Raw genomic sequence first — 72,089 nt, 5'->3', positions numbered from 1 at the left:
CTTGCTTGCTAGCTAGCCAGCCAGCTATCTACGGCTAACACAGTCACGACTTCTGCAACCAGAATAACAGCAACAATAAGTAGCTGTTTTCTATTGACAATCATTTGGATACATCCATAACAATGAGCTGATAATGCCTGATCTTACCTGGCACAGCTAGAAAAGTTTGCCTTCTCGTGGGGACACTCATCAACACTGACTGTTAATTATAGATTGCATTGCATATCAAACACTAGGCTAGAAGCTAGCTAAAAAGTTTGCTGCTAGCAAACCTGCCAATATGACAGCCAAATAAGTTGCTGAAAACAGCTGGTCAAACTAGGAACATATGGGAGAATTTGACAGCTTTAGCAGCGGAAGAGACAGGAGAAATTCATGTACATCACTCATTACGTTAGGTCATCAGATGCTCCAAAAATATATGTCTCTGCAAAAACAAATCAATGCTAGCTAGTTACATTTTTTTCCTCAGTGGATCTGTGTTTACAATGTATCCAATTTCAGTTTGTGGTTGTTGGTTTAGCTTTCTGTATCTTTGTAGCAAGTACGGTCTGCATGTGTAGGCACTTACTGGGTCAAGATTGCAAGGTGTCCCAATATCATTTCCAAGTGTCCTGTTATCTGGTTTTAATGTTCATTCTAGCCAGTCAGAATCAAGTATTCAGCAATGCTGTGGTATTAACTTATTAACTGTGTTAAAGTTGCGACAGTTCGTTTCTGGTATCAGAACAAAATAGTCAGCACATAGTAACTTCTGATTTATCTGTACTTTAATTAATGCAAACACGTGTATGGTAAATATGTCGTTCGTATACGGTCTCTCTGTGACACCTCGCAGGGCAAACAGAGAAGAGAACGACACATCCTATTGTTCTCGCTTTTATACTCTGACAGAGATAGTTCCCGCTCAATGCTGGCCTGTCAGAGGGAGGAGGAGCGTGGTTTAAACTTGCTCCTCCTATCGTTGGCGTGCAGGCTGGTCCCAGCATCGTGACGCACTTCCTGTTGCCGGTTGTAGTTCTTCTTGTCTTCAACAGTTGATTTACCCGTAGTTTATATACTTAATATTGTAGCATAGCTTCCCCAGTAAATTATATAAGTTATGCATACAAATAGTCAGTTCAACCCTAACAACTGCTAGCTCAGAACAGGAGCTTTCCAAAAGTTGTTTATATACCTTTCGGGAGGCCAGATCATTTATTTATAAATCCCATCATTTGATGGTTCGGTAGATGGGTTTCCCAAGAGACTCCATAGGTCTGTATAAGTTGTAAATATATAAAAAAGGAGTTGCCTGGTAATGTGTATGCATCTGTCAAATCTTGGAATGTTCTCAAACCATTACTGTCCATGATATAGACCTAGTCGGTATTAGATAGAATGTCACAACCCTGCCCAGCTGTGGGGAAAACAACTAGTGGTTACCTAGGTTACCCAATTGGCTCACTGCAAAAACTTGACCTTTATCAACAATTTTATTGTTGTCTGCTTGTTTTAGTCAACAACAAAACTACATTTAAGAAAAGTACAACATGTATAAAGATGACTTTTCAACATTGCCTGCTCCCAAGGTGTTCACACTACTCATTACTAGGGGTGGCAGGTAGCCTAGTGGTTGGAGCATTGGACTAGTAACTGGAAGGTAGCAATATTGAATCCCTGAGCTGACAAGGTAAAAGTCTGTCATTCTTCCTCTGAACAAGGCAGTTAACCCACCATTCCTAGGCCGTCATTGAAAATAAGAATTTGTTCTTGACTGACTTGCCTAGTTAATTTAAAAAATGTAGTATTGTATTTCTTCCCTCATGCCCCTTTTCATGACAATGGTAGCAGCCACTAGAGTGAGTGAGTGCTAGCTAGCTACCGACCGGCACATTAAGCTATCCATGACCAACAACACAAACAAACAGACTAAACAGTTACAAGTAGTGAGTGGAGTTACAAACGGATTGGACTAAACAAGTTAAATGTCTTACCTGATTAAATGTTTTTCACACACATAGCTAAGTGTAGCCCACTACGACACCACGTCCATGATTTATGAACAGGCTACATGTACATTGTACAACACAGCAGCTTTTCGCCATGTTTTAATAAAACATTTACGACGAAGTTGTCTCTTTTACAATGGGGGTCAATAGGTAAGAATATTATTTTTCCCCAATTTGTGGGCGTGGATGAGGGGAATTCCTTATCATTACGTGAATACCAACTGGAACTATTGACATGACTATTTCAATTTTGCACCAAATAGAAGTTGTGTGAGCAATAATAGGACCAAAGAGTAGTTTAAATTGTTTAAGGGATACAGTGCCTTTGGAAGTGTTCAGACCCATTGACTTTTGCCAAATTATGTTACGTTACAACCTTATTCTAAAATTGATTAAATCGTTTTTTTCCCTCATCAATCTACACACAATATACCCCATAATTACAAAGCAAAAACAGGTTTTTAGATTTTTAAAAACCGGAAATATTACATTTACATAAGTATTCAGCCCCTTTACTCAGTACTTTGTTGAAGCACCTTTGAAAGTGATTACAGCATTGAGTCTTCTTGGGTATGACGCTACAAGCTTGGCACACCTGTATTTGGGAAGTATCTCCCATTCTTCTCTGCAGATCCTCTCAAGCTCTGTCAGGTTGGATGGGGAGTGTTGCTGCACAGATATTTTCAGGTCTCTCCAGAGATGTTAGATCGGGTTCAAGTCCAGGCTCTGGCTGGGCCACTCAAGGACATTCAGAGACTTGTCCCAAAGCCACACCTGCATTGTCTTGGGTGTATGCTTAGGGTCGTTGTCCTGTTGGAAGGTGAAACTTTACCTCAGTCTGAGGTCCTGAGCGCTCTGCATCAGGTTTTCATTAAGGATCTCTCTGTACTTTGCTCCGTTCATCTTTGCCTTGATCGTGACAAGTCTCCCAGTCTCTGCTGCTGAAAAACATCCCCACAGCATGATGCTGCCACCACAATGCTTCACTGTAGAGATGGTGCCAGGTTTCCTCCAGACGTGACGCTTGGCATTCAGGCCAAAGAGTTCAATCTTGGTTTAATCAGACCAGAGAATCTTGTTTCTCATGGTCTGAGAGTCTTTAGGTGCATTTTGGCAAACTCCAAGCAGCCTGTCATGTGCCTTTTACTGAGGAGTGGCTTCCGTCTGGCCACTCTACCATAACGGCCTGATTGGTGGAGTGCTGCAGAATGGTTGTACTTCTGAAAGGTTGTACTTCTGAAAGGTTGTCCTTCTGGAAGGTCCACCATCAGGTGCTTGGACACTTCCCTGACCAAAGCCCTTCTCCCCTGATTGATCAGTTTGGCCGGATTGCCAGCTCTAGGAAGAGTCTTGGTGGTTCCAAACTTCTTCCATTTAAGAATGATGGAGGCCACTGTGTTCTTGGACCTTCAATGCTGCATAAATGTTTTGGTACCCTTCCCCAGAAAAAGATCAGAGCCAGTCTCTCAACATTCAAAATGCAGTTCTTACAAATGTTAGGCAACAGGAGACTATTTCTCGCAATACTCAGCCAGGGGGCAGAAGAATCATGTCTAAACCAATTTAGTATGGGGTGAAATGCTAGTGAATGGAAATGCAATTTAAAGTTTGGAATGGATAGTCTTACGCCAAAGATAAAAAATTATCATGTGGATTGTGCTATTGTCCAGCTATTGTTGCCTAGCAGTTAAGGGTGTTGGGGCAGTAACTGAAAGTCCACTAGTTCAAATCCCAGAGCCAGCAAGGTGGAAAAATCTGACATTCTGCCCTTGAGCAAGGCAGTTAACCCCCAACAGCAACTGCTCCCCGGACACCGATGATGACGATTAAGGGAGCCCCCCACACCTCTCTGATTCAAAGGGTTGGGTTAAATGCAGAAGACACATTTCAGTTGAGCAACTACATGTATATACAGTTGAAGTCGGAAATTTACATACACCTTAGCCAAATACATTTAAACTCCGTTTTTCACAATTCCTGACATTTAATCCTAGTAAATATTCTCTGTCTTAGGTCAGTTAGGATCACCAATTTATTTTAAGAATAAGAAATGTCAGAATAATAGTAGAGAGAATTATTTATTTCAGCTTTTATTTCTTTCATCACATTCCCAGTGGGTCAGAAGTTTACATACAGTCAATTAGTATTTGGGAGCATTGCCTTTAAATTGTTTAACTTGGGTCAAACGTTTCGGGTAGCTTTCCACAAGCTTCCCACAATAAGTTGGGTGAATTTTGGCCCATTCCTCCTGACAGAGCTGGTGTAACTAAGTCAGGTTTGTAGGCCTCCTTGCTCGCACACGCTTTTCAGTTCTGCCCATAAATGTTCTATAGGATTGAGGTCAGGGCTTTGTGATGGCCACTCCAATACCTTGACTTTGTTGTCCTTAAGCCATTTTGCCACAAATTTGGAAGTATGCTTGGGCCATTTAGAAGACCCATTTGCGACCAAGCTTTAACTTCCTGACTGATGTCTTGAGATGTTGCTTCAATATAGCCACATAATATAGCCACATTTTTCTTTCCTCATGATGCCATCTATTTTGTGAAATGCACCAGTCCCTCCTGCAGCAAAGCACCCCCACAACATGATGCTGCCACCCCCGTGCTTCACGGTTGGGATCGTGTTCTTCAGCTTGCAAGCCTCCCCCTTTTTCCTCCAAACATAACGATGGTCATTATGGCCAAACAGTTCTATTTTTGTTTCATCAGACCAGAGGACATTTCTCCAAAACGTACGATCTTTGTCCCCATATGCAGTTGCAAAGCGTAGTCTGGCTTCTTTATGGCAGTTTTGGAGTAGTGGCTTATTCCTTGCTGAGCGGCCTTTCAGGTTATGTCGATAAAGGACTCGTTTTACTGTGGATATAGATACTTTTGTACCTGTTTCCTCCAGCATCTTTACAAGGTCCTTTGTCGTTGTTCTGAGATTGATTTTAACTTTTCACACCAAAGTACATTCATCTCTAGGAGACCGAACGCGTCTCCTTCCTGAGCGGTATGATGGCTGCGTGTTCCCATGGTGTTTATACTTGTGTACTATTGTTTGTACAGATGAACGTGGTACCTTCAGGCATTTGGAAATTGCTCCCAAGGATGAACCAGACTTATTGAGGTCTACAATTTTTTTCTGAGGTCTTGGCTGATTTATTTTGATTTTTCCCATGATGTCAAGCAAAGAGGCACTGAGTTTGAAGGTAGGCGTTGAAATACATCCACAGTTACACCTCCGACTGACTCAAATGATGTCAATTAGCATATCAGAAGCTTCTAAAGCCATGATATACTTTCTGGAATTTTCCAAGCTGTTTAAAGGCACAGTCAACTTGGTGTATGTAAACTTCTGACCCACTGGAATTGTGATACAGTGAATTATAAGTGAAATAATCTGTCTGTAAACAATTGTTGGAAAAATTACTTGTGTCATGCACAAAGTAGATGTCCTAACCGACTTGCCAAAACTATAGTTTGTTAACAAGAAATTTGTGGAGTGTTTGAAAAGCGAGTTTTAATGACTCCAACCTAAGTGTATGTAAACTTCCAACTTCAACTGTAGGTATCCCCTTTCCCGTCTGCCTCCCCTGAAGCTCGAACGTTCTTTAGCCGTATGCAAACTTTAAATACATTTTAAAAAAGAAAAAAAGTGTATTTGCACATTTTTAACAGCCCAACATTTTATGCATTGTATTTAGATTTGCAGATTTCTTAAATAATGATGTGCTTAAGCCTTAACTCATCGTGAGCCCTTGTGGTTCAGTGAAGGGTTGTAACAGGGTTACAACAGATGCAGTTGAAAGTGTTTAATTCTCAGAGCATCTGATTGCAGCCTCAGCCAGACAGCTCTGCCACTCCTGTTGTCCTCCGGGCTGACAGGGAGGTTACTTGGGATGCACCGCGGGAATCTGACGGCTGTCTGGTCTGTGGCATCTCCCATCGCCTCTCCCCTTTCCTTTTCCCTCTCCTCTCACCTTTTCTTCTCCCCTTCTCTTCACCCCTCATCTTCTCATCCCCTTACATCTCCTCTTCCGCTCTCCCAGTGATGGTCTGCTTGCGCACGGCGAAAGAACGTGCTTCTCATCAGTCTGTTTGGGAAAATAGAGGTGCGTGCGTTCAAGCATCAGGGGAGACGGATGGAACAAAGATACTAACAGCTAAAGATAAAGAGATGGACAGACATGCAGAGAATAGCAAATCTGAGTTGTGGTGTCAGACATACACAGAATGGCAGATCTGTGGACTTTTGTATAACAGAGAAGGTAATGGAGTTGATGATAACAGCACAGTATTATAAAAGGATGATGGAAGTCAACAGACAAACAAAATACATACAATATTGTCTGAGGCTACACAGTGCTATACTGTTAGAGCAATAGTTCAATTTGTGTACAAACATACCTACAGTTATGAACATACAGTACCATACCTACAGATAGCAGTTTCTCTCAATCCTTCTCTCACACCGTCAAAGCATCCACAAGTCCCTGCCATCCCCCACCTTCCACCCCCACCTCCACCTCCACCTCACTGACATCTGACCTGTACCAGGCCTTCAGAAAATATAACGTGTGCAGGACGTGGGTGTGTTCGGGGTGGCGCTTAGCTGAGCTCTTTAGCATTGGCTGTACTCTGTAGGAATGAATGTTCACGTGTCAAGTGCTTGTACAATACAACACTACTTGCCACAAAGCTCATCGTGTCTGCCTAACATTTATAAGAGCTGCATTGTGAATGTTGAGAGACTGTTTCATGATCTTTTTATTACGCTGTGAAAAGACATGCAGCTGATGAACTACTTGATGTGTTTCTCATTCTGACTGTCTGGTATTAATCTTATCAACCGCTGTAATTCAGCGTTATGCTCTACTCTGTTCTGGTGTTTTCCTGGTGTGAGTTGAAGGGATTATTGCTTGAATCACATATTCATATCTGGGTGATTTTAGCAGGTGTCTCTATTATTCTCCTTGTATCAGGTACCAAGGTAAGACTGAAGTGCAGACTGTGTGAAGTAACAATGTGTATTGTAACAACAGGGGCAGGCAAACGACAGGTCAAGGCAGGCAGGGGTCAGTAATCCAAAGTAGTGGACAAGGTACAGGACGGCAGGCAGGCCATGGTCAGGCAGAGGTTGGTTATCCAGAGGTGGAGCAAAGGTACAGGATGGCAGGCAGGCTCAGGGTCATGCAGAGTGGTCAGGTGGGCAGGTACATGGTCAGGACAGGCAAGGGTCAAAAACCAGGAGGACGAGAAAAGAGAAACTGGAAAAGCATGAGCTGAGACACAAAACACTGGTAGGCTTGAACAAACAACACGAACCGGCAACAGACAGACAGAAAACACCGGTATAAATACACAGAGGATAATGGGGAAGATGGGCGACACCTGGAGCGGGGTGGATACAATCACAAAGACAGGTGAAACAGATCAGGGTGTGACACCTTGTGAATATTACTTTTCAATAGATCTCCTTTTGTGTTTGTATTTTGTATTATTCATCTCTTGGACTTCATGCTCTCTGTACTACTTGGAGGTCCCATCTTTTCTTTATTGCACGGGGAGCAGGTATTCATTGTACATGAGAGTAGTGGGCTTGGACTGTGGGCTGTGTATGCAATTGAATTCCTGTCCTCCGGCTGTTTATTGCTCGTGCATGAAGAATAGGGTGGTTAGGACAAGGCAACTGGAGGCCAATTCTGGGCATTTCAAAAGGAAAATGTCTACTGCTGTTAAAGCTAAAACCCCAGATAGTGTGAGACATGTGGGGGTAACTATTCTATAATTAACTCATTGGGTGTGCCCGAAATAGCATCATGTTCCCTATATAGTTCAGTACTTTTGACCAGGGTCCATAGGGCTCTGGTCAAAAGTAGAGCACTATGTAGAAAATAAGATGCCATCTTAGATGCACAAATGCATCCAAATACTATAACTTCTCTTTGGGCAATAACTAAGGACACACCTCAAATGTGAAAGCTCAGACTTAATTTTGGTAAAAGGTGTGCAGTCGAGGTTGCTTGCTACCGTGTGATTTGCATATTCACCTGGACTGGTGCAGGATCCAAATTCTTTCATCATACAGGATGTCACCTGGGGCTGCATAATATGTGAACATCTAATTGTGTTGTTTTTTTTACCCGATATTGTGATTTGCGATTTGACTTGCAATATACATATAGGTCAAAACACTTGGGTGAACTGTTGGAATCATGGAAATATAATGGTTATTCAAGCAAATAATATAATGGTTATTCAAGCAAATAATATAATGGTTATTCAAGCAAAATTGGTTGGAATACAGAGGGCACTTCAAATACAGTGTTGTTTGGCATGACAATGAATAAAAAAGCCAGGGATTGCAGAGAACTTGGAATGGCAAGTCTGTGCTCCTTGAGTGACAGGGGACGGGGGTTTGGTTTGTGTGGGAAGCAACGTGCAGCAGAAGAGAGGGAGATAGACGAGTCAAGTAGCAAACGGAATAAAATGGACATTACACGCAGCAGAGTGGAGTTTCAAAATATAGCAGATTTGCAGACTCTTGCGAGTTGTATATTGCACATGTTAACAACGCACTTTTGATCAAAATTACATTAATCATGCAGCCCAAATATCCTCACTGTCCTCCTTTATCAGTGTCTGTGTCCCAAATGGCACTATGGGCCTTGGTCAAAGTACACTCTTAGCACCTTTTTTTCTATCTAGAACCTAAAAGGGTTATTCGGCTGTCCCCACTGGAAAAAGCAGGCCCTTGTTGGTTCCAAGTAGAACCCTTTTGGTTCCAAGTAGAACCATTTTTGGTTCCATGTAGAACCTTTCCACAGAGGAACCAAAAATGGTTCAACCTGGAACCAAAATAGGTCTTACCTTGAACAAAAAAGGGTTCTCCTACCATTCATTTCAGAGGAATCTGTCCTTTATTTTATTCCTTTCTTAGTATGTCTGTAGTTCTTATGAACGTCAGACTCTAGTTCTAGTCCGTATAATTAGGCAGCTTAATCTCAGCACAGCTCCTCGGAGGTGGAGAGAGAGATCATCATCACTACATTGGATTTGTAGTGTTACTTCCTTCACCCATATAGTACAGTACCTAATGTACACTGGGTGCACAAACTTGAAGAACATCACATAGACTGACCAGATGAATCCAAGTGAAAGCTACATGTGTGATCCCTTATTGATGTCCCCTGCTAAATCCACTTCAATCAGATTATCAAGCCTTGAGATAATTGGAACATGGATTGTGTATGTGAGCCATTCAGTGGGTGAATGGTCAAAATAAAATATTTAAGTACCTTTGAACGGGATATGGTAGTAGGTGCATCGGTTTGAGTGTGTCAAGAACTGCAACGCTGCTGGGTATTTCATGCTCAACAGTTTCCCGTGTACAGTACCAGTCAAAAGTTTGGACACTTATTCAAGGGTTTTTCTTTATTTTTACTGTTTTATACATTGTAGAATAATAGTGAAGACATCAACACTATGAAATAACACATATGGAATCATGTAGTAAGCAAAAAAGTGTTAAACAAATAATACATTTTATATTTGAGATTCTTCAAAGTAGCCACCCTTTGCCTTGATAACAGCTTTGCACACTCATGGCATTCTCTCAACCAGCTTCATGAGGTAGTCACCTGGAATGCATTTCAATTAACAGGTGTGCCTTGTTAAAAGTTGTTTTGTGGAATTTAATGCATTTGAGCCAATCGGTTGTGTTGTGACAAGGTAGGGGTGGTATACAGAAGATAGCGCTATTTGGTAAAAGACGAAGTCCATATTATAAGAACAGCTCAATTAAGCAAAGAGAAACGACAGTCCATCATTACTTTAAGACATGAAGGTCAGTCAATGCGAAAAATGTCAAGAACTTTGAACATTTCTTGAAGTGCTGTCACAAAAACATCAAGTGCTATGATGAAACTGGCTCTCATGAGGACTGCCACAGGAAAGGAAGACCCAGAGTTACTTCTGCTGCAGAGGACAAGTTCATTAGAGTTAACTGCACATCTGATTGCAGCCCAAATAAATGCTTCACAGAGATAACAGACACATCTCAACATCAACTATTCAGAGGAGATCGCGTGAATCAGGCCTTCATGGTCGAATTGCTGCAAAACCACTACTAAAGAACACCAATAAGAAGAGACTTGCTTGAACCAAGAAACACGAACAATGGACTGGTGGAAATCTGTCCTTTGGTCTGATGAGTCCAAATTTGAGATTTTTGGTTCCAACTGCCATGTCTTTGTGAGACGCAGAGTAGGTGAACGGATGAACTCAGCATGTGTGGTTCCCACTGTGAAGCATGGAAGAGGAGGTGTGATGGTGTGTGGGTGCTTTGCTGGTGACACTGTCTGTGATTTATTTAGAATTCAAGGCACACTTAACCAGTACGGCTACCACAGCATTCTGCAGAGATACGCCATCCCATCTGGTTTGCGCTTAGTGGGACTATCACTTGTTTTTCAACAGGACAATGACCCAACACACCTCCAGGCTGTGTAAGGGCTATTTGACCAAGAAGGAGAGTTATGGAGTGCTGCATCAGATGGCCTGGCCTCCACAATCATCTGACTTTAACCCAATTGAGATGGTTTGGGATGAGTTGGACTGCAGAGGGAAGGAAAAGCAGCCAATAAGTGCTCAGCATATGTGGGAACTCCTTCTAGATGGTTGGAAAAGCATTCTAGGTTAAGCTGGTTGAGGGAATGCCAAGAGTGTCATACTTTGAAGAATCTCAAATATAAAATCTATTTTTATTTAACACTTTTTTTGCTTACTACATGATTCCATATGTGTTATTTCATAGTTTTGATGTCTTCACTATGTTTCTACAATGTAGAAAATAATACAAATAAAGAAAAACCCTTGAATAAGTAGGTGTGTCCAGACTTTTGACTGGTATAGTATATCAAGAATGGTCCACCACTGAAAGGACATCCGGCCAACTTGACACAAATGTGGTAATCATTGGAGTCAACATGGCCGACACCTTGTAGAGTCCATGCCACGACGAATTGAGGCTGTTCTGAGGGCAAACGGGGGTGCAACTCAATATTAGGAAAGTGTTTTGTACTCTCAGTGTATAGCTACTCTATACCCATACAGTATCTAGTCTACTGGATACCCACTCTCAACCTCTCTCCTCTTGGACTTGTCTACAGATATCTTCAATTCCCCTGAGGTGAAAACGACTGGAAGATTTCCACTACTGCAAAGCCTGCCTTTATACTGTCACTTACTTCCTATGCATTCATTCCCTCCTTCTCTCAATCTATCTGCACATGTGTATATTTTCTGTGTTTACTACTCCTGTTCTGTTTCAGCTGTTTGGGTTATGTAGAGGATGCACCATTTTACAGAGGTGTATTATCAAATAAAACAGAGGTTCCTCTTTCTCTGCTTCCTCCCCTCCTTTGTTAAAGTTCTTTCATCATGCCAATAGTTGCTTCTCCATGCTATTACTGTCTTCCTACAACTTCTCTGTAACTGAAGTAACTTTAAAACATACATCCACAGAGAGAGAGAGAGAGCACTTTGAACTCTAAGGCTGCCAACGCACGCATGAAAGTTTAAACAGCCCAGTTATTTTTCTTTCACTTTTTCTAAGTGTACAGTCATTTCTACGCAGCCCATTTTCTGAGAGAACATCATATTAACCCTCCTGCTGTGTTCTGGTCAAATTGGACCGATTTACAAGTTTTGGGTATTCCGCCAAAGCTCCATTGTCCTGAGTCTGCACAACTCTGCCAGGACCTAGGATCAAGGGAGATACTAAAGTGTTTTAGTACTATATCTCTTGACACAATGATGAAAATAATCATGGCCTCCAAACCCTCAAGCTGCATACTGGACCCTATTCCAACTAAACTACTGAAAGAGCTGCTTCCTGTGCTTGGCCCTCCTATGTTGAACATAATAAACGGCTCTCTATCCACCGGATGTGTACCAAGCTCACTAAAAGTGGCAGTAATAAAGCCTCTCTTGAAAAAGCCGAATCTTGACCCAGAAATTATAAAAAACTATCGGCCTATATCGAATCTTCCATTCCTCTCAAAAAATTTTGAAAAAGCTGTTGCACAGCAACTCACTGCCTTCCTGAAGACAAACAATGTATACGAAACGCTTCAGTCTGGTTTTAGACCCCATCATAGCACTGAGACTGCACTTGTGAAGGTGGTAAATGACCTTTTAATGACGTCAGACCGAGGCTCTGCATCTGTCCTCGTGCTCCTAGATCTTAGTGCCACTTTTGATACCATCGATCACCACATTCTTTTGGAGAGATTGGAAACCCAAAGTGGTCTACATGGACAAGTTCTGGCCTGGTTTAGATCTTATCTGTCGGAAAGATATCAGTTTGTCTCTGTGAATGGTTTGTCCTCTGACAAATCAATTGTAAATTTCGGTGTTCCTCAAGGTTCCGTTTTAGGACCACTATTGTTTTCACTATATATTTTACCTCTTGGGGATGTCATTCGAAAACATAATGTTAAATTTCACTGCTATGCGGACGACACACAGCTGTACATTTCAATGAAACATGGTGAAGCCCCAAAATTGCCCTCGCTAGAAGCCTGTGTTTCAGACATAAAGAAGTGGATGGCTGCAAACGTTCTACTTTTAAACTCGGACAAAACAGAGATGCTTGTTCTAGGTCCCAAGAAACAAAAAGATCTTCTGTTGAATCTGACAATTAATCTGGATGGTTGTACAGTCGTCTCAAATAAAACTGTGAAGGACCTCGGCATTACTCTGGACCCTGATCTCCCTTTTGAAGAACATATCAAGACTGTTTCAAGGACAGCTTTTTTCCATCTACGTAACATTGCAAAAATCAGAAACTTTCTGTCCAAAAATGACGCAGAAAAGTTAATCCATGCTTTTGTTACTTCTAGGCTGGACTACTGCAGTGCTCTATTTTCCGGCTACCCGGATAAAGCACTAAATAAACTTCAGTTAGTGCTAAATACGGCTGCTAGAATCCTGACTAGAACCCAAAAATTTGATCATATTACTCCAGTGCTAGCCTCCCTACACTGGCTTCCTGTTAAGGCAAGGGCTGATTTCAAGGTTTTACTGCTAACCTACAAAGCATTACATGGGCTTGCTCCTACCTATCTTTCCGATTTGGTCCTGCCGTACATACCTACACATACGCTACGGTCACAAGACGCAGGCCTCCTAATTGTCCCTAGAATTTCTAAGCAAACGGCTGGAGGTAGGGCTTTCTCCTATAGAGCTCCATTTTCTACCCATGTGAGAGACGCAGACTCAGTCTCAACCTTTAAGTCTTTACTGAAGACTTATCTCTTCAGTAGGTCCTATGATTAAGTATAGTCTGGCCCAGGAGTGTGAAGGTGAACGGAAAGGCTGGAGCAACGAACCGCCCTTGCTGTCTCTGCCTTGCCGGTTCCCCTCTCTCCACTGGGATTCTCTGCCTCTAACCCTATTACAGGGGCTGAGTCACTGGCGTACTGGTGTTCTTCCATGCCGTCCATGGGAGGGGTGCGTCACTTGAGTGGGCTGAGTCACTGACGTGGTCTTCCTGTCTGGGTTGGCGCCCCCCTTGGGTTGTGCCGTGGCGGAGATCTTTGTGGGCTATACTCGGCCTTGTCTTAGGACGGTAAGTTGGTGGTTGGAGACATCCCTCTAGTGGTGTGGGGGCTGTGCTTTGGCAAAGTGGGTGGGGTTATATCCTGCCTGTTTGGCCCTGTCCGGGGGTTTCATCGGATGGGGCCACAGTTTCTCCTGATCCCTCCTATCTCAGCCTCCAGTATTTATGCTGCAGTAGTTTATGTGTCGGGGGGCTAGGGTCAGTCTGTTACATCTGGAGTATTTCTCTTGTCTTATCCGGTGTCCTGTGTGAATTTAAATATGCTCTCTCTAATTCTCTCTTTCTCTCTTTCTTTCTTTCTCTCGGAGGACCTGAGCCCTAGGACCATGCCTCAGGACTACCTGGCATGATGACTCCTTGCTGTCCCCAGTCCACCTGGCCGTGCTGCTGCTCCAGTCAACTGTTCTGCCTGCGGCTATGGAACCCTGACCTGTTCACCGGACGTGCTTGTTGAACCCTCGACAACTACTATGATTATTATTATTTGACCATGCTGGTCATTTATGAACATTTTAACATCTTGACCATGTTCTGTTATAATATCCACCCGGCACAGCCAGAAGAGGACTGGCCACCCCTCATAGCCTGGTTCCTCTCTAGGTTTCTTCCTAGGTTTTTGGCCTTTCTAGGGAGTTTTTCCTAGGGAGTTTTTCCTAGCCACCGTGCTTCTTTCACATGCATTGCTTGCTGTTTGGGGTTTTAGGCTGGGTTTCTGTACAGCACTTTGAGATATCAGCTGATGTACGAAGGGCTATATAAATACATTTGATTTGATTTGATTCTCTCTGAAAAATGTAGTTAATTTAATCTGATTCTCATAAGGTTCCATGACTTTGTCCACACAGGGCATCTGATCACACAAAATACATTTTGATAATTTACATAAAAATGTGGGTGTTTTATTTAACTTTTGTACACCTGTGGTGTTCCCGGTCAAAAATGACGGGTCATTAGAAATGAATGGGTGAGACTACAGTTAGTGTATATTGAGTTCAGGCACAAGCCCATTCAACAGATGGACACACTTCCTCTCCCAGACCCCCACATGAATGTGTGTTTGAGCACACAAACACACCTTACTCCCCTTCTTGGCTTCCATGGAAACCCCCACAGGAACCTTTCCCCAATAGAATCTTTCCCCCATGGGATCCACACCTGTTGGCATTCTCACAAACAACTGCAACATTGTTTCAATAATATATAGACATTTTCTCGCAGCTCTGGTATATAAAGCTTTTTTGAGGCCTTGCTCACAATTCATTCTGTGGCAGCACAATCACCAAACGATATACTGTATGTGAGGCTCTTGATCATATCTTTGATCATGACACTGGTGAGGAGAGATTCCTGGTTAAACTTTGACACCAAGTAGTCTGTGATTAATAGCACAATATTGTTTCATCTGAGTATTTGTTATAGTCAATATAATCCATACATCATGATTTCTTTACTCAAAAAACGAGTTGTATGAGCTCAGGTCAATGAGGCCTACAGGCCATAAATAGCAAATAGAAGTTTGAAACTTAATGTTCACAAGAACTAAAGTTTACAAAAAGATCTTAACACAACATTAGGTGGTAATATATGTATTATTATGGACTCATTATCAGCTAAAATCGTGCAGTCATTTTGGACCGGGAACACAGAATTAATTAACATGAAATGATCACAACAGGAGGGTTAAAGTATGCACACAACCAAACAAATCAGAGGTGAGCGAGACTAACATTGAATGTAAATAAACTCAGCAAAAAAAGAAACGTTCTCTCACTGTCAACTGCATTTATTTTCAGCAAACATAACATGTGTAAATATTTGTATGAACATAACATGATTCAACAACTGAGACATACACTGAACAAGTTCCACAGACGTGACTAACAGAAATTGAATAACGTGTCCCTCAACAAAGGCGGGGTCAAAATCAAAAGTAACAGTCAGTATTTGGTGTGGCCACCAGCTGCATTAAGTACTGCAGTGTATCTCCTCCTCCTGGAATGCACCAGGTTTGCCAGTTCTTGCTGTGAGATGTTAACCCACTCTTCCACTAACGCACCTGCAAGTTCCCGGACATTTCTGGGGGGAATGGCCCTATCCCTCACCCTCCGATCCAACAGGTCCCAGACGTGCTCAATGGGATTGAGATCTGGGTTCTTCACTGGCCATGGCAGAACACTGACATTCCTGTCTTGCAGGAAATCACGCACAGAACAAGCAGTATGGCTGGTGGCATTGTCATGCTGGAGGGTCATTTCAGGATGAGCCTGCAGGAAGGGTACCACATGAGGGAGGAGGATGTCTTCCCTGTAACGCACGGCGTTGAGATTGCTTGCAATGACAACAAGCTCAGTCCGATGATGCTGTGACACACCGCCCCAGACCATGACGGACCCTCCACCTCCAAATCAATCCCACTCCAGAGTACAGGCCTCGGTGAAACACTCATTCCTTCAACGATAAATGCAAATCCGGCCATCACCCCCGGTGAGACAAAACCGCGACTCGTCAATGAAGAGCACTTTTTGCCAGTCCTGTCTGGTCCAGCGATGGTGGGTTTGTGCCCATAGGCAACGTTGTTGCCGGTGATGTCTGGTGAGGACCTGCCTTACAAAAGGCCTACAAGCCCTCAGTCCAGCCTCTCTCAGCCTATTGCGGGCAGTCTGAGCACTGATGGAGGGTTTGTGCTTTCCTGGTGTAACTCAGGCAGTTGTTGTTGCCATCCTGTACCTGTCCCGCAGGTGTGATGTTCAGTCTGCCACTGCGAGGACGATCAGCTGTCCGTCCTGTCTCCCTGTAGCGCTGTCTTAGGTGTCTCACAGTACGGACATTGCAATTTATTGCCCTGGCCACATCTGCAGTCCTCATGCCTCCTTGCAGCATGCCTAAGGCACGTTCACACAGATGAGCAGGGACCCTGGGCATCTTTCTTTTGGTGTTTTTCAGAATCAGTAGAAAGGCACCTTTAGTGTCCTAAGTTTTCATAACTGTGACCTTATTTGCCTACCATCTGTAAGCTGTTAGTGTCTTAATGACCGTTCCACAGGTGCATGTTCATTGTTTATGGTTCATTGAACAAGCGTGGGAAACAGTGCTTAAACCTTTTACAATGAAGATCTGTGAAGTTCTTTGGATTATTACGAATTATCTTCGAAAGACAGGGTCCAGAAAAAAACGTTTATTTTTTTGCTGAGTTTAATATCATCCACATACAGTAGCTTGATGAGAGGTGTTTGGCGCAAACCTAATGCTTCCCTTGATGGCCAAAAAGCTACATTTTAGTCTCATCTGACCAGAGTACCTTTTTCCATATGTTTGGGGAGTCTCCCACATGCCTTTTGGCAAACACCAAACATGTTTGCTTATTTTTTTCTGTCCACTCTTCCGTAAAGCCCAGCTCTGTGGAGTGTACGGCTTAAAGTGGTCCTATTGTAGCTCCTTCAGGATAATCTTTGGTCTCTTTGTTGCCTCTCTGATTAATGCCCTCCTTGTCTGGTCCGTGACTTTTGGTGGGCGGCCCTTTCTTGGCAGGTTTGTTGTGGTGCCATATTCTTTCCATTTTGTAATCATGAATTTAATGGTGCTCCATGGGATGTTCAAAGTTTCTGATATTTTTTTATAACCCAACCCTGATCTGTACTTCTCCACAACTTTGTCCCTGACCTGTTTGGAGAGCTCCTTGGTCTTCATGGTGCCTGCTTGCTTGGTGGTGCCCCTTGCTTAGTGGTGTTGCAGACTCTGGGGCCTTTCAGAACAGGTGTATATATACTGAGATCATGTGGCAGATCATTTGACACTTAGATTGCACACAGGTTGACTTTATTTAACTAATTATGTGACTTCTGAAGGTAATTGGTTGCACCAGATCTTATTTAGGGGCTTCATAGCAAAGGGGTGAATACATATGCACGCACCACTTTTCAGTTAAAAAAAAAAATGTAAACAAGTTATTTTTTTCATTTCACTTCACCAATTTGAACTAATTTCTGTATGTTTATTACATGAAATCCAAATAAAAATCCATTTAAATTACAAGTTGTAATGCAACAAAATAGGAAATACACCAAGGGGGTGAATACTTTTGCAAGGCACTGTATCCATTAATTTATTGATCAAAGGTATATCATAGGCTAGTGATTGACTTTCCTAGGTAAATAAAGGTTAAATTAAAAATTAAAAGAGTACCAATGAAATTAAACTAATGAAGTTGAAGCCATTCAGTGCAGATTTGTCCCAAATGGCACCATATTCCCTACGTAGTGCACTACTTTTGACCAGAGCACTATGGGCCCTGGTCAAAATTTGTGCACTACTGTATATATGGAATAGGTTGCCATTTGGGACGCAGACAATATGACCTTGTCTAGCCTCCCTTCTCCCGCTGTGCCTCAGTGTGTCACAACTAGTGTTTTATTACTGGACAGGGTGGTTCTTTATCAGCCGCCATGACATCACTTTTATGTATTTGAACCAATCTCATTAGGCTGCTATTGCTGCAAGGTTTGAATTCTGACAAAGAGAAATGCTAGTGTTTGTGTGAGTGTGTGAGCACAGTGCAGATGACAAAGAACATTTAGTTCATAACGACAAAGAACATTTAGTCCATTATACTTTCAAGGTATGCTTACAAATGGAATACAAACATAAAAACCTTTTATTAAGTTAAACAATGGATCCTGGAAAAGCAGGTTCATGAAATGCGTTAAAGCTGCAAAGTTTCTTTTCTCCAACTACTTTAATAATATGTACCTCCACATTGTCTGCATAAGTAATAACCTACCCGAGTCAGATTTGAATAGCTTTAGGGCTTTTCTTAATAATTCACCAACCATCTACCTATTTCCCTGTTGGAGACTTTCAATGAGCAGCAGTACCAGTACAGCACTGATCAACGACAGACTAAGCATCTGAATGGGGACAGACATATGGAGAGACAAACAGGCAGGCAGACCGGAAATTCCTCCCTCCCTCTCTCTCTACAACATCCTCAATAACCTTTAGCAGCAGCCCTTGGGGAATCTCCCCAAGGAGAGAGAGTACACAGAATGGAACAGAATGGTGGTCGACTGGGGCTGGGAGGGGAAAGATTACACCGTACGGCGGGTGTAACTCTTTGAAACTTAATTTACACTAATCCTTCCATGTTTTCCCACCGATGCCCCGGGCCGTGCAAGACCTTTTAATTCTGCCCTGGGCACCTGGGTCCGTGCCAGTGGTGGCTCTCCTCTCCTCCTTCTCTGCTGCTTTCTACTGCAGGGAAAGGAGCCAGCTTGCCACCAGCCTGCCATCCAGCAAGCCATCCAGCCACCCAACAAACAGCCAGCCAGCTGTTAACTCTCCTCATTATCCCTACAACCTTTTCTCCCGATTCCTCCAGATGGAACCAAATAAAATGTATCTCTCTCAGCCTCTCTCTCTTAGCCCCCCCCCCCCCTCTCTTGCTCAGCATGTCTCTTTCTATTTCTATCTCTGCCTCCCCCTCTCTGCCTCCCCCCCAGCAACTTTCTTTACATAGAGGGCCCATGCCTCCAGCTCTCCTTCTGCCCCTTCTCCCCCCTAATTAGTCATTCAATAAATAAATAGATAGCTCCATTACCATGGTTATTATAGCCAGTAGAGGCCTGAGGAGTTGGCCAATTTCATGCCCTTGATGTTTATCTGCTTTCCTTTGTATGTGGAGTTACAGAGGATATACTGCACTTGAGAGATCGTTAACAAAGATATGATGTTGTTGTTGTTAGAGACATCCAGCCTCTATGGTGACTCATGTCTGTGTTGGCTCACCTGTTATCGTGCCAATGTTTACTTGAGAACAAGATAGCTGGTATACATTATGGGGTGGTTTCCCTGGGCCTAGTCCTGGACTAAAAAGCATTTTCAATGGAGATTCAGTCCAGGACTAAATTTAATCTGTATCCGAGAAACCGCCCTTATTTATGTTTTAGAAATGCTTTTTAGAACGTTTTTTGAGAAACAGGCATAACTATTTCCCCTGTTGCTGTTTTTTCTATTCATAAATACCTTTAAGAAGATGGTGGTCAAAGTTCAGGTAATATACATTACAATATATGATCCTTATTCACTGTACTACTCTTAGAGGAACTACAAAATATATATATTTTCTTGTTCAATTCTCTTAAACTAGAAAGGGTAAGTAAGTGTAGGGTCGTTGTATGGCAGCTCTTATAAGGAGGTTTGACACTATTATCCCTGTGAAGAATAGATTAAAGAATAAAAAGCATTCAGAACTCTTTGGGTTGATTGCATTTGACAAACAAGTCCATCTTTGCCTTCTATGTTCCCCTGTGAGGGTGCTCTCAGTAGGACAGAACAAAGAGTAGGGGTTCACAGCCTCGACACACACACACACACACACACACACACACACACACACACACATCTTCAAATCCTACAATGGCGAGGGTGGTATTAGGGAGAGAGAGAATGTCCAACTTTGATCCTTGTGCGGATTATTCTTATGCTTGTTACTGAAGGAAGGTTGGGAGTTTAATGATTGTTATATGAATTTGCATGTAATACGGTGGGAGAAAAATCATAATAAATCGGATCCTGAAAGTAACATTATTTGTATGTTTCTGGATGTATACCATAACATTGACCATACATTGCAGTCACTAGCGTAGTTATCTAAAAAAAAAGTAGTATGGATGAATTATCATACTGGTCAATAGCATGATACTACTAGACCATACCACCTTCTCATGTGTAAAACAAATCTACAGAACCAGTCAAATTTGTTTGTATCAGAGGCTAAGGCATATTATGGCATATACAGTAGTGCATCACAGTGTTCATCTAATAGCATGACACTGGTCAGGGCCAAAACCATCCATTTCTCAGCAACTACACATTCATGAACCGACCAACCAGCTGATAACTGCTTTTAATTCAATGTCAGTCCTATAATTGCATTTTCATGACATGCCATGTGTATTTTTTTCTCTCACTTAAGTGTTCAGCCACACATTACATTTCAACCCTAGCACTAAGAACCAGTCACAGACTACGTCCCAAATGCCCCCCTAGTCACAACCAGGGCCCTGATCAAAAGTAGTGTTATGAAGTAAATAGGGTGCCATACGGCCCATTTGGGACACAACCACAGTCTTTAATGTAAAGGAAGCTCCCATTAAAGGCTGGTCCATCTCATTAGTATGTGAGTAGCTAAAGACCTAAGAGATGTGAGGGGCATGAATCACATCACAGCCGTGGATGTGTCCCAAATTCACCTATGACCAAAGCCTATTGGGTTCTGGTCAAAAGTAGTTTACTATGTAAGTAATAGGGTGCCATTTGGGAAGCAGCCATAGCCATATGAGCAGAACAAAAACAAATTCAACATTCCTCTCCATTCCTTTACTTTATATCAATACCTGAATCCTGGAAGTTTATTTTTTTCTCAACCCAATCCAAGGTAAAGTAAGGCTTAATACCCTCACTAAAGAAATAAAATGGCCCTTGGCTTAGGAATGGTAAATGCTCATATCTCCCGATGTTCCTCCCTTGACATCTTTTATTCTTTCTATTTGTATATGTCCTTCATTTATTTTTTATTTTTTTCTCAAATAATGTTTCAGTGTGGATACATTTGCATTGAGATGGTTTTGGCAGACGTTGTTGGACAGCTGGACAGTGTCATTACAGAGACACCCTCCCTGTTCCTGTCCGGGAGCCATAATACCTCCTGTTTGCTCAGAATCATTTTCAAACAGAATTAGAAAGACTCCCTTAAGCTAGAAACACACCAGTGCTAACTTTAAATGAACCAAGGCTTTGTTCATTTATGTCCGTGAGCCACTGGACAGTGGTTGTCTAGTTGTTGTTGTTCATTTTTTTTATAGACGAAGTGGTGACTTATTATTCCTCTACCTTGCTCAATCAGTTACATTCGTACAACTGATTCATGTTTCTTTAAGAACATGTTATTGCCTCTCTAAGGTCTAGCTCTGTGTTTGTTTACCTTGCTTTAGGTAAGTCATCGGACCATCTAGTGCCCCTGTCTGTATGGTGGTGTGTGTGTGTGTGTGTGTGTGTGTGTGTGTGTGTGCCTTCAATCATCTGTATTCATCAATACATCCCTGCCTCATTTGGGTGCTCTGGGAAACAAGGCAGACAGAGAGGGGGTTCAGTGACAGCATAAAGCCCTGTCAGTGCCTGCATGTCAAATGGCACCCTATTCTCTTCTGGTCAAAAGTAGTGCACTTTAAAGGGAACAGTTTGTGATTTAGGGGACACACTCATTGGGGAGCCAGACTCAGCCAATCATAATAAATGTTTTCCTCACAAAAGGGCATTATTACAGACAGAAATTCAGACAGAAATACTCAATCTCATCAACTATCCAGGTGTCTGGTCTCAGACGATCCCGCAGGTGAAGAAGCCAGATGTGGAGTCCTGGGCTGGTGTGGTTACACGTGGTCTGTGGTTGTGAAGCCGGTTTGACGTAATGCCAAATTCTTTAAAACGACGTTGGCGGTGGCTTATGGTAGAGAAATTAACATTCAATTCTCTAGCAACAGCTCTAGTGGACATTCCTGCAATCAGCATGCCAATTGCACGCTTCCTCAAAACGGTCCCTCAAAACATCTGTGGAATTTTGTTGTGTGACAAAACTGCACAGCACAAGGTGCACCTGTGTAATGATCAAGCTGTTTAATCAGCTTCTTGATATGCCTCATCTGTCAGGTATATGGATTATCTTGGCAAAGGAGAAATGCTCACTAACAGGAAAGTAAACAAATTTGTGCACAAAATTTGAGAAATAAGCTTCTTGTGTGTATGGAAAATTTCTGGGCTCTTATGTCAGCGAATGAATCATGGGACCAACACTTTAAATGTTGCGTTTATATTTTTGTTCAGTATATTTCATACATACAGTACATGACCAAAAGTATGTGGACACCTGCTCATTTAACATCTCATTCCAAAATCATGGGCATTACTATGGACTTGGTCCCCCTTTTCTGGTCTAACAGCCTCCACTCTTCTGGGAAGACTTTCCACAAGATGTTGGAACATTGCTGCAGGAACTTGCTTCCATTCAGCCAAAATAGCATTACTGAGGTCGGACACTGAGGTGGGGCAATTAGGCCTGGCAAGCAGTCGGTGTTTCAATTCATCCCAAAGTTTTTTGATGGAGTTGAGGTCAGAGCCTTGTGCAGGCCAGTCAAGTTCTTCCACGCTGACCATTTCTGCATGTACCTCGCTTGGTGCCTGGGGGCATCGTCATGCTGAAACAGTAAAGGGCCTTTCCCAAACTGTTGCCACAAAGTTGGAAGCACGGAATCGTCTAGAATGTCATTGTGTGCTGTAGCATTAAGATTTCCCTTCACTGGAACTAAGGGGCCTAGCCCGGACCATGAAAAACAGCCCCAGACCATTATTCTTCCTCCACCAAACTTTACAGTTGGCACTATGCATTGGGGCAGGTAGCATTCTCCTGGCATCTGCCAAACCCGTCTGTTGAACTGCCAGATGGTGACGCGTGATTCATCACTCCAATGAACGCGTTTCCACTGCTCCAGAGTCCAATGGCAGTGAGCTTTACACCACTCCAGCCGACACTTGGCATTGCGCATGGTGATATTAGGCTTCAGTGCGGCTGCTCGGCGATGGAAACCCATTTCATGAAGAGCAGTTATTGTGCTGACGGTGCTTCCAGAGGCAGTTTGGAGTTTGGTAGTGAGTGTTGCAAACGATGACAGACTAATTTTAAGCGCTACCCGCTTCAGTACTCGGCGGTCCCATTCTGTGAGCTTGTGTGGCCTACCACTTTGCAGCTGAGCAGTTGTTGCTCCTAGACGTTTCCATTTCACAATAGCAGCACTTACAGTTGACTGGGGCAGCTCTAGCAGGGCAGAAATAAGACAAGCTGACTTGTTGGAAAGATGGCACACTATGACGGTGCCACATTAAAAGTCACTGAGTTCTCCAGAAGAGACCATTCCACTTCCAATGTTTGTCTATGGAGATTGCATGGCTGTATGCTAAATGTATACACCTGTCAGCAACGGGTGTCGTTAAAATAGCTGAATCCACAAATTTGAAGGGGTGTCCACATACTTTTGCATATGTAGAGTATGTATAGAATAAGCTCTTGAATGTATAATGTCTAAATTTCATGATGTGGAGTTGAACTAAAGGACAATCTACACCCCTACTGTGCAGCGCCATCTTTACTTTACAGTCATATAAGTGTATCTCCTATTTAAGCTTTGTCCCAAATGGCACCCTATTCCCATAGAGCACTGGTCAAAAGTATTACACTATATAGGGAAAGGGTTGAGATTTGGGACGTTACCGAAGCCAATCTCCTATTTACTGTCTGTCTAAAATGGCTCCTTCAAGTTCCCTTCGCTTCCTTTTATATTCAAACAGTGTCAGTGTGACCCATCAGTGGACGCATACAGAGAATGACAGCCCATCACGTCCTGTCAGTCAGCCCCAGGCAGCAGGGAGATATGTGTCAGTCAACTCTGGGAGACCAGGCCTGGGGGACACCAGAACACGCAAATGCATGCATGCATGCATGCATGCATGCACGCACATGCACACACGACATATATACACACACACACACAGGAGCGACTCCGCTCTGACAGCAGGGGGCACTGAGCAGGTTAGGCTGCTCTCCTACCGTTGGTCCTTGAGTAAACACTAAACATTCACACATACACACGCAGACCTTCGGTAAATACTGAACAGCCCCTCTGTTGTCAGCTGAGCCAACAGTTCTCCATTTTCTGTCAGATGAAACCAACTTCCAACGACTGATACACTGTATGGCTTTGACTCTACGATAAGGCCACCCAAACGGAATCCTGGGAAGTAGGATTCTTCTTGATTCTAAAGACAATGTTAACACACTGTATGACTGACTATATGTTGAATATTCAGCTTGTACTTAACTATGGAGACTCCGGGGCTCAGAAAGATCTGTCTTTCTTCCATTTTGGTGAATACAGAGCACATTAATAGAATGTCATTAACCTGACAGTGATCAAGCTCTTCATTAGCATCGCGGAATTCTTCCATATTTTCAGACTTTCCAGAGCATACCAGACTGTGTGAGGATCCATCTGCTGAGTAATCGACTAGAGACTTTGTGCCATAAACCACAATAATTTCTAACTCCTTGTAGACCCCTATAAGAAATACAACGACGGTTTCAGAATTGTCTCATAGAAGAGGCAGCTGTTTTGTGCCACTATAGTGGGAGTGTGGAAGCCTTCTGTGGGACTCTAGGACAGCTCTAGTCCCAAATGGGCCCTGGTCAAAAGTAGTGCACTACATAGGAAATAGGGTGCCATTTGGGACTTAGCCTAGCTCTACTGAATGGGCCTAGCTGTTGTTTAGGGATCAGACAAATGTCAGTGTATCAGTCATTGTAGTTTATAATTTAATTCAGGCAGATGATTAGTGTTGTCAAGTCTAAGCATGCAGCCGTTTGTCCCTCCCCCCCATAGGGCTCTGGTCAAATGTAGCGCACTATATTAGGAATAGGGTGCCATTTTGGACACAGAGGGGTTAGTTTGGTCTTATCTACTATAGATTTACTATGAATCACGAGACAGCAACTAGGCCATTTGAAATTGTTTGTGATATTTTTCAGCAGAGGTTTGATCAATCAACTGGTTAAATGACTAATCACTACCAATAACAAATGATTTATCTGTTTTCATTGTTCCTGTAGTTTAGAGTCCAAAATATTTTAAGCATTACTCCAAATGCTCTCAATCCACAGAATGAGAAAGTAAGTTATTCTTACTTCTAAATATGCTCTCCTGGTTGCCAATGTCAAATGTAATGATATTCAGTACCACTTTCACTAAAAGCTCAAATTACATTTCGGACAGGCGTAAAATCACATGGAGACCGCCATATTGGTCAACCTAATGAGCCTCATCAGTACAACTGGACACCCACATCAAATGGTTAGAAGCATTTAGTGATGTTCTCTATAACTGTGCAGATGTTTCTGACTTCTTTTGGTAGAGAACCAGGTGAAAGGTAGCCCACACATAGGACGTGTCCCAAAGGCACCCTGTTCCATTTGTAGTGCAGTGCTTTTGACCAGGGCCCATATGGTTGATAATAGAGAATAGTGTGCCATTTGGGACATAATCATACACTGCTTAATCTGGTCCATGATGAGACTGTTTATCGGTAAGTACACAAAGGTATATACAACCATTTTAGCAAATCCTTCCATGTCCTGAAGAAAATGTGTGTGCTTGCTTCAGCCTGTATTGGTATCATAGTGAAAAAAGTTATTCCTGAATTCTTATAAATATAAATTATAGTTATTTTATTTCACATTTTCCCCATTTCATCCGGCTCCTATGATGTGCTAATGAGAGAGATAACAAGATAAAAAGAGAGAGAGAGAGATCTGTTTTATTACATGTGTTGTGTCTTGGCATTAATGTGATGACGATTGTTTTATGAAATCAATTAACTATGCTTAATAATTACAATGATTAAATCCCTCATGTAACAATTATTTAAGTAGTAATCTTGGGGCACCACGGAAAAGTTTATTTAACGAGTTACCATTTTCCGAATGAACTCTTAAAGACATAAATATCTCTTACATTTCAGTCATCAATCAGTCATTAATTAATTGTTTACCTTCTATCAGTTTCATTCTGAATGTCGCAAAATCCTTGGATATCTGCACGAACCCTAGCATAAATGATGAATCGGTGATATACAAATTGACTTAATTATTTATTTACTAACTAACTATATAATCACACAGAATTACATAAACACAAACAGAATAGTTATTGGTTACTAACACAATGCAATGAAAAGTCCCTAGTGGACTAAACCAATATGACGGCTTCGTAGACAATGGAAAGGGGTGGGAACAGATAAAGAATGGGAAAGACAGAATGGACCCACTACACACAGTTGATAACTATGCACATTGAAATGCTAATACTTTGCACATGAACGTCCGAAAAATTCTAAAAGAATTGCAATGTACATATTTACGTGTGTATATCTTTGCTGTCTCTCTGTTGAAAACACTTGATTCGTCTGGGGAGTAATTTGACAGAAAGTCTCTGGTTTGTCCAACAGAGATCAAAGTTTTTCATAGTTGTAGCTTGTTCTCTTTGTTCTGGAAGTGTCTGTTATGATGGATATGTTAGACGTACCAACGGTCGTTCGATAGTGAAATGTTCTCTCATCTTCCTTCGAGTTTCATAGACTATTTTACATATACAGCTGCAGATTGTGAATTTGTAGTCTTTAGTTTTGTAGATTTCTTAAACATTCATGACGTCCGGTTTACACTGTCCGCCTGCTTGGTCTGTATTTAAATTGCCAACCATTTCAACATGTAGCTACAGCTCCATGCTCTCTGGTCTTTAGAGTAGTAGCCATTTCAACGTGGGGACTCCCTTCCCTGTGTTTTCTTGACTAAATTTAAAGTTTGTCACGAGTGCTATTTTAGCACTCAGGGAAAAGGCGGCCTTTTGTCATAATGTCTGTGCTCACGTGGGCGTGGCCACTGACTTGGTTAAGACTTGTGGTAGCTAATTTCTGCATTACCAAATGAGGAGAGTTAAACACACCAGTCCGAGTTAAACTACATCTTTAATACTTAAGATACTTTTGCCAAAGCCTCTTTGACCTTCAATAATGCACTCTCTCGAATGAACCAGAAAGGTGATTACACAATGGCTACAGAGATATTTTATAGCAAAGATACACCCCCTTCAACGTACATTGACAAACCACAGATCTTAGTAACAGTTCACAAAGTTAAGTTTTGTATGACAGATATCCATAAAACACAGCAGACAGTAACTGCTATATCAACAGGGTTCATTGTATAGCCCAGTATCTGGTCCCCCTAGAACCGTCCCTCCCTGGTACTTCATAGAACAAAACCATTAGCTCATGTCCTCTGGAATGCTTTTTAGACGTTCTTATAAAAATACATCATAAATCTCCTTTGTCAGTGCTATCTCATAGTGGCCCATCCTCAGTAAAACACCTCTTGTTCCCACTCCTGGACAAGCTCACTGAGAGGGGAGTGACCTGCGCACAGACATTGTGGAGACAAATAATTGGTTCCCCATTAATCACGCCATCCCTCCACATGGTTTAAGAATAGGTAAAGACACATTCACATATGAAGACAATGTTTCATTCTGTCCTCCTCTCTTGCTGATATTCTGCATAGCAACAGAGACATGTAAAAAACAAGTCTGACCTCTCCCCTCTCTGGGCCCCAAGTGTCTGAGCCCCAGCTAAGGGAAACGTGCAACTGAAACATACCAGAGTCCAAAGGACACTTTCTAATGACAAGTATCTCACATAAGCATATTATACTAATAAAACATCTTAATTATCTATGTTAACCAACTAATTCTGATTCATCCACGACAGACTTCATATGAAAAATAATTATCTCATTTAGAAGGCTAACATCGCATTACATCTTCTCACAAATAGTTGCATATATAATAATATCAGTTCCCCAACATTTGGATGTGAATCTGATCACTGAAAACTATACACATTGAGATACAGTTATGTTGTTCTACTGTCCTTAGTTACATTGCAAAGTATAAACAAATTCAGCAGGATTGTTCTTTAAGTGCCCACGGACCCTTCCAACTGGTTGGAAGAGAGAAATATTGTTTCATTATTCAACCTTTTTATGTTAAAGTTTGGCCAAGTATCTCTATGTGTTCCACAGTCACACATTCCACTCTCAATACTGCAAAGCCCAAAAGCAGAGTTTTTACGACCGGTCATGAAACTGGAGGGAGGGAGGGAGGGAGGGAGGGAGGGAGGGAGGGAGGGAGGGAGGGAGGGAGGAGGGAGGGAGGGAGAAGGATGCACCTATAATCCTCACCCAACAGGGCAAGTCATGACACATGTAACCCCCACTGAGTCTCTATAGAAATCCCAAACTATCACATCAAGACTGCATGGATATTATAGTTTCTTTTACTTTATGATTCTAGGAAATGTTTTATTGGATGCCATAACTTTTACAAGCCAACCTAGACTCATCATATTTCACCTTGAAACTTTGCAGTTTGTCTGCTTGCGTCATTGGTTATGAGATTTATATACATTACTATTCGTCCAGTGATAGTAGGACATGAACCACATATCTTCTGCCTATACCTTGGCTGTGTGTTTAAAGTACTTTGTATGGAGCTGAACTATCCAAACCCCCCTCTAAGGTTAAAAAATATCTTTCTTTTCTGGTTCTGTTTGTAAGGATACTGCTGACTTTTCGTAAATGAAGGGAAAAGAGGAGCCTTGTTTGACAATGAAAGGTTGTGACCGAGTGTGTCTCTGTCTGGTAAATACACAAACAAGAATAAAAGACAAACACGCAAACAGTTTCAAATGTAGTGTACGCACATCCAACAACTTGCAGGTGCTGGGTACAAAAAATAGACTAAGTAAAATCCTTAAGAGTCTATTGACGCACCCTTGTAACATAATAAAAAAGTACCCATCAAAATATGTCAGTTTAAGTAAGAGATATGTGTTTTTTTGCATTGGCTGCATTGGCTGCATCTCAATCCATGCCGGCCTTCCGCATCTGCGGTGGAAGGTGGCCCAGCTACAGTGGTGTTTGTCAGACCATGAGACATCCTGAAAAGCAGTAGGTAGCATCCGAACGGTCGGGCCTTTAAACTAATGTGACCATTCTTTGGATAGATTAGACTATCACGCGTGTGACGTGACTCGTCTGAATGTAACCCATACAGACGAATGGAAAAATATTTTGTGAGCTTTCTTATATCTCCTAGATATAGGACAAGACTTCACAACTGTATTTGTTATACCTAAAGGGGTCAAAAACAGTTCCATATGTTAGCGTAGACTTTTATTAAATAAATAATAGATCCCCACACACTGATGAATGTTCCCACAGTTTATTGTACGTAATAAATCAATGGGAGCATTCGTCAGAGTGTGGCTTGGTATCTATCCTTTATTTCAAACACACATTACCACAATGGCAAGACTGCCCATCAACAGACACATAACCAGGTTTTCCCAATACCCTGACAGTCATTATACATGTATAGCAGTCATGTCTCTCTGGTCTTCCATAATTATTCTCTGGGGTCTGAGATGAGAAGTGATCCTTAGTTCGTTATCTTTTCACAGGGCAGAGTAGTGACCACAGAATAACTCTATGGTCACGTCCCAAATGCAACCCTATTCTCTACATACCCAATGCACTACTGTGTCAGAAATCTGGTGCCATTTGCGACTTGACCGAGGGTAAGACGCAGATGGTTGTAGCTCACTTCAGCTCCGGTTGAGTCATGATGTTATTAATAACTCACCACTAGGTCATCGTAAAGCCAAGCCTTCATTGACAAGGTCATCTTCAGAGAACAAGGCCATCTTGTCTGTGAATCATAACTGAGCTATCTCCTACATTATGCTTTGTTAATGATCAACATGCCAAGCAGTCAGGTTACTGACTGAACTAAAACTGTAAGAAGGTTGGAGGAAAATAATGAATGCGTTTTGGTAGGAATTCTGATCTGCTATACTCTGTGATAATAAAGGTTCTATTATATTATTACAGGCTTTTAGAATTTGTATAAACCATGGTTGTGTCAGAGCAAGAGTCTTCACTTTTGTGCAGATATGGGATATACATTTTAATATAAAAATATATTGTTTGTTTATTCATGATGGAACAGTGCCAACCCTATATCCTAGACACCCATCTGAGCGACAAACCTAGTAAGGAGAAATCCTTATCCATTTTATAGGCCTACTGCAAGTAGCCTACGTAGCCATCACAGAAAGGTAAACGTGGTCAGAGACCCACTAAAGCAGCACCATCCCCTCAAAAGTCTGAGCCTGCCTGGCAGGGTAGGTCCAAAAACCAAAGCCCCTAGATGGGTGAGCATAATATACAAGGATTTTCTCAAAGCTGCTAATGAGAACATTGATGACTGGGAATTCTGGTGGAGTACTGCACCCAGGTAGTGGTAGTGCTGGCAACACTGACTGCAGTAACCCATGGGGAGGGAATCACACTCGGACAATCAGAGAGGGTCCATATTATTGTGGCCCTGGTGGCACTGAATAATCAAACGGTCTGAATGCACAGAGGTGCTTGGGAAGATGGGTCACAACGGGGGATCAGAGTGTGTGGGTGTTGGGGGGGGGGGGAAGGGCGGTATACGAGCTCCATTAGCTAGGACTAGATATTAGTTAATCAAAACCTCCTGCTCAATTTGGCAATTTGGCATGCCTTCTTAAACAGCCACATTTTACACGCATTCACACATCAAGTCTTCTCTTGAGTTGGGCTCGGGGATGGAGCAACTGTTGAACATTTGAGCTTATTGTGTGTGTGTGTGTGCGTGTGCGTGTGGGGGGGGGGTGTAGGTCGATATATGGGTGGATGTTCGCGGGTCTGATGGACCCACAACATTTTGGGTTTTAGGAAACAATCCTTTGTAGAAGTGCTTGTGGGGTGTTCATGTTTTTGTGACTCACCCAATGTTCGCGGGTCTGATGGACCCACAACATTTTGGGTTTTTAAAACAATACAGCCATTACAATTTTCATAAAAATACTTAATACTTAATACTTAGATGTTGACTTATATCCATTACAAGCAATACAGACAGCATATATGGTTAATAATTGCTATTTACCTATGCTAGATCACATTTATCAATAAAAGCACTCTTTTTTTATAATGTGATTTTTGGAAACAGAAATCTATTACAATCAAGACATGGGTGGAATAAATCATGTTTATCTTGAACAAATATAAATGAAACAAAGTTTATCACTATTGATGCCTTGGTTTCTCAAATGACTGCCTCGCCTGGTTCACCAACTACTTCTCAGACAGAGTTCAGTGTGTCAAATCGGAGAGCCTGTTGTCCGGACCTCTGGCAGTCTCTATGGGGGTACCACAGGGTTCAATTCTCGGGCTGACTCTTTTCTCTGTATATATCAACGATGTCACTCTATCTGCGGATGATTCCCTGATCCACGTCTATGCAGACGACACCATTCTGTATACATCTGGCCCTTCTTTGGACACTGTGTTAACTAACCTCCAAACGAGCTTCAATGCCATTCAACACTCCTTCCGTGGCCTCCAACTGCTCTTCAACGCTAGTAAAACTAAATGCATGCTTTTCAACCGCTCGCTGCCCGCACCCGCCCGCCCGACTAGCATCACTACTCTGGACGGTTCTGACTTAGAATATGTGGACAACTACACATACCTAGGTGTCTGGCTAGACTGTAAACTCTCCTTCCAGACTCATATTAAACATCTCCAATCCAAAATTAAATCTAGAATCGGCTTCCTATTTTGCAACAAAGCATCCTTCACTCACGCCGCCAAACATACCCTTGTAAAACTGACTATCCTACCGATCCTCGACTTCGGCGATGTCATTTACAAAAAAGCTTCCAATACTCTACTTAGCAAACTGGATGCAGTCTATTACAGTGCCACCCATTTTGTCACCAAAGCCCCTTATACCACCCACCACTGTGACCCATATGCTCTAGTCGACTGGCCCTCGCTACATATTCGTCGCCAGACCCACTGACTCCAGGTGATCTATAAGTCTATGCTAGTTAAAGCTCCACCTTCTCTCAGCTCACTGGTCATGATAACAACACCCACCCGTAGCATGTGCTCCAGCAGGTATATCTCACTGGTCATCCCCAAAGCCAACACCTGCTTTGGCTGCCTTTGCTTCCAGTTCACTGCTGCCAATGACTGGAACGAATTGCAAAAATCGCTGAAGCTGGAGACTTACATTTCTCTCGCTAACTTTAAACATCAGCTATCTGAGCAGCTAACCAATCACTGCAGCTGTACATAGCCCATCTGTAAATAGCCCACCCAATCTACCTACCCCCTCCCCATATTGTTTTTATTTACTTTTCTGCTGTTTTGCACAACAGTATTAATTTGCTAAACTGTAATTACTTTGCCTTAACTCCTCACGCCATTTGCACACACTGTATCTAGACTTTCTTTTTTTCTATTGTGTTATTGACTGTATGCTTGTTTATTCCATGTGTAACTCTGTGTTGTTGTTTGTGTCGCACTGCTTTGCTTTATCTTGGCCAGGTCCCAGTTGTAAATGAGAACTTGTTCTCAACTAGCTTACCTGGTTAAATAAAATGCCGATATAGGACTCGTTTTACTGTGGATATAGATAATTTTGTACCTGTTTTCTCCAGCATCTTCACAAGGTCCTTTGCTGTTGTTCTGTGATTGATTTGCACTTTTCATACTAAAGTATGTTAATCTCTTGGAGACAGAACGCGTCTCCTTCCTGAGTGGTATGATGGCTGCGTAGTCCCATGGTGTTTATACTTGCGTACTATTGTTTGTACAGATGAACGTGGTACCTTCAGGCGTTTGGAAATTGCTCCCAAGGATGAACCAGACTCGTGGAGGTCTACAATTTATTTTCCTGAGGTCTTGGCTGATTTCTTTTGATTTTCCCATGATGTGAAGCAAAGAGGCACTGAGTTTGGAGGTAGGCCTTGAAATACATCCACAGGTACACCTCCAATTGACTCAAATGATATCAATTAGCCTATCAGAGGCTTCTAGAGCCATGACATCATTTTTGGGAATTTTCCAAGCTGTTTAAAGGCACAGTCAACTTAGTGTATGTAAACTTCTGACCCACTGGAATTGTGATACAGTGAATTATAAGTGAAATAATCTGTCTGTAAACACAAGTTACTTGTGTCATGCACAAAGCAGATATCCTAACTGACTTGCCGAAACTATAGTTTGTTAACAAGACATTTGTGGAGTGGTTGAAAAACGAGTTTTAATGACTCCAACCTAAGTGTATGTAAACTTCTGACTTCAACATATATATATATATATATACATATACATATACATATATATATATTGTGGCAAACCTCTTCAAAGTTAGGAGCGTTTGTCACAAATTAAGTGGGAAACTGTCACCAAAGTCAGCCCAGAATGAAAGTTCTTTCGAACATGACAGTACCTGTGTGTTTGTTTCGCTGTCCTGGTCCACCCAGGCCACAGGTAAGGTCAAGGATAGCAGGGTTCGGTACACAAATCTGGTTCTCGGTAGGTCCAGGTCTAAACGCCAACAGGTAAGTCCAAAACAGTCCAGCTCGTACACGGTAAATCCAGCCTATGTAGATTGTCTCTTTCTCTATGGTTCATAGATCCTTCCCGCCCTCTCTCTCTCTTCCTGGTTTTTCTTGACCTTTTATCTGTGGGTCGGCTCCACCTTCTGAGGGTTCCCCTTGCTTCTGGGAATTGTAGTTTTGGCAGTCGGCCATTTTGTGATCTGTAGTTCTGATAGGGGTGGCCATTTTAGTGATCGGGCAGAGCCCGTTTATTAGTTCTGCCCTCACATATCTGCCATTTATCACTTATCATATATATATATATATGGGGATACAACCATTCCAGCTCTGCAGAATCTGCTGCAAAGAGACAGAATCATTAGATCATTTGTTTTGGTACTGTCCATGTGTAGCTTGTTTTTGGTCGCAGGTTTAACAATGGCTGAAGACTTGCAACATTTACCCCGAGCTAACTCTGCAAATATCACTGCTGGGTGATTTGAAAAGTCCTACTCAATAAATCAATAATATAATAATACTCTTAGCAAAAAATGTATCTTTAATTTACAATATTTTGAAACTAGGAAAATAGAAAGGTTCAGAACTTTTGTGAAACAGCACAGATGGAAAATATATGGCAAATAGAAATCAAAACTGGATGGCCTTTATAAATAGATCGGTGGGGTTGAGGTTAGCTGAAGGATGGGACTAAAAGCAAAGAAAAGATAACTATTGTAAAATATACTGTGTCCGTAACATTGTTATAATATGTATAAGCTGGAAGTAAGTGTTGTTGTCCATTAGTTAGGGGACAATTTGAAATGGTGTTTTTTACATTGGATAAAAGTTGAGACTCAGAGCTAGAAAATGGTATATCATACAAATCAAATCAAATTGTATTTCACATGCGGCGAATACAACAGGTGTTGGTAGACCTTATAGTGAAATGCTTACTTACAAGCCCTTAACCAACAATGATTTCAAATAAAAATAAGTGTTAAGTAAAAAAATAGATAAGTAAAAAATAGAAAATTAAAGTAACAAATAATTAGACAGTAGCAGTAAAATAATAACAAGCGAGGCTATATGCAGGAGGTACCGGTACAGAGTCAATATGTGGGTGCACCAGTTAGTCGAGGTAATTGAGGCAATATGTACATGTAGGTCAGTGGCGGTCAGTGGCGTTTTAGATGAGGGAGGACAATTTGTTTTTCATGAGTATGGCCTTCTATTACAGCATATTGGATGACTGTCATTCACATTCCATTCACCCATTTCTATAATGACACAAGGCGAGACCCAGAGGCAGACGCGGGAGGCAGATGGTTTGAGCTCTGATATTTATTATAGTCCAAGGGAAGAGTTCATAACCAGCTCAGAGTCCAAAACGGTACAGGGCGGCAGGCAGGCTCGAGGTCAGGGGCAGGCAGAAAGGTCAGGGAGGCGGGCACAGAGTCAGGACAGGCAAGGGTCAGAGACTGGGAAAAACAGGAGCTCGGAGAAAACTGCTGGTTGACTTGGCAAGCAAGACCAACTGGCACAGACAGACAGAAAACACAGGTATAAATACACAGGGGATAATGGGGAAGATGGGCGATACCTGGAGGGGGGTGGAGACAAGCACAAGGACAGGTGAAACAGATCAGGGTGTGACAATTTCAATGTAACAGTGACAGGTTTAGGCTACTACATGATACTTAAATTTTCCCTATACCCATCATGAGGTTGCTACAACCTAGCCTATGAATAAAGATTTACAATGTTGAGAGACACATTTGAGGTGACAAACAGTGACAGATGGACAGAGAGTGACATTTAATATGGCCTTGCACACTCTTGCCTGCATCTAGCTGATATAGTATGTAATAATTAGTTTAACCTGTTAGGGCTAGGGGGCAGTATTGACACGGCTGGATAAAAAACATAGCCGATTTAATCTGGTTACCACTCCTACCCAGTAACTAGAATATGCATATACTTATTACATATGGATAGAAAACACCCTAAAGTTTCTAAAACTGTTTGAATGGTGTCTGTGCGTATAACAGAACTCAAATGGCAGGTCAAAACCTGAGAGATTCCTTTACAGGAAGTGGCCTGTCTGACCATTTCTTGAACTTCTTTTCCATCTCTATCTTTTACTAAGGATCTCTGCTCTAACGTGACACTTCCCACGTCGTCCATAGGCGCTCAGAGCCCGGGAAAAAACAGAATGTCGTCATTCCAGCCCCAGGCTGAAACACATTATCGCCTTTCTCAAGTGGCCGATCAAGGGACTCTGGGCTTATGGGCGTGACCCGACCGCCCCCGCCTTTGTGATTTTTTCCTCTGTTTGCCGAAAAGGAGATTCCCTGTCGGAATATTATCGCTTTTCTACGAGAAAAATGGCGTAAAAATTGATTTTAAACAGCGGTTGACATGCTTCGAAGTACGGTAATGGAATATTTAGAATTTTATTGTCACGAATTGCGCCATGCGCGCGACACTTCTTTACCATTTCGGATAGTGTCTGGAACGCATACGAACAAAACGCCGCTATTCGGATATAACGATGGATTATTTTGGACCAAACCAACATTTGTTATTGAAGTAGACGTCCTGGGAGTGCATTCTGACGAAGACAACAAAAGGTAATCAAACTTTTATAATAGTAAATATGATTATGGTGAGTGCTAAACTTGCCGGGTGTCTAAATAGCGAGCCCGTGATGCCTGGGCTATGTACTTAGAATATTGCAAAATGTGCTTTCACCAAAAAGCTATTTTAAAATCGGACATATCGAGTGCATAGAGGAGGTCTGTATCTATAATTCTTAAAATAATTGTTATGCTTTTTGTGAACGTTTATCGTGAGTAATTTAGTAAAATGTTAGCGAATTCCCCGGAAGTTTGCGGGGGTATGCTAGTTCTGAACGTCACATGCTAATGTAAAAAGCTGGTTTTTGATATAAATATGAACTTGATTGAACAAAACATGCATGTATTGTATAACATAATGTCCTAGGGTTGTCATCTGATGAAGATCATCAAAGGTGAGTGCTGCATTTAGCTGTCTTCTGGGTTTTGGTGACATTATATGCTGGCTTGAAAAATGGGTGTCTGATTATTTCTGGCTTGGTACTCTGCTGACATAATCTAATGTTTTGCTTTCGTTGTAAAGCCTTTTTGAAATCGGACAGTGTGGTTAGATTAACGAGAGTCTTGTCTTTAAATAGCTGTAAAATAGTCATATGTTTGAGAAATTGAAGTAATAGGATTTTTAAGGTTTTGAAAATCGCGCCACAGGCTGCAAGTGGCTGTTACGTAGGTGGGACGCCAGCGTCCCACCTAGCCCATAGAGGCTAAAAGTTGCAAACAAGTTTCTATTGGACAAATTCAAGTATGTGTATCCCTGTTTTGTTCTGTTTGCTTCCGTTTAAGAAAAGGTTTTCAACTGAATCGGCAGAATGAATACCCCATGATTATGCGTAAACACACAGCCACGTTGTTTTCCTGCTCACATCCATGCGCTCTCCTCCTCTCACCTCTTCCCTTTGCTTGTGGATGCACAACACATCAGCTGTATGTGAACAAGGTCGAAAAAACCTTTCCAAGCCAAACTGCTACACACAGCCTACAATGCATCGTTGTCACCATATTAGCTAAAATAACGTCATAGTCAGCATAGCTAATATAACTAACGCATTAGAACACCTGCTACAATCATGCAGTAAAGTTACAGTGTATAGTCAGTGAGCAGTTACACCGGCGGGCCCCGGTGGCAATAAATTAGCAAAACCAAAAGCTTACCTTGACTAGGAAGGGTTCCAGTGTTGTGTTGGATAGTCATAGCCAGCTAGCAAACATAGCATCCCTCTGTTTGAACATGATGTTTCAGTAGGCTAAACTAACCATCTGCATTTGCTAGCTAAGTAAGGGAAACTGAAAAAAATGTCCATCTCTCTCTATATACACTACCGTTCAAAAGTTTGGGGTCACTTAGAAATGTCGTTGTTTTCCATGAAAACATACATGAAATTAGTTGCAAAATGAATAGGACATATAGTCAAGACGTTGACAAGGTTATAAATAATGATTTTTAATTGAAATAATAATTGTGTCCTTCTGTCATAGAATAAGTCGTACTCATCCTTGAAAATGTCGTACTGGAGAGAAGAGGACCAAAACACAGCAGGTGTGTGTATGCTCATCGTGTGTATTTATTTACAGACTAAATGAACATCAAAACAACAAAACGAACTCACGAGAATGAACGAACAACCAACAGTCTGGCAAAGCATAGGCTCAACACAGAACAATTCCCCACAACCCCAAAGACAAACACACACACCTATATAGGACTTCCAATCAAAGGCAACTATACACACCTGCCTTCAATTGGAAGTCCCAATCATCAACCCAACATTTAACAAACACAAACCCCCTGCCACATCCTGACCTAGACTAAGCAATACGCCCTCTGCTGGTCAGGACGTGACAGTACCCCCCCCCCCCTCAAGGTGCAGACTCCAGGATGCACCTAAAAAAGAAAAACAAGAAAATCCCCAATACCCCAACAAAAACCCAACAAACAATAACCCCTAAACCATAAGGGAGGGAAGGGAGGGTGGCTGCCGTCAACGACGGCACTGTGCTACACCCTCCCTCCCCAACCCACCTATCCTGGAGGTGGCTCAGGTGCAGGCCGTTCCAGGCAGTCGGGCCACTCTGGCAGCACGGGACAGTCTGGGCAGTCTGGCAGCTCGGGACAGTCTGGGCAGTCTGGCAACTGGGGACAGTCGGGGCAGTCTGGCAACTGGGGACAGTCTGGGCAGTCTGGCAACTGGGGACAGTCTGGGCAGTCTGGCAACTGGGGACAGTCTGGGCAGTCTGGCCACTCCGGCAGTTCAGCGCAGTCTGGCCACTCCGGCAGTTCAGCGCAGTCTGGCCACTCCGGCAGTTCAGCGCAGTCTGGCCACTCCGGCAGGTCAGGGCAGTCTGGCCACTCCGGCAGGTCAGGGCAGTCTGGCCACTCCGGCAGGTCAGCGCAGTCTGGCCACTCTGGCAGTTCAGGGCAGTCTGGCCACTCCGGCAGTTCAGGGCAGTCTGGCCACTCTGGCAGTTCAGGGCAGTCTGGCCACTCCGGCAGTTCAGGGCAGTCTGGCCACTCCGGCAGTTCAGCGCAGTCTGGCCACTCCGGCAGTTCAGCGCAGTCTGGCCACTCCGGCAGTTCAGCGCAGTCTGGCCACTCCGGCAGTTCAGCGCAGTCTGACCTCTCTGACGACTGTTGACTGGCGGGCAGCTCTGACGACTGTTGACTGGCGGGCAGCTCTGACGACTGGTTGACTGGCGGGCAGCTCTCGACGACTGGTTGACTGGCGGGCAGCTCTGACGACGACTGTTGACTGGCGGGCAGCTCTGACGACGACTGTTGACTGGCGGGCAGCTCTGATGACGACTGTTGACTGGCGGGCAGCTCTGATGACGACTGTTGACTGGCGGGCAGCTCTGATGACGACTGTTGACTGGCGGGCAGCTCTGATGACGACTGTTGACTGGCGGGTAGCTCTGATGACGACTGTTGACTGGCGGGCAGCTCTGATGACGACTGTCGACTGGCGGGCAGCTCTGACGACTGTTGACTGGCGGGCAGCTCTTGCCCCGTCAAACAGCCCTTGTGCCCCCCCCTAAAAAATTCTTGGGGGTGCCTCTCGGTCTCCCTTACCCGTTGTGTCTCCCAGTCCTCGCCAGCCTTCTTCCGCTGCTTGGTCCTTTGTTGGTGGGGAATTCTGTCATAGAATAAGTCGTACTCATCCTTGAAAATGTCGTACTGGAGAGAAGAGGACCAAAACGCAGCAGGTGTGTGTATGCTCATCGTGTGTATTTATTTACAGACTAAATGAACATCAAAACAACAAAACGAACTCACGAGAATGAACGAACAACCAACAGTCTGACAAAGCATAGGCTCAACAAAGAACAATTCCCCACAACCCCAAAGACAAACACACACACCTATATAGGACTTCCAATCAAAGGCAACTATACACACCTGCCTTCAATTGGAAGTCCCAATCATCAACCCAACATTTAACAAACACAAACCCCCTGCCACATCCTGACCTAGACTAAGCAATACGCCCTCTGCTGGTCAGGACGTGACACCTTCATACTTTGCTTTTGTCAAAAAATCCTCCATTTGCAGCAATTACAGCCTTGCAGACCTTTGGCATTCTATTTATGTATTTATGCAGTATTTATGCTGCAGTAGTTTATGTGTCGGGGGGCTAGGGTCAGTCTGTTATATCTGGAGTATTTCTCCTGTCTTATCCGGTGTCCTGTGTGAATTTAAGTATGCTCTCTCTAATTCTCTATTTCTCTCTTTCTTTCTCTCTCTTGGAGGACCTGAGCCCTAGGACCATGTCTCAGGACTACCTGGCATGATGACTCCTTGCTGTCCCCAGTCCACCTGGCCGTGCTGCTGCTCCAGTTTCAACTGTTCTGCCTGCGGCTATGGAACCCTGACCTGTTCACCGGACATGCTACCTGTCCCAGACCTGCTGTTTTCAACTCTCTAGAGACAGCAGGAGCGATAGAGATACTCTCAATGATCGGCTATGAAAAGCCAACTGAAATTTACTCTTGAGGTGCTGACTTGTTGCACCCTCGACAACTACTGTGATTATTATTATTTGACTATGCTGGTCATTTATGAACATTTTAACATCTTGGCCATGTTCTGTTATAATCTCCACCAGGCACAGCCAGAAGAGGACTGGCCACCCCTCATAGCCTGGTTCCTCTCTAGGTTTCTTCCTAGGTTCTGGCCTTTCTAGGGAGTTTTTCCTAGCCACCGTGCTTCTACACCTGCATTGCTTGCTGTTTGGGGTTTTAGGCTGAGTTTCTGTACAGCACTTTGAGATATCAGCTGATGTAAGAAGGGCTATATAAATACATTTGATTTGATTTTGATTTGATTTTGATTTGATTTAGTTCTTCATTTGTTGAGGTAATCTGAAGAGATTTCACCCCATGCTTCCTGAAGCACCTCCCACAAGTTGGATTGGCTTGATGGGCACTTCTTACATACCATACGGTCAAGCTGCTCCCACTACAGCTCAATAGGGTTGCGATCTGGCCACTCCATTATAGACAGAATACCAGCTGACTGCTTCTTCCCTAAATAGTTATTGCGTAGTTTGAACCTGTCCTTTGTGTCATTGTCCTGTTGTAGGAGGAAATTGGCTCCAATTAAGCGCTGTCCACAGGGTATGGTATGGCGTTGAAAAATGGAGTGATCGCTTTCCTTCTTCAAGATCCCTTTTACCCTGTACAAATCTCCCACTTTACCACCACCAAAGCACACCCAGACCATCACATTGCCTCCACTATGCTTGTCAGATGGCGTCAAGCACTCCTCCAGCATCTTTTAATTGTTTCTGCATCTCACGAATGTTTGTGATCTCAACACCTCAAATTTAGATTCGGCTGTCCATAACACTTTTTTCCAATCTTCCTCTGTCCAGTGGCTGTGTTCTTTTGCCTATCTTAACCTTTTCTTTTTATTGGCCAGTCTGAGATATGGCGTTTTCTTTGCAACTCTCTTTCTTTGCAAGGCCAGCATCCCGGAGTCGCCTCTTCACTGTTGACGTTGAGACTGCTGTTGTGCAGGTACTATTTAATGAAGCTGCCAGTTGAGGACTTGTGAGGCGTCTGTTTCTCACACTAGACACTCTAATGTACTTGTCCTCTTGCTCAGTTATGCACTGGGGCCTCCCACTCCTCTTTCTATTCTGTTTAGAGCCAGTTTACGCTGTTCTGTGAAGGGAGTAGTACACAGCGTTGTATGAGATCTATATTTTCTTGGCAATTTCTCGCATGGAATAGCCTTCATTTCTCAGAACAAGAACAGACTGACAAGTTTCAGAAGAAAATTATTTGTTTCTGGCCATTTTGAGTCTATAATTGAACCCACAAATGCTGATGCTCCAGATACTCAACTAATCTAAAGAAGGCCAGTTTTATTGCTTCTTTAAACAGAACAACAGTTTTCAGCTGTGCTAACATAATTGCAAAAGGGTTTTCTAATGATCAATTAGCCATTTAAATTGATAAACTTGGATTAGCTAACACAACATGCCATTGGAACACAGGAGTCATGTTTGCTGATAATGGGCCTCTGTGCAACTATGTAGATATTCCATTAAAAATCTGCCGTTTACAGCTATAATAGTCATTTACAATATGAACAATGTCTACACTGTATTTCTGATCAATTTGACGTTATTTTAATGGTTTTCTTTCAAAAACAAGGACATTTCTAAGTGACCCCAAACTTTTCAACGGTCGTGTACATTTCTCTCTTGCTTCTCCTTCATTTTGGAAGAATTTAATTTGTTCAAAACTATTGTCTTTCTCTCTCTTTGAGTCAACTACTCGACACATTTTATGCACTGCAGTGATTGCTAGCTTATCTTTGAAGATCTTCTTCTGTTGGCATTCCAAAAGGTCCCAGTTACATCACAAATGATCCTTTTGTTCGATAAAGTCCTTATTTATATCCATAAAAACTCAGTTTAGCTGGCGCGCTTCAGTTCCCTCCATCAAAATGCATACAAAATTAATCCCAAATGTTACTAATAAACTTTTACAAAGAAGTCAAACAACATTTATAATCAAACCTCGGGTACCCTACTACGTAAATAAACGATCAAATTTAAGACAGAGAATAGTATGTTCATTACCGGAGATAAATAACAAAGAACGCGGTTCCATCCACGCGCATGGAAACACTACAGCCAAAATGGGAGGCACTTGGAACTGCAATCTGGGAGGATTTCGCCTTATAATAAAAGTGACAGCCATTGAAATCAGTGGTAGGCTGACATTTTCTTTGGGGGGGGGGTTGTCCTCGGGGTTTCACCTGCCATATCAGTTCTGTTATACTCACAGACATTATTTTAACAGTTTTAGAAACTTGTTTTCTATCCAAATCTACCAATTATATGCATATCCTAGCTTCTGGGCCTGAGTAACAGGCAGTTTACTTTGGGCACACTTTTCATCCGGACGTCAATATACTGCCCCCTAGCCCAAAGAGGTTTTAAGGCAGTGTACAGTGTGGTTGCGATTGCGTCATCTGTGGACCTATTGGAGCGGTAAGCAAATTGGAGTGGGTCTAGGGTGTCAGGTAGGGTGGAGGTGATATGGTCCTTGACTAGTCTCTCAAAGCACTTCATGATGACGGTTAGCTAGCTAACATTAGGCTATAACTAGCAAAGTAAATGGCTCTGTGATACGAATAATATTACTACACAGATCATACACGTAACGTTAGCTAGCTGACCTAACAACAGCAGTCAAGCACCCAACTAATTGGCTAATGTTGGCTAGCTTGCTAGCTACTTCCAGACACAAATGAGAGAACAGCTCACTGACCATTTTACTCGCCTATTGAAATGGATACTTGCATAGTGGAGTATTTTGTTAAGAGATGTAGCTAGCTAGCAAAAAAATGTACCATAATACCAACTCATGATGTTACTACCCTGCATGAATCAGCATTTAGCTAACCAACCAGGTTCAATGTTAGCTAGCTAACATTAGGCTATAACTAGCAAAGCAAATGGCTCTGAGATATGAATAATATTACTACACAGATCATACACGTAATGTTAGCTAGCGAGCCAGCCAGCTAATGTTAGCTAGCTAGCTAACAGTACACTTTAACTTGAAAAGAAAACAACTTTCTGGTCAAAATTAGAAACGTGTAATATCTGAAAATGTAGCTTGCTAGATTATCTTACCCGTATACATTGAATGGACGCATCTCCCTGTCACAAATACCATGGTTTACCTTGCTTAGTTTGAAGATGTAATCCAGAGACAGGTGTTTTATCCATCTCCTTAGCTATCATACTCTAATTCAACTTGATTTCAAAACTTGGTCCTCCAGAAAGTGGAGAGCAACACTTATGCAGTTCTACTATGCGATATATATATTTTGAAACCCATTAGACAGGATTACCTACACATACTGACCAGCTCAAATAGACAGAAGCGTGCTACATGGCAGACCAATCCGAACTCGTCTCTCGGCATGTCCAGCCCACTCATTATCTCAGCCAATCATTGCTAGCGGGAAGGTTGCTGACTTTTTCTCTGGCTAAACCAACAAGGCTCGTAGTTTAACAATTGTATTCACATTTACAGATGGCTTACAACGTTTTTTATTAAGGCACATGAAAGTTCACATGATCCAGAAGGCATTTCTGCCCAAAAAAACACATATTGATAAAAAAAAAGTTTACGTTCAAATGGCGCTCCTGTGAAGTAGTGACGAGCGACATATGCCTAGGTTCCTGAAATGAGTCACATTTGTTTTGTTTAAATGTGTGTGTGCAAGTGAGTGTGTGAGAGTTTGGCTATATGGAGGAGATTACTGAGTAGTTTGGTTCATCAGGCTGACCCCAGGCTTTGCTTGAAGTTGTTGAGGGATGAAGATGATTGGCGTACATTAATGTCGTAAATAGACAAGATATTGAGTTTCTTAAACAAAGGTGCAGATGGAAGGAGGTAATTAGAGGAGGTGACTTGTATAGCAAATGTATTTTGTATGATGAGTCATTTGTGTAGGTTGGAGGAATATGTACTGGCCCAGACAATATTACAGTAAATGAGATATGGGTAAATTAAACTATGGTATAGAGTTAGGAAGCAAGCCTGATTAACCAAACCACTAATATTTCTGCTGATACCAAAATATTTCAGCACTTTGCTGCAGACAAATTGAATATGATCTTTCCCGGATAACATTTCATCAGTTAGAACTCAGTTAGAATCTAGTGGATGTGACTTGTTCAATTTCATTCCCACCAATTGAGATTCTGACTCTTTTTTTACAATATTTCTTATTCTTACTAGTGAATACAATAAAGTAGGATTTTGTTTTTACATTTAATGGTAATTTGTTTATCTGGAATATTCAGAAAATGTGGCCATGCCTGAGTTGGCTTCATTAATTAGTGAATCAAAAGCCTTGTGTGATTAAATCAAATTGGTATCGTCAGCAAAGAGAATGGGAAGTATGGTAGAAGCAAGGTCATTGATATAGATTAGGAATAACAAAGGTTCAATTATCGAACCCTATGGCATGCCACAGGATATCTTGGCCCTGGTAAATGCACAACCATTTGCATAAACAAATAGTTCTCTATCATAAACATAACTATATAACCAATTATATGTATAATCATGAAAGCCATAATTCAATTTAGAAAGTAATATTTCATGATCAAGAGTGTATTCATTGTTCTTAAAGGCTGTGCAGATTTTATCTGCAAGTTGCAAAAGAGACATACAGTATACAGTGAGGGAAAAAAGTATTTGATCTCCTGCTGATTTTGTACGTTTGCCCACTGACAAAGAAATGATCAGTCTATCATTTTAATGGTAGGTTTATTTGAACAGTGAGAGACAGAATAACAACAACAAAATCCAGAAAAACGCATGTCAAAAATGTTATAAAATGATTTGCATTTTAATGCGGGAAATAAGTATTTGACCCCCTGTCAATCAGAAAGATTTCTGGCTTCCAGGTGTCTTTTATACAGGTAACGAGCTGAGATTAGGAGCACACTCTTAAAGGGAGTGCTCCTAATCTCAGTTTGTTACCTGTATAAAAGACACCTGTCCACAGAAGCAATCAATCAGATTCCAAACTCTCCACCATGGCCAAGACCAAAGAGCTCTCCAAGGATGTCAGGGACAAGATTGTAGACCTACACAAGGCTGGAATGGGCTACAAGACCATCGCCAAGCAGCTTGGTGAGAAGGTGACAACAGTTGGTGCGATTATTCACAAATGGAAGAAACACAAAAGAACTGTCAATCTCCCTCGGCCTGGGGCTCCATGCAAGATCTCACCTCGTGGAGTTGCAATGATCATGAGAACGGTGAGGAATCAGCCCAGAACTACACGGGAGGATCTTGTCAATGATCTCAAGGCAGCTGGGACCATAGTCACCAAGAAAACAATTGATAACACACTACGCCGTGAAGGACTGAAATCCTGCAGCGCCCGCAAGGTCCCCCTACTCAAGAAAGCACATATACATGCCCGTCTGAAGTTTGCCAATGAACATCTGAATGATTCAGAAGACAACTGGGTGAAAGTGTTGTGGTCAGATGAGACCAAAATGGAGCTCTTTGGCATCAACTCAACTCGCCGTGTTTGGAGGAGGAGGAATGCTGCTTATGACCCCAAGAACACCATCCCCACCATCAAACATGGAGGTGGAAACATTATGCTTTGGGGGTGTTTTTCTGCTAAGGGGACAGGACAACTTCACCGCATCAAAGGGACGATGGACAGGGCCATGTGCCGTCAAATCTTGGGTGAGAACCTCCTTCCCTCAGCCAGGGCATTGGAAATGGGTCGTGGATGGGTATTCCAGCATCACAATGACCCAAAACACACGTCCAAGGCAACAAAGGAGTGGCTCAAGAAGAAGCACATTAAGGTCCTGGAGTGGCCTAGCCAGTCTCCAGACCTTAATCCCATAGAAAATCTGTGGAGGAGCTGAAGGTTCGAGTTGCCAAACGTCAGCCTCGAAACCTTAATGACTTGGAGAAGATCTGCAAAGAGGAGTGGGACAAAATCCCTCCTGAGATGTGTGCAAACCTGGTGGCCAACTACAAGAAACGTCTGACCTCTGTGATTGCCAACAAGGGTTTTGCCACCAAGTACTAAGTCATGTTTTGCAGAGGGGTCAAATACTTATTTCCCTCATTAAAATGCTAATCATTTTATAACATTTTTTACATGCGTTTTTCTGGATTTTTTTTGTTGTTATTCTGTCTCTCACTGTTCAAATAAACCTACCATTAAAATTATAGACTGATCATTTCTTTGTCAGTGGGCAAATGTACATAATCAGCAGGGGATCAAATACTTTTTTCCCTCACTGTATGTGGAGTAGTTTTTACAAAAACCATATTGGTGCTCATATAGAATACAGTGATTTAAATGTTTTAAACCTCTTATTGTAACAGGCGTCGTTGTGAAGAGACCAAGGTGCAGCGTGGAATTTGTTCATCTTTGTAATTTAATGGAAAAAATGAACACTTTACAAATAAACAAAATTACTGCCAACAGTTCTGTCAGGATAACTAGAACTAAACAGAAATTAACTACCCACAACAACCCTGTGGGAAAAGGCTGCCTAAGTATGGCTCCTAATCAGAGACGACGATAGACAGCTGTCCCTGATTGAGAACCATACTCGGCCAAAACAAAGAAATGCCAAAACATAGAAAAAAGGACATAGAATGCCCACCCTAGTCACACCCTGGCCTAACCAAAATAGAGAATAAAAACCTCTCTATGGCCAGGGCGTGACACTTATACATCAATTATTGTAGGATTTTAGAAACACATGGTAGTACAGATGTTGGGCGATAATTTATGAAAGATCTTCGATCCTCAGATTTTTAGAGGGGATAACTTTAGTATTTTTCAAATCTTTAGGAACAATACCAGTTTTCTTAGAAATATACATTAGAGACTCAGTAATCGAGGAAGACACCGATTTCACCAAAGAGGCACCAATCTCATCATGACCTACAGCTGATCTCTTTAAGTTACCAATCACCTCGATCACCTCTATTACATCAGGAGGATCAAACTGAAGCAGAGAAGTAAAATGTCCTTTTGTGTAATCCAAGAGATTTCCATCAGTTTTCAAAATCTTCTTTGACACAGAGGAACCCACGTTCACAAAGAAGTTCACATGAAATAACATCAGGATCGCTATAGGTCTTATTCCCAACAATAAAACGGGATAGTTGTAGATGCCTTTAAATTATTTAAGGATTCTTGAAATGTGTTAGTAAAATGTATTTTGGGGGATACATTTGTTCTTATGTTTTTTGTGATTTTCAGGGGAGAAACTTTTTATACATTTTTTTTAAACTGAGGATCTTTTGAGACCGGTTGTAATCCAAGGTTTCCAGAACCCTTCTGCTGACATCTCACGTGATTTAACTAAGGGAACGCAGTGGTGAAATACAGATTTGAAAGATGTGAGAAAAGTCTGGTTAGCAGACTCCACATCGACCTGATTATAATGTTCCCAAAAATATCATCAATCAGCATCTTAAAGCCCTCACAATTACTTTCGTTAAATATTCTATGTGTAATGCTACTAATCATTCCCATCTGTTAAATATTCTACATGTAATGCTACTAATCATTCCCTCTGTTCATTTCCAGCTTCCAAAGAGAAGTGGAAAATTGGAAAGGGGTCAGAAATGTCAGCATAAAGTGTACCTGTATTAGCCACATTATTCAAATAATTTGTAAAAACTATTATCAGTAAGGGTGTCAGATGAACTGGTCACTCTTGTGGTCTTATAGATGAGGGAAATCAGATGGAGTATAGAGGATTCAAAAAGTCAGATATCAGTGAGTGGTTTTCACTTTTAAATAAGTTTAAGTAGTAATCACCCAATAGAAAAAATTGTTCTCTTCATTATTCATCCAATCCAAGGTTGATGCAATGATATCAATTAAACTATCAATGTCAGACTCGGGTGGTCGATAGATCCATCCAATTACCACTTTTTTTATCACCCAAAAATGAACAGGAGGGAAACAAAAATCTATAAACCTCCTCTTCCAGCTCTTGATGTTCTACAGTGGTGAACAGGTTCAGAACTTTTGTGAAACATCACAGCCCAGTGGGAAAATATATATCAGCTCGAAATCAGAGATAGATGAGAGGGGTTGAGAGTAGCTGACGGCTGGGATTCAAAAATGAAAAAAATGAAAAACAAAGCTAACTAATGTAAAATATACTGTCCGTCAAATGTATGTAGCATGTATTAGCTGGAAGTGGAAGCCTATGTATTGTTGTCCATATGTTTACTCCAATTAGTGAGTGGTAGGGTTAGGGGAAAATAATAAAGAAGGAAAAAAGATTTAAAAATGTATATATATTTAAAATAATATACAGTGCATTCGGAAAGTATTCAGACCTCTTGACTTTTTCCACATTTTGTTACGTTACAGCCTTATTCTAAAATGTTCGCCCACTTTTCCAATGAAGTAATCATTGAAATAATTGGCAACATCAACTGGTTTTGTGATGAATAAGCCATCTGATTCGATGAAAGGAGGAGTTAAATTTGTCTTTCTGCCCATCATGTCAAGGTTCAAGGTTTAATATCATTGATCTTGGCTTCATAATACAGTTTCTTCTTCTTTTTGTTAAGTTTAGTCACATAATTTCTCAATTTGCAGTAAGTCAGCCAGTCAAATGTGCAGCCAGACTTATTAGCCATTCCTTTTGCCCCGTCTCTTTCAACCATACAGTTTTTCAATTCCTCATCAATCCATGGAGGCTTAACAGTTCTAACAGTCAGATACTTAACAGGTGCATGTTTATTAACAATTGGAAGAAGCAATTTAATTTTAAGGTCTCTCCATAGATGTTGGATCGGGTTCAAGTCCAGGTTATGGCTTGGCCACTCAACGACATTCCTTAACTCGTCCCGTAGCCAATCCTGCATTGTCTTGGCTGTTTGCTTAGAGTCGTTGTCCTGATCTCTCTGTATTTTGCTCTGTTCATCTTTGCCTTGATCCTGACTAGTCTCCCAGTCCCTGCCATTGAAAAACATCCACACAGCATGATGCGGCCACAACCATGCTTCAAAGTAGGGATGGTGCCAGGTTTCCTTCAGACATGATGCTTGGCATTCAGGCCAAAGAGTTCAATCTTGGTTTCATCAGACCAGAGAATCTTGTTTCTCATGGTGTCATGACTGCCCTGTGAGGATTCAAATGGGTGAGATCAGCTTGGCAATGTATGACAGTAACCAGACCCTCTCTCTCCAACAGAGGGGAGGAGGAGGGAACTGGTGGGGGATTGACAGCTCACACTCTGTCATAAATTAAAGGAGAGGAGATTCAGAGAGGTCCCTCTCCAAATTAACACAGGAATGCTCTTTTGTTTCCAGAGACTTTTCCCGACGAAATTCTAACACATTCTAAAGTGAATACTGGAAAAATATTCCTAACAGAGAATGTGGGGAATGGTCAGAAACGAGCTAAATAATAATAATGTCATATGGGCTATTATTTTGTGATCTCATTAAAAGTGTTTTAAAGGAAATACTCTAACTTGAAAAGTATATACACTGCATCTACGAAGTCTCCATCCTTAACATTGTATATGAAATATGAAAAATTATGAGAGTATTTTTGTTAAGATAGGAATGTGGTTTTAGGAGTCATAAGAGAACATTTGTGTCCTATAAACGTTGCACAATAAGTAGCCATGCCCCGAGTGAGGTCAGAGAGCGTGTCAGCCTGATGGAACCGTCCCTTTTGACCTGAGTGCATAAAAGGATTGGTAAATAAATTAACATTCAGACCAGAACATTACCAGGTTGCAGCTGCACGTGTAAAGTGGTTTGAATCCTGAACTATCAACACGAGTTGGAGGCAAGAAGCTCACCTCCCAGACAATCACTGGTAGGCTGATTAGCTGTCCTAAGTCAAATATCTAGAAAAGCCCATTTAAGTTGGACCATTCTACAACTCTTCAAACCATCCTATCCTACCAGTCATCTCAAATCCCCGTATTCCGCCACTCTCATCACCCAATGGGAACCATCGACACGGCTGGCTAGCCTATCTTCAAAGGAGCATTGTCCAGAGTGAACAACAGTTGAAGAGACAGGTCCAAACCCCTTTCGGACAGAGACTAACAAGCGTGCTGCTGAAAGATCCATCACCCTTCCTAAGAGGGCTGGTTCCAACAGAGATCCACGGCAAATGAAGGCAAACGAATACATTCATGATTTGCTACTCCAAACGGGGGGCGGTTCGTGTGCAAAGTATATAATTACTGTGAGAATAGTTTATAAAGTGTATAAACGATAAGAGTCTCTTTTTCTCTCTCTCTCCTTTCCTCTCCATCTCCTTTTGTAAAAGCCACCATATTGTGTCAGTCTGCTAGGGACCTTTACTCATGTATTAAGTGTATGTTTAACCTGTGTTATCATTTAGTGAGCTAGTAAATAAATAATTAAACCAATTTGTGTAGTACTGAATTATAAGTAAGGCTGGGGTCTTTGCATATGCAAGAAGTTACAACTGTTCAGAATGAAGATATGATACGAGGTCATGATATATACATTGACTGTTTTATGGATGTGATGCAATGCCTTGCAAAAGTATTCATCCCCCTTGGCGTTTTTCCTATTTTGTTGCATTACAACCTGTAATTTGAACGGATTTTTATTTGGATTTCATATAATGGACATACACAAAAAAAGTCAAAATTGGTCAAGTGAAATTTAAAAAATAACTTGTTAAAAGATTTCTGAAATTAAAAAAATTGAAAAGTGGTGCATGCATATGTCTTCACCCCCTTTGCTATGAAGCCCCTAAATAAGTTCTGGTGCAACCAATTACCTTCAGAAGTCACATAATTAGTTAAATACTGTCTATCTGTGTGCAATCTAAGTGTCACATGATCTGTCACATGATCTCAGTATATATACACCTGCTCTGAAAGGCTCCAGAGTCTGCAACACCACTAAGCAAGGGGCACCACCAAGCAAGCGGCACCATGAAGACCAAGGAGCTCTCCAAACAGGTCATGGACAAAGTTGTGGAGAAGTACAGATCAGGGTTTGGTTATAAAAAAATATATGAATCTTTGAAAATCCCAGGGAGCACCATTAAATCCATTATTAAAAAATGGAAAGAATATGGCACCACAACAAAGCTACCAAGAGAGCACCGCCCACCAAAACTCACGGACCAGGCAAGGAGGGCATTAATCAGGGAGGCAACAAAGAGACTAAAGATAACTCTGAAGGAGCTGCAAAGCTCCACAGCAGAGATTGGAGTATCTGTGTCACGCCTTGACCTGACCTCTGTTTGGTTAGGTCAGGGTGTGACACGGGGTGGGCATTCTATGTGTTGTGATTCTATGTTGGTTTTTCCTTTGATTGGCCTAGTATGGTTTCCAATCAGAGGCAGCTGTCTATCGTTGTCTCTGATTGGGAATCATACTTAGGCAGGCCTTTTTCCCACAGTCAGTTGTGGGATCTTGTCTTTGTTTGGTTGCATGTATTTTGCACTACAAAGCTTTTCGTTCGTTGTGTTGTTTATTGTTTTTTGCTGGTTCACCTTTAAAATAAAAGATGATGAACTCAACTCACGCTGCGCCTTGGTCTACCTTGAACGACGGACGTTACAATCTGTCCATAGGACCACTTTAAGCCGTACACTCCACAGAGCTGGGCTTTACGTAATAGTGCAAGAAAAAAAGCCATTGCTTAAAGAAAAAAATAAGCAAACACGTTTGGTGTTCGCCAAAAGGCATGTGGGAGACTCCCCAAACATATGGAAGAAGGTACTCTGGTCAGATGAGACTCAAATTTATCTTTTTGGCCATAAATAAAAATTCTATGTCTGGCGCAAATCCAACACCTCTCATCACCCTGAGAAATCCATGCTGTGGGGATGACATGCTGTGGGGATGTTTTTCATTGGCAGGGACTGGGAAACTGGACAGAATTGAAGGAATGGTGGATGGCGCTAAATACAGAGAAATTCTTGAGGGAAACCTGTTTCAGTTTTCCAGAGATTTGAGACTGGGACGGAGGTTCACCTTCCAGCAGGACAATGACCCTAAGCATACTGCTAAAGCAACACTTGAGTGGTTTAAGGGGAAACATTTAAATGTCTTGCAATGGCCTAGTCAAAGCCCAGACCTCAATCCAATTGAGAATCTGTGGTATGACTTAAAGATTGCTGTATACCTGTGGAACCCATCCAACTTGAAGGAGCTGGAGCAGTTTTTCCTTGAAGAATGGGCAAAAATCCCAGTGGCTAGATGTGCCAATCTTATAGAGACATACCCCAAGAGACTTGCAGCTGTAATTGCTGCAAAAGGTGGCTCTACAAAGTATTAACTTTTTTTTTGGGGGGGGGGGGGGGGGGTTAATAGTTACGCACGCTCAAGTTCTGTTTTTTTTTTGTCTTATTCCTTGTTTGTTTCACAATAAAAAATATTTTGCATCTTCAAAGTGGTAGGCATGTTGTGTAAATCAAACGACACAAACCCCCCAAAAATCAATTTTAATTCCAGGTTGTAAGGCAACAAATAGGAAAAATGCCAAGGGGGGTGAATACTTTCGCAAGCCACTGTAGGTAAAGACCTTAAGAGTTTAATTCGGGAGATGGTAACTCTTTAAACAACCGCTCTCGTGGTGCCCCAAATTCCTAATGAGTTAATTGTTACAAGATTCATTTAATTGAGTAACAATTAAACATAGTTAGTTGATTCGATAAATAACAGTCATCAGGTTAATGAAAGCAAAGTCACGACAATGGTCTGAGAGTCTTTAGGTGCCTTTTGGCAAACTCCAAGCGGGCTGTCATGTGCCTTTTACTGAGGAGTGGCTTCCTTCTGGCCACTCTACCATAAAGGGCTGATTGGTGGAGTGCTGCAGAGATGGTTGTCCTTCTGGAAGGTTCTCCCATCTCTGCAGAGGGACTCTAGAGCTCTGTCAGAGTGACCATCGGGTGCTTGGTCACCTCCCTGACCAAGGCCCTTCTCCCCCAATTGCTCAGTTTGGCCAGGCAGCCAGCTCTAGGAAGAGTCTTGGTGGTTCCAAACTTCTTCCATTTAAGAATGATGGAGGCCACTGTATTCTTGGGGACTTTCAATGCTGCAGAATTTTTTTGGTACCCTTCCCCAGATCTGTGCCTCGACACAATTCTGTCATGGAGCTCTAGGGACAATTCCTTCGATATCATGGCTTGGTTTTTGCTCTGACATGCGTTGTCAACTGTGGTACCTTATACAGACAGGTGTGCCTTTCCAAATCATGTCCAATCAATTGAATTTACCACAGGTGGACTCCAATAAAGTTGAAGAAACATATCAAGGATGATCAATGAAACAGGATGTACCTGAGCTCAATTTTGAGTCTCGTAGCAAACGGTCTGATTACTTATGTAAATACTTTTTTTGCAACCATTTCTAAAAACCTGTTTTCGTTTTGTCATTATGGGGTATTGTGTGTAGATTGCTGAGGAAAATGTTTTATTTAATCCATTTTAGAATAAGGCTGTAACGTAACAAAATGTGGAAAAAGTCAAGGGGTCTGAATACTTTCTGAAGTTACTGTATATATTTACTAATACAAAATATCTGTGGGATTGGAAATGATGCAGATATTTACATTGATAGAAGTCAATATACATGCACTATTAAAGCTGATCTATCCCCTAAAACAGAATAACACATTTAAAATGTAGAATGCTTGCCAAATTACACCCTATCTACTATTCAGTATGTAGGTCTCTGGTCAAAATTTGTGCACTATATAAGGAATAGGGTGTCATTTGGGGCGTAGAGTGATCTCCTCTGGTGAACACATGTTACTGTCATGACCAAATTACCACAGAGTTGTGCTGTGACTCAGGAGAGAACACTCATCATAGTCATGCAGTAGCTTACTGTATAAGGTTAGGACTGAAGCACCACTAAAATTGGAACAAAAACCTTCCTTTTCTCTGGTCCACTGCACGGCTCTTTTCCTGCGTCACACGTCACACTCTAATTCCAGTGTCTCCTTCATGATTCTGTTGGCTCATGGCCAGGGGTGGGTGAGAGAAAGAGACTAAGACAGAGAGAGGGTGAGAGGTAGAAAGACAGAGCCAAAGAGACAGAGCCATAGAAAAAGGAAGAGACAGACAGAGATAAAGAAAGAGAGAGGGAGAAAGAGAGAGCACTCCCCCATTCTCAGTAGCAGCAGAGTGAGTGACTGATAAAAGGCTTTTGTGGCTGTGAAGAGTGCAGGCCGCAGCATCAAACCCTGGCCTCCCAAAGGAATAGCATGTCGTTTTGAAACGAGGCACAGAACCCATCCTCTATGTCACATTACATTACACTCTAGACCTCAGCTCAACTCATCTTTTCAATGGAACCATTTTGCTGCCTCGCCGTCCGAGGTTTTGGGGTCATATTCATTATTCATTAAATGTTGATGGAGTGTACTGTATAGTGAGGACATACTGTACATGTTCTATGATTCTGAGAATATATAGTATATAGTGTGAAACATTTGCATTAATACAGCTTTATGATGTGATTGGAATATTATAGAGAACTTGACACTTCCCAATACAAAGATCAGATTTATAAATACACTTTCATGTAGAGTAGAATGTATGCTTAATGAAATTCTCTGTGTATTGGCAGGCACCCACAATATAGAAATGACCTATGGTCAGGGACATATGGGCCATGCAGCTGCTTCTAAATAAAAGTCTTACTCTTAAAGGGATACTTCGGGATTTTGGCAATGATGCCCTTTATCGACTTCCCCAGAGTCAGATGAACTGGTGGATACAATTTTTATGTCTCTGTGTCCAGTATGAAGGAAGTTAGAGGTAGTTTCGCGAGCCAATGCTAACTAGCGTTAGTGCAATGACTGGAAGTCTATTGGTATCTACTAGCATGCTTTAAATGTTGAAAACCAGTATTGGCTCTTGTGGTTTCCCCTTTATTAGGATACTGATTATAATGTAAGTAATGGCTTTCTGCCAGTTGTCTATTCTGGTGCCCTGAGGCATAGCACAATGTAGCCCGATGCTCCATGGCCTTTCTCAATGCCACAATGTCTAATGGATTGGCTTGATTAATCAATAACATTATTGATCCATATACGTACATAAAGTAGGCTGGGACAGCACATGCAAGACCTTCCACTTTATAGGAGTATTCAACCTTTCCAGAGCAGTTTAAATCAGATCTTGTACGACAACAGCTGCGTTGTCAGATATGTTTGGTTCAAGAGAAAACGTTGGCTTGAAGAGCTGGTAGTTCAGAGGAACATCAACTATAAGGATAATTATGACTAGACGGAGACGGCATATAGGAGCTGATAAACGTTACTTTTTTCTCTGCAAGCAAGCACCATCTCAAACATCTCTCCGATGGAAAACAATTTATACACTCTTTGAAAAAAAGGTGCTATCTAAAACCTAAAAGGATTCTTCGGCTGTCCCAATGGAAAAGAAAACACCCTCTGAAAAACCATTTTTGGTTCCATGTAGAACCCTTTTGGTGCCAGGTAGGACACTTTTGGGTTCCACAGAGGGTTCTACATGGAACCCAAAAAGGGTTCTTTCTGGAACCAAAAAGGGTTCTCCTATGGGGACAGCTGAAGAACCCTTTTGGAACCCTTTTTTCATAGTGTAGGCACTTGTCAGGCATCACTAATTAATAAATGAATCAACAACATACAATTTCCAATATGAAAATACAGTATGTGTTGTGCTTGGGTGTGGACAGCATTTGTGTACAGAAGTTTGTGTCCCTGGGAAGTTGGGAGCTGTCACTCAACTTCCTATTGTAGTGGTGAAATAAGTGCACACCTCCTCACCGACTGATTGTGATATTTGACTATTAGCCACTATTTTCACAAAAACAGTCAATGTACAACAAAGCATGTCTTACAAGGCCATCCAGTATGCCATTCAGTTGGCGTCTTATCCAACGTTCATTCATCTTCAGGGACGTGTGTCAACAAACACGTTCTCATCCTTCCATCTCCTCTAAACATTTAGTATATGATAGAGACATAACCCTGACTGCAGCTCCAGTGTCCTCTGTCCTGTCAATCAGCCACATAGCATTATCCTTTTTCCCTCTTCCCTTGACTCCCCTGCACTTTAATCATTTATTAATTTCCCCCGTGGTCCATTGGAATAGGCATCATGGTCTGAATTTAAAGAGCAGAGATCAGAGGAGTGGAGTGACACTAGCTCATATGAGAAAATAATAGGGAATGTGCTTTTTCTGGCATCTCCGTTGTAGCAATCAACTGAAAACTAACCCACACCAAAAAACATTAGTGTGTAGAAAGAAGTGTGTTAGTGTAAAGGTATTTACCATACAATCATAGAAATAGAATCCATGGATTGTAATTCTATGCGTATAACCTTGTGGGAAGAAAGGTCAGTAACATATTCAGGAAACACCAAAGAAGCAGACTCCTGAGCCAGCTTTTAAAACCCCTCTCCCACAGCATTACAGCTTTGCACACTGTTCACTCCTATTATCAACATGACCCGTTGGGGTCTCCAGAAAATGCCATTTTCATTACAAGGGAAGTTGTCAATACATTAAGGATTAAGTGTTGACTGTTACCCTGTCTGACTCTCTCTTCAATTATCGGCTGCTGCATCTCACACATCAACAGTATAGGCAGGAGGCTGCATATAACACACCAACAGGCAGGAGGCTGAATATAACCCATCAACAGTAGGCGAAGGATGCACTGAGGGGATATGAGGTCAAATGACATGCACAAATATCCTTCAGGGTAGAGGAATTCTCATATACCTCCATGACCAGAGAAATGGCAGTGGAATTGCATCCTGACACGTTAATCATCATTTTTGAGAATGTTTTATTCATGGTTTACCGTCCATGCTTGAGAATATAAAGTGAAGAGCCTGTGTGTGTGCTGTTTTACATGCCGTTTTACATGAGACTCTCAACAGCGCTATTTTTCTGACTTTCATGGAAAATACTGAACTTTGTGTGGGAAATTCAAAGCAAATTGCCTCTCAGTAACAGTTTGCAATACAGGCCAATAATGTGCATATTTTTAGTCTAATACAGTATATTAAATCAGAAAAGCTGAGGTGTATGATTTCAGACATCTACAATATAACAATACTGTTGTCACGATCGTGTGGAGAGACGGACCAAAGCGCAGCGTGATCTGGGTTCCACATGTTTATTATATGAAACTCTCAAAAAAACAAGAATAAACGAACTTGTGAAGCTATGGCGTGCTCACAGGCAACTACACAAAAACAAGATCCCACAAACACACCCCCCCAAAGGTGCGGACTCCGGCTGCAAACATGAAACCAACTGGGGAGGGGGGTGATTAGTGTCGGTGGCGGCTCCGGTGCAGGTCGTAGCCCCCGCCCAGACCCCAGATCCGGCCATGGCGCCGGGCTGAACGCCATGCCTGGACTGGGCACCGGCACAAAGGAGGGCTCCGGCCATGGAGCTGGGTTGGACGCCATGCCTGGACTGGGCACCGGCGCAAAGGTGGACTTTGGCCATGGAGCTGGGTTGGACACCGTGCCTGGACTGGGCACCGATGCAAAGGAAGGCTCCGGCCTTGGAGCTGGACTGGACACCGTGCCTGGACTGGGCATCGGCGCAGAGGAGGGCTCCGGACTGTGGGCCGTCACAGGAGGCTCCGGACTGTGGGCCGTCTCAGGAGTCTCCGGACTGTGGGCCGTCGCTGGAAGCTCTGGACTGTGGGCCGTTGCCGGAAGCTCTGGACTGTCAACCGTCGCCGGAGGCTCCGGACTGTGAATGTGCACTGGAGGCCTAGTGCGTGGAGCCGGTACAGGTGGCACCGGACTGGTGACACGCACTTCAGGGCGAGTGCGGTGAGCAGGCACAGGACGTACCGGACTGGAGAGGTGCACTGGAGGCCTGATGCGTGGGGCCGGCACAGGTTGCACCGGACTGGTGACATGCACTTCAGGGCAAGTGCAAATGCACTGGAGACCTGGTGTGTATAGCCGGCACAGGTTGTTTCCGGAATGATGACACACTTCGCACGGCGAGTGCGAGGAGCTGGCACAGGACGTACTGGGCTGTGAAGGCTTACTGGAGACTTGGTGCGTAGAGCCGGCACAAATTGTACCGGAACGATGACACACTTTGCACGGCAGGTGCGGGGAGCTGGCACAGGACGCACCGGACTGGGGACACGCACCTCAGGATGAGTACGAGGAGGGGACACAGGACGTACCGGACTGGGGAGGCGCACTGGAGGCCTGATGCATGGGACCGGCACAAGTTGCACCGGACTGGTGACACACTCCTCCAAACACCTGCATTGCCGCATACCCCTAGCCAACTCCATTCTTCGGTATCCCTCCTCGCACTGTTCCATCGACTCCCAGGCAGGCTCTGGTACTCTCCTTGGGCGACCGACCACCTCTCTATCTCCTCCCAGGTTGTCATTGGCTCACTCCCCGGCTCTGCCGACCACCCCGTGTGCCCCCCCCCCCTAAAAAAATTTGGGCTGTATTTTGGGTTTCCTATGTGGCCACGAACCCCGGCGTCATCGCAGTCCTCCCTTCTCTCCTTGCGTCTGCCGCCAAGGAAGGCTTTCGTCTCCTGCCAAGATTTTCTCCCAAGTCCAGGATGTCTTCTCCTCCTTGGTCTCCTCCCAAGCCCAGGATCCCCTTCTTTCTGGACACGCTGCTTGGTCCTTTTGTGGTGTGATCTTCTGTCACGATCGTGTGGAGAGACAGACCAAAGCGCAGCGTGATCTGGGTTCCACATGTTTATTATATGAAACTCTCAACAAAAAAACAATAAAGAATAAACAAACACGTGAAGCTATGGAGTGCTCATAGGCAACTACACAAAAACAAGATCCCACAAACACAGGTGGGAAAAATTACTTAAATATGATCCCCAATTAGAGACAACGATTACCAGCTGCCTCTAATTGGGAATAATACAAAACACCAACATAGAAAAAGAGACTATAACACAACATAGAAATAGATATACTAGATCACCCCCTAGTCACACCCTGACCTAGTATACCATAGAGAACCAAGGGTTCTCGATGGTCAGGGCGTAACAACTGTATATTCCCCATGACCATTCATACAAAGATATAAAAATTGACTGATTGCGGAGTGCAGCTGTATAACACCTTGAAAATCTATTTGTTATGCTTGACTAACTGCTGCTGTGAACCTTTGTTAAGAATCTGTGTGAAATTCTTATGTAAAAAAATTCATTAAAATACTTGTTGATCTTGTGTATGGGAAATGGCCACTCATAGTGTTGGTGCTGGCCTCCAATTATCCCAATGTAACAGTGAAGTGTTCTAGAGAGGAAGTGAAGCAGAAAGGTCTGATGGGCAGGAGAACACTGCCTCTATCTGCTACAAGAGCCCTTTACAACACTCAAAGACACAATTAGCCTCAATGAGCCAAAGAGCCTCATCCCCGTCTCTAATTCAATTTATAACCAGCAAATATGATTGCTATGCTGATTTCAGATAGAAATATTCCCTGTTTGATTGTTTTCCTGTTGTAGCTAACCGTTTCTGAAACAAGGGGTTGTGAGTACAATACCAGTTTGGAAGGAGGGCACAGGGCTGATCAGACAACCCGGGTGCGCCCCAAATGACACCCTATTCCCTATGAGCCCTGTTCAAAAGAAGTTCACTATAAAGAGAATAGGGTGCCATTCAGGACTCAGACACTATCTCCTACTATCTCTCTCACTGCCCGTGGAAGAAACTCATCAGAATATTTCATCACACAGGGAATTTTCCATTTAGCGTTTTTTCCGTAAGAGCACATCATATGATCACTACTGTTGAAATATCTTCAGGAGGTGCAGTTAGTTCTTCTATTCCAGGCTTGCATTTTACAGTATGCTACATACTGACTCCTACTAGTGATAGAGATGCATGTTCTGTACAGTATGTAGAAGTATACAGAAGTGTATTGAAACAAATCCATCTATTGCCAGCTAAAACAAATGGTTAGTTTAGAGTTAGAACAATGCTGATAGGATAGAAAGGGCTGGATGTTTCGTTTTGTCTACGTCCCATATGACACCCTAATCTCTAGTGCAATATAAGGAATAGGGTGCCATTTGGGACTAGCGCTTTTCCTGTATTAGGTTGGGGTGATTAATTAAGATAAACAGATGTTAGGTGAAGCTGACAGAGTAATGTGTTTATGTTCCATCGTACTTAACACACACAAACACACATACAAAAACAATGTTGCCTTTCCATTTGTCACTGTGTGACTGCAAGAGTATTTAGATGATTTTAAAGGATGTGTTACGTCAACCTGAGTCTAGGATGGAAACTGTGCTCTGGTCCTGTTCCCACCCCTTGGTAAATTAACTTTTCATGTGGCCGACCGTTATTGATGACTCTTGCACTTCCTCCAGTCTGACTTCATTATAATAACTATGTCCCAAATGGCACCCTCTTCCCTATATAGTGCACTACGTTTGACCAGTGCCCATTATAGTGCACTATGTAGGGAATAGGGTGCCATTTTGGGATGCAGTGAGTACCTTTTTAAAGCTCATGCCTAATACTGTATAAGCATGTCAGGAAGGCCATTTTAGTCATGCAAAAGTAGTCTAGTAAGGTTCTAGAGAAGACTGGATATGTTTCTCCTGCCAATGCATTGAATGATATACCTGGGCCTGTAGTCAGTCAAAACTGCTAAATGGTTAATTAAATTCCTCAAACAAGCTGGGCATGTTTAAAACATTATGCAGTTGGGTTTCTTTTTTTTCTCACAAGGTTATCATTGTTTTATTACATAAAACCACACATACATTCACACAGCTCAAGAAAAATGTTTTTGTCTTATACAAAAAAAATAGATGTCAGGATAGGCTTTTCTTAGTCCGGGACCCATACTCTTGGAAAAAAAAAGGTGTTACCTAGAACCTAAAAGGGCTCTTCGGCTGTCCCCATAGGAGAACCCTTTGAAGAACCCTTTTGGGTTCCATTTAGAACCCGTTTACATGGAATCCAAAAGGTTTCAACCTGGATCCAAAAAGGGTTCTCCATGGAACCTAAAAAGGTTATCCTATGGGGACAACCAAAGAACCCTTTTGGAACTTTTTTCTAAGACTGCACCCAAGCTATCAAATACCAGCCCATCCTAAAATTCAGAATACAGCGCACACACATCTTGTTATTCGATGAATTATCATAGTCTATTCAAACAAACACCATGTTATTCTTAGTGGCAAATCTTTCTATTGTAATCGTCTACAGAATGGTGTTTTCTTCTACAATATTGTGTTGGTTCCATCCCAAATGGCAACCTATTCCTTGTTGCAACCCCTATTACTAGCCTATCCAACCGCTCTTTCGTATCGTCTGAGATCCCCAAAGATTGGAAAGCTGCCGTGGTCATCCCCATCTTCAAAGGGGGAGGCACTCTAGACCCAAACTGCTACAGACCTATATCTATCCTACCCTGCCTTCCAAGTAAACAAACAGATCACCGACCATTTCGACTCCCACCATACCTTCTCCTCTATGCATTCTGGTTTCAGAGCTGGACATGGGTGCACCTCAGCCACGCTCAAGGTCCTAAACGATATCATAACTGCCATCAATAAAAGACAATACTGTGCAGCTGTGCTCATCGACCTGGCCAAGGCTTTCGACTGTCAATCACCACATTCTTATCGGCAGACTCAACAGCCTTGGTTTCTCAAATAACTGCCTCACCTGGTTCACCAACTATTTCTCAGACAGACAACTGTATGTAAAATCGGAGGGCCTGTTGTCCAGACCTCTGGCAGTCTCTATGGGGGTGCCACAGTGTTCAATTCTCGGGCCGACTCTTTTCTCTGTATACAACAATGATGTCGCTCTTGCTGCTGGTGATTCTCTGATCCACCTCTACACAGACAAAACCATTCTGTATACTTCTGGCCCTTCTTTGGACCCTGTGTTAACTAACTTCCAGACGAGCTTCAATGCCATACAACTCTCCTTCCATGGCCTCCAACTGCTCTTAAATGCAAGTAAAACTAAAACTTCAACCGATCACTGCCCGCACCTGCTTGCCCATCCAGCATCACTACTCTGGACGGTTCTGACTTAGAATATGTGGACAACTACAAATACCTAGGTGTCTGGTTAGACTGTAAACTCTCCTTCCAGACTCACATTAAGCATCTCCAATCCAAAATTAAATCTAGAATCGGCTTCCTATTTCGCAACAAAGCATCCTTCACTCATGCTTCCAAACATACCCTCGTAAAACTGACTATCCTGCCGATCCTTGACTTCGGTGATGTCATTTACAAAATAGCCTCCAACACGCTACACACAGCAAACTGGATGCAGTCTATCACAGTGCCATCCATTTTGTCACCAAAGCCCCATATGCTACACACCACTGCGATCTTTATGCTCTCGTTGGCTGACCCTCGCTTCATATTCGTCGCCAAACCCACTGGCTCCAGGTCATCTATAAGTCTTTGCTAGGTAAAGCCCCGCCTTATCTCAGCTCACTGGTCACCATAGCAGCACCCACCCGTAGCACACGCTCTAGCAGGTATATTTCACTGGTCACCCCCAAAGCCAATTCCTGTTGGCCGCCTTTCCTTCCAGTTCTCTGCTGCCAATGACTGGAACGAATTGCAAAATCACTGAAGCTGGAGACCCATATCTCCCTGACTAACTTTAAGCACCAGCTGTCAGAGCAGCTCACAGATCACTGCACCTGTACATAGCCCATCTGTAAATAGCCCATCCAACTACCTCATCCCCATCCTGTTATTTATTTTTTTGTCCTTTGCACCCCAGTATCTCTACTTGCACATTCATCTTCTGCACATCTATCACTCCAGTGTTTAATTGCTAAATTGTAATTATTCCACCACCATGGCCTATTTTTTGCCTTACCTCCCTTGTCTTACCTCATTTGCACACACTGTATATAGACTTTTTTTCTCTATTGTTTTATTGACTGTATGTTTCTTTATCTAACAAGTAATCTAACAATTTCACAACAACAAAGGAATGAATATGAATATGTACATGTAAATATATGGATGAGCGATGGCGAGTACAGTATATACATATGAGATGAGTAATGTAGGGTATGTAAACATTATATAAAGTGGCATTGTTTAAAGTGAGTAGTGATACATTTATTACATCCAATTTTTTATTATTAAAGAGGCTAGAGATTGGAGTCAGTATGTTGGCAGCAGCCACTCAATGTTAGTGATGGCTGTTTAACAGTCTGATGGCCATGAGATAGAAGCTGTTTTTCAGTCTCTAGGTCCCCGCTTTGATGCACCTGTACTGACCTCGCCTTCTGGATGAACAGGCAGTGGCTCGGGTGGTTGTTGTCCTTGATGATCTTTTTGGCCTTCCTGTGACATCGGGTGGTGTAGGTGTCCTGGAGGGCAGGTAGTTTGCACCCGATGATGCGTTTTGTGCAGACCTCACTACCCTCTGGAGAGCCTTCCGGTTATGGGCGGAGCAGCTGCCGTACCAGGCGGTGATGCAGCCCGACAAGATGCTCTCGATTGTGCATCTGTAAAAGTTTGTGAGTGTTTTTGGTGACAAGACGAATTTCTTCAGCCTCCTGAGGTTGAAGAGGCGCTGCTGCGCCTTCTTCACCACGCTGTCTGTGTGGGTGGAACATTTCAGTTTGTCTGTGATGTGTACGCCGAGGAACTTAAAACTCTCCACCCTCTCCACTACTGTCCCGTCAATGTAGATAGGGGGCTGCTCCCTCCTGCTGTTTCCTGAAGTCCACGATCATCTCCTTTATTTTGTTGACGTTGAGTGTGAGGTTATTTTCCTGACACCACACTCCGAGGGCCCTCACCTCCTCCCTGTAGGCCGTCTTGTCGTTGTTGGTAATCAAGCCTACCACTGCAGTGTCGTCTGCAAACTTGATGATTGAGTTGGAGGCATGCACGGCCACGCAGTCATGGGTGAAGAGGGAGTACAGGAGAGGGCTGAGAATGCAACCTTGTGGGGCCCCAGTGTTGAAGATCAGCGGGGTGGAGATGTTGTTTCCTACCCTCACCACCTGGGGGCATCCCGTCAGAATGTCCAGGACCCAGTTGCACAGGGCGGGATCGAGACCCAGGGTCTTGAGCTTAATGATGAGTTTGGAGGGTACTATGGTGTTAAATGCTGAGCTGTAGTCGATGAACAGCATTCTTACATAGGTATTCCTCTTGTCCAGATGGGTTAGGGCAGTGTGCAGTGTGATTGCGATTGCATCGTCTGTGGACCTATTGGGACGGTAAGCAAATTGGAGTGGGTCTAGGGTGTCAGGTAGGGTGGAGGTGATATGATCCTTGACTAGTCTCTCAAAGCACTTCATGATGACGGAAGTGAGTGCTACAGGGCGATAGTCGTTTAGCTCAGTTACCTTAGCTTTCTTGTGAACAGGAACAATGGTGGCCCTCTTGAAGCATGTGGGAACATCAGACTGGGATAGGGATTGATTGAATATGTCCGTAACCACACCAGCCAGCTGGTCTGCGCATGCTCTAAGGACACGGCTAGGGATGCCGTCTGGGCCGGCAGCCTTGCAAGGGTTAATACGTTTAAATGTTTTAGTCACCGTTGGCTGTGGTGAAGGAGGAGGTTTTGGAAGCGGGCCGTGTCGGTGGCACTGTATTTGCCTCAAAGCAAGCAAGGAGGATTGTGTGGAAAAGGTTGCATTAAATCATAATGGGAAAACAGATTTTCTGTGTATGAATGAATTACATTTTATTTTTGTGTCAAATTGTCAGTTGGGAACCCATCCCTTATGGGATTAATTGACACATAAACAAACATTACAATAATTCACTGTGGTAATTCAATGATAATTCTTCTTCCGGTGTTCTCTACATCGAGCATCACATAAAGAGTGAAAATTTAAGGTACTGTAAAAATCAATACAAAATAGTGAATAAGATTATCCAAACAATAATTATATCCATAGAGCAGTAAAATAATATACATACATGTACATTCATACCCATACGTACATAACATGACATAACATAACATATACAGATAAATAAATACAGAAAAAAATACATTTGAACCCAGTCTGGCACAAAGAGTGTGAGATGAGGGTATTCTAACCCAAAACCAAAGGTATATCCCAAATGGCATCCTATTCCCTATATAATACACTACATTAGTAGGGTCAAAAGTAATGCACTATGTAGTGAACAGTGTGCCATTTGGAAAACAGTGAAGAGACCAACCAAGCTCTTGAGAAAATTGCTCAAAATCCCCCCTGCTTCCTTCCTGTAACTCAAGGTCAGAGGTGAGGTCTCGCTGGTCCGGCAGTTTGCTTTGTTGCAACCGAGTAATTTATTTCTGTAGTTACAACATACGTTTTTTTAACCCAGTGAATTCCATTAATTCTTGGACCTCCTTAGTATTCCTTTCCATGCGTAGAGGAAGGCATAGAGAACAACAGACATTATGAGGGATGAGGGTATGACACAGTAAGAAATATGGATATAGATCGGACCAATAAATACTAGTTCAGAGACAGGGAGGGGACAGATGCATTAGTTTAATCCACTTTCAGAAAGGCTGGGAGGCTGGTTGGCTGTGCCAGTAGGCAGAGCCTTCTTTAGGATCCTCCTTGAAAAGTACTGAGAGGGATATAGAGCAGGATTTAAATGGGGGCTGGTTTAATGTAACAATTACAACTCATGTCTACAATATGCCAAGGCCCGTATTCACAAAGCATCACAGAGGAGTGCTGATCTAGGATCAGTTGCCACCTATCCATAGAATCTTCAAAGACATTATGATCGAAAAGGCAGAACTGATCCTAGATCAGCACTCCAATTTTAAGACACTTTATGAATGTGATTTCTAAATAAAAATGAATAGAACCGGAGCATAATGAGTGCATACAGAGAGTAGCTAACATTCACACGTCATCTATATTCTAATAGCTTCTCCTATAATTCTGTGGACTTAGGCTATAGTGTACACTATGGGTGATATGTGATCACTGCGCTGAAAACAACCACTTGACAGAATGATTTAAAACACAAAGCAAGACACAGAATATGGATTATTCAACGCATTACTCACAAAGGTAGGAGAAAAGCAATCAACCATTTTCTTCTGTCAATCAATTTGAGTTTGTCTGTTGGATGGAGAGCAGTTGTCAGAGAGAGAAAAGAAAAATGTCCTTGGTTCAACATTGAGATTGATGAGTCGGCCGTGATAGAAAGTACATTTGTCTTCAGTCTGAGTACCCTGGTCGTCTATAAATCTGTTGATGAGGGTTGGATGTATGCAGAGATGGGAGCAATAACATTTACCCATCCACAGAAAAGGCCCTGCTACCCTTTCTTCTGATGCAGTGTGCATGGGCAATGCAATGCAAAAGGCATCCATCAAACTGGTCTATTCATGGGCATAAAACATTTATCCTAGGCCAAAGCAATTGCTCTTGGTTTCTGAAGCTATGTTATTTTGTTTTCATATGGATGAATATTTTTTTTTAAACAAACCATTTGCTTGTATTCCTTTTGGAGGTTGCACTGTGTAAATCATATATTTGATCACTTGTTACTGGATGTGTACTTTATCCTATGCATTTATTATGCTGCTACCTTTTTCCTTTGTATGCTTCTATAAGGATGATAGCACTGGAGGCTGGTGAGGGGAGTACACTCATAATAATGTCTGGAATAGAGTGAATAGAATGGCATCTCATCACATGGAAACCATGTGTTTGATACCATTCCATTGATTACTCTCCTGCCATCACTATGAGCCCATCTTCCCCAATGAAGGTGCCACCAGCCACCTGCGGATGGTAGTAATATTGTCTGCTGTGCTGATTCCCTGGTCAAGCACTTTGAGTGAACGTGACTATAGTGTGTATCAGGACTGGTATGCACAGATAAAGAAGCGGGTAAGGGGGGGGGGTGGGTTTAAAGTTAGATTGGAGTAAAAATACGTTGAACAAATACATGATTGATTTCTATACCAGTTACACCAATAGTAATTTGGCAGTTGTACTTGTGACAAGTTAGTTAGATAAGCCTTCTGATTACCTACCCAGAAGTACAACTTCTAATTACAATTTCCTTTACATTTTAAATGCCATTTAGATGGTACCAGATCCCAGATGCCATTTTATGTGTGAACATGTGGTCTTTCAGTGTGCATTCCTCTGCTACATTTGGGCACTACTCACTGGGCACAGACAACAAATCAACGTCTATTCCACGTTAGTTCAACATAATTTCATTGAAATTACATGGAAACAACGTTGATTCAACCAGTGTGTGCCCAGTTGGTACCCACTGAGCACAGACGTCAATTCAACGTGAAATCAACAACAAATGTCACCATATCATTAGATTTAGGTGAATACAAGTTTCGTGACAAAAATACGAAATGCCCTTACTTTGATTACTTTTTGCAAATCCAGTTTTCCACATTGTTTCAACGTCATCACATAGATTTTTTGGTTTGAAATGACGTGGAAACAACGTTGATCCAACCAGTGTGTGCCCGGTGGGTAATTCCTTCCCTAAACTTTATAATGGCTGGATAAGTCAAAGGAACAGCTGACAAGACTTGCTTGGCAGATGTGTTATGCAAATCGGTGCACAATCGAGCAGATTGAGGCTTTTTCAGTGGCACAGATGGGAGGACATCGAGGGGGAAACAGGAAGCTAAACAGTAGCATTGCCAATGCAGGAAATTCTGTCAGTACAAAATCACTGCCCTTTTTGCACAAACATTCTGTTTGGATTCTGCCCAGCTTTGAATAACATTAGCACGCCCACCCGCATGGGAAAAAGTAGTTATTTTATTCAGGGATGGAAGGAATGTTCTCTAAAAAATAAAATAAATAAATTACAAAGCAGGAAGGAACACAATACAGGACAATATGTTGTGATTTTCTATCTTGTCCTATCCCAGTGTCCTGTAATGTATAGCAGTATAGGACTCATTTGCAATAGAGGTGCTCTTCAGGGCATGCGATATCTTTTAGAAAAAGTTATGAGTAATGAGCAGAGCTACCTTTAGTTGCAACATAAAGAGAGATCAGGTGTATTCTTTACGTTAGCATAATATATAGGGGTTTTCTGATCAATACAGTTTTAGAATTACTGTAACACCCCACAATATTCTCCAACAGTCATTATTTGAGAGGTAGCAAGTGTAAGGTTACATTATGGTGTGCCTCCCAAATAGCACCCTATTCCCAATATAGTGTACTACATTTGACCAGCCCCCCTATGGTCCCTGGAATGGAGTGTATAATGGCGCCAGAAGGGATGGCTGCCGTTTTACGGGCTCCTAACCAACTGTGCTATTTTTATTTTTTTGCATTGTTTGTAACTCATTTTTTACATAATGTTGCTGCTACCGTTTCTTATGACCGAAAAGAGCTTCTGGACATCAGATCAGCGATTACTTACCTCGAACTGGATGAAGATTAGTATATCCTCCTGGATGAAGGATATACTACTTCGTTAAGTCAAGGCCCAATCCCCATCCTCAGCGTGAAGAAAAGACGGAGGAAAAGGGTGAGAAGGGAGGATAACTTGTAAGAATTTTGCTGATGAGTAGGTAAACCACCACTTCCCTCCGTATTATTGGCCAATGTGCAATCATTGGAAATGGGACATTAAAAACGGTAATATCTTGTGTTTTACCAAGATGTGGCTGAACGACTACACAGATAATATAGAGCTGGCTGGCTTATCCGTCAACGAGCTGCATAAGGCCATAAGCAAACAAGAAAATGCTCATCCAGTAGCGGCGCTCCTAGTGTCCGGGGACTTTAATGCAGGTAAACTTACATCCGTTTTACCTCATTTCTACGAGCATGTCACATGTGAGCCAGAGGTAAAAAAACTCTAGACCACCTTTACGCCACACACAGAGATGGATATAAAGCTCTCCCTCGCCCTCCATTTGGCAAATCTGACCATAATTATATCCTCCTGATTCCTGCTTACAAGCAAAAACTGAAGCAGGAAGTACCAATGACTCGTTCAATACGGAAGTGGTCAGATGACGCGGATGCTACGCTACAGGACTGTTTTGCTAGCACAGACTGGAATATGTTCCGGGATTCATCCAATGGCATTGAGGAGTATACCCCCTCAGTCACCGGCTTCATCAATAAGTGCATCGACGACGTCGTCCCCACAGTGACGGTACGTACATTTCCCAACCCGAAGCCATGGATTACAGGCAACATCCACACCGAGCTAAAGGCTAGAGCTGCTGCTTTCAAGGAGCGGGACACTAATCCGGAGGCTTATAAGAAATCCCGCTATGCCCTCAGACGAACCATCAAACAAGCAAAGTGTCAATACAGGACTTAGATTGAATCCTACTACACCGGCTCTGACGCTCGTCGGATGTGGCAGGGCTTGAAAAATGTTACGGACTACAAAGGGAAACCCAGTCGTGAGCTGCCCAGTGACGTGAGCCTACAGACAATCAAAATGCCTTTTATGCTCACTTCGAGGCAAGCAACACTGAAGCACGCATGAGAGCACCAGCTGTTCTGGACCATAGTCCCTGTGTCCAAGAAAGCAAAGGTAACCTGTCTAAATGATTACCACCCCGTAGCACTCATGGTGGTAGCCATGAAGTGCTTTGAAAGGCTGGTCATGGCTCACCTCAACACCATCATGCCTGGAGCCCTAGACACACTCCAATTCGCATACCGGCCCAACAGATCCACAGATGACGTAATCTTAATCGGACTCCACAGTGCCCTTTCCCACCTGGACAAAAGGAACACTCATGTGAGAATGCTGTTCATTGACTACAGCTCAGAGTTCAACACCATAGTGCCAACAAGCTCATCACTAAGCTAAGGACCATGGGACTAAACACCTCTCTCTTCAACTGGATCCTGGACTTCCAGACGGGCCGCCCCCAGGTGGTGAGGATAGGCAACAACACATCTGCCATGACAGAGACAGACAACAACCTCTCCCTCAATGTGAGCAAGACAAAGGAGCTGATCATGGACTTTAGGAAAGGAGGGCCGAACAGGCCCTCATTAACATCGACAGGGCTGAAGTAAAGCGTGTTGAGGGTTTCAAGTTCCTTGGTGTCCACATCCCCAACAAACTATCATGGTCCAAACACACCAAGACAGTTGTGAAGAGGGCACGACAACACTTTTTCCCCCTCAGGAGACAAATTACATAGATTAACCTGTACCCCCCACACACTGACTTGGTACCGGTACCCCCTGTATATAGCCTCGTTATTGTTATGTAATTTTCTTTTGTTACTTTGAGATATGTTTTATACATTTTTTTGCTTTAGTTTGTTAAGTAAATATTTTCTTAACTCTATTTCTTGAAGTGCATTGTTGGTTAAGAGCTTGTAAGTAAGCATTTCTGTAACGTATATGCTGGGAGTAGGGAAGCAAGTTCAGGGAGTGTATTAATAACGAAATGAACATAGAACAAAACAAGAAACACAGATAGCATATAGACATGAACACGAACAGAAACAATAATGCCTAGGGAAGAACCAAAGGGACTGACATATATAGGTAATCAGGTAGTGATGGAGTCCAGGTCAGTCTGATGAGCCGCTGGTGTGTGTAACGATGGTGACCTCGAGCATCGGAGAAGGAGTATACGTGACAGTACCCTCTCCAGTCACAGGAAGCCGACCGGCGAGATAGTCCCGGAGACCAGGAGCGGGCCGGTCGCTTCTGCTGAGGCGCGGGAACCTGTCGAGCCAGCTGAGGCATGGAAGCCTGTCGAGCTAGTTGAAGCATCCTCGGTAGACTCGGCAAAGGACGCTTGACGGGCCAACCGGGTCTTGTAAACCTAACATGCCGGCTGAGGCATGGAAGCCTGACGAGCAAGCTGAGGCATTTCCGGTTGCTCCAGTAGCGACACCCGAACCCGACGTCACCTACACTAAAAGAAGAAAAAAACACTCCCTGATGCTTCCCTTTGGTGAGGCATTATTCTGTAACGTGTATGCTGGGAGTCAGGAAGCAAATTCAGGGAGTGTTTTTTTTTTTTGTGTGTGTAGGTGACGTCGGGTGCGGGTGTCGCTACTGGAGCAACCGGAAATGCCTCAGCTGCCTCGTCAGGCTTCCATGCCTCAGCCGGCACGTTAAAAATCAAGCTAGGCTTCCTCTATAGAAACAGGACATGTTTGTCCTCTACAAGCAGAAGACAAGCTACTTTTATGTCTGTTATAGATTATGGGGATATTATTTACATGCATGCTACGGCATCAACACTTAAATCGCTGGATGCTACTTATCATTGCGCACTTAGGTTTATTACGGGTGCTAGCTACAGAACTCACCACTGTGTTTTATATCAAAATGTGGGTTGGACTTCGCGGTCCGTGAGACAAGAACAACATGCTCTCGTGTTTGTCTATAAAGCACTTCTGAATAAACTACCTTGTTATTTATCACCACTCATCAATATTAGAATTAGAATTCCTAAAACCAGGTCTCCAGCATGGATTACACTTGAGGCCCATGTGATTTCCACAGAGTTGGTTATGTCTGCCTTTTCCTGTTACGCTCCTTGCCTATGGAATAGCCTGCAGACTAAACTTAAACTTGAGACTCTTGTCCCCCTTGCCCATTTTAAATATTTATTGGAGGATTTTTATTTTTGGATTGCTTGTAACTGTTTCGGGTAATGCAAGTTCTTGTTCTTAGGGGAATAACCTATGTGTAAATGTAATCTGTTGCTGTATTTTT

Source organism: Salmo salar, chromosome ssa25 (genome assembly GCF_905237065.1).
Source record: "Salmo salar chromosome ssa25, Ssal_v3.1, whole genome shotgun sequence".
In the NCBI taxonomy this organism is placed as follows: Eukaryota; Metazoa; Chordata; class Actinopteri; order Salmoniformes; family Salmonidae; genus Salmo; species Salmo salar.
Note: the sequence above shows the minus strand (reverse complement) of the source record.